The sequence below is a fragment of the Phyllobates terribilis genome, unplaced genomic scaffold (assembly GCF_046119375.1).
Source record: "Phyllobates terribilis strain yellow unplaced genomic scaffold, ASM4611937v1 Scaffold_4__5_contigs__length_816908805, whole genome shotgun sequence".
Classification (NCBI taxonomy): Eukaryota; Metazoa; Chordata; class Amphibia; order Anura; family Dendrobatidae; genus Phyllobates; species Phyllobates terribilis.
Genome location: NW_027362764.1, coordinates 529,645,382 through 529,717,470, shown reverse-complemented (window position 1 = coordinate 529,717,470; position 72,089 = coordinate 529,645,382).

Below are 72,089 nucleotides of genomic sequence, written 5' to 3'. Positions count from 1 at the left end.
ATCCTTACCTTTCCATGGTTCCCAAGACAGCTTCAGCTCTGCTACATCGAGATGACAGTCTGGACCGCAGCAGAACGCTGCCATCCAGCCTGTCATCCCGCAGACACTGAGAAGCGCAGGCTTGCTAGCGCTCCTCAGTGTCTCTCTGTGACGGCATCCAGATGAGCCGAGTTCATGTCCAATGAACTCGGCTCACCTCATGCACGTCACTGACAGCGTGGGAAAATTCTCCTGCACTCAGCGCTTCAGCGTGAGAATTCTCCCACGCTGTCAGTGACGTGCATGAGGTGAGCTCATGTCCAATGAACTCAGCTCACCTCATGCACGTCACTGAGAGCGTGGGAAAATTCTCCTGCACTCAGCGCTTCAGCGTGAGAATTCTCCCACGCTGTCAGTGACATGCATGAGGTGAGCTGAGTTCATTGGACATGAGCTCACCTCATGCACGTCACTGACAGCGTGGAAGAATTCTCACGCTGAAGCGCTGAGTGCAGGAGAATTTTCCCACGCTGTCAGTGACATGCATGAGGTGAGCCGAGTTCATTGGACATGAACTCGGCTCATCTGGATGCCGTCACAGAGAGACACTGAGGAGCGCAAGCAAGCCTGCGCTTCTCAGTGTCTGCGGGATGACAGGCTGGATGGCAGCTTTCTGCTGCGGTCCAGCCTGTCATCTCGATGTAGCAGAGCTGAAGCTGTCGTGGGAACCATGGAAAGGTAAGGATGATGTTGCTTTATTATTTTTCTTTTATTTCAGGAGATCGTTGGCTTCAGCTGGAATGGGCGTGATGGTAAGTATGGTTTAATTTAGACCAATAAAGAATTGTGTGTTTATTTCAATTAAAGGACTTTTTTCTGGGTGTTGTGTTTTTTTTAAATACTTTACTAGAAATTCATGGTGGTCATGTCTAATATTGGCGTGACTCCATGAATTTCAGGCTTAGGGCCAGCTGATAATGCCAAGCTTCCCCTAACCCCTTTATTACCCAGTGAGCCACAGCACCAGGGCCCTGGATGAGTTGGGTACAGCGCCAGAAGATGGCGCTTCTATGAACGCGCCATTTTCCGGGGTGGCTGCGAACTGCAATTTGCAGCGGGGGTGGCCCAGAAAGCTTGGGCCTCCCTGCGCTGCGGATTCCAGCCCCCAGCTGCCTAGTTGTACCTGGCTGGACACAAAAACAGGGCGAAGCCCCACGTCAATTTTCTTTAAGTTATTTCATAAAATAATTAAGAAAAAAAGGGCTTCCCTATATTGTTGTGTCCGGCCAGGTACAAATAGGCAGCTGTTGGTTGGGGGCAGCCCGTTCCTGCCTGCTGTACCTGACTGGACCCAAATATAGTGCGAAGCTCCACGTCAATTTTTTTAAAATTATTTAATGAAATAATTTAAAAAAAAAAGAGCTTCTCTATATTGTTGTGTCCGGCCAGGTACAAATAGGCATCTGGTGGTTGGGGGCAGCCCGTTCCTGCCTGCTGTACCTGGCTGGACACAAATATAGTGCGAAGACCCAAGTTAATTTTTTTTAAATTATTTCATGAAATAATTAAAAATAAAATGGCTTCCCTATATTGTTGTGTCCGGCCAGGTACAAATAGGCAGCTGGTGGTTGGGGGCAGCCCGTTCATGCCTGCTCTACCTGGCTGGACACAAATATAGTGCGAAGACCCAAGTCAATTTTTTTTTAATTATTTCATGAAATAATTTAAAAAAAAAGGGCTTCCCTATATTGTTGTGTCCGGCCAGGTACAAATAAGCAGCTGGTGGTTGGGGGAGCCCGTTCCTGCCTGCTGTACCTGACTGGACACAAATATAGTGCGAAGCCCCACGTCAATTTTTTTTAAATTATTTCATGAATTTCCTGAAATAATTGAAAAAAATTGAAGTGGGGCTTCGCACTATATTTGTGTCCAGCCATGTACAGCAGGCAGGAACGGGCTGCCCCCAACCACCAGCTGCCTATTTGTACCTGGCCGGACACAACAATATAGGGAAGGCTTTTTTTTCTTAATTATTTCATGAATTTCATGAAATAATTAAAAAAAAAATACGTGGGCTTCGCCCTATTTTTGTGTCCAGCCAGGTACAACTAGGCAGCTGGGGGCTGGAATCCGCAGCGCAGGGAGGTCCAAGCTTTCTGCCCCCCCCCCCCCGCTGCAAATTGCAGTCCGCAGCCACCCCGGAAAATGGCGCGTTCATAGAAGCGCCATCTTCTGGCGCTGTATCCAACTCATCCAGTGCCCTGGTGCGGTGGCTCACTGGGTAATAAAGGGGTTAGGGCCTGCTTGGTATTATCAGCTGCCCCTAAGCCCGAAATTCATGGGGTCACGCCAATATTAGACATGACCGCCATGAATTTCTAGTAAAGTATTTAACCGGTTCCCGACCGCCCACTGTAGATAAACGTCGGCGCTTGCCGGGCTCTGTGCAGCGCCGACGTTTAAAAACGGTGGGTGGTCTCGCAGCGCTCAGGACCCCCAGGGTCCTGCAAGCGCTGCGATTCCGGTGCAGAGCGTTAGCTCTGACAGGGGACATCATCGGGACCTGATTAGATCAGGTCCCAGTGATGTTAACCCTTAGCTGTCTTCTATATGCTGTGATCTATTGTGATCACGGCATATAGGAGACAGCAGGAGGAGAGGGGGTCGTCCACTTACCTCTCCGAAGACCTCCGAGTCCTTCCAGGACCTGGGGTTGCTATGGCAGCTGGAGGTCACATGACCGCCTCCAGCTCTGCCATATATGGTGTCCTGTCTGGCTCAGCTGCAGCTGTAGCCAGACAGGAGACTCTGACTGAAACAGTCAGGGAAGATCTCATGTAATGTAATATATGTCTATTACATTACATGAGATCAGAGATCAGAAAAATAAAAATTAATGTCCCATACAGGGACTAAGAAAAAATGTGAAAAAAAGTAAAAAAAAAGTTTTTAAACTATTAATAAAAAAATCACAAAATAAATAAAAATAAATAAATAAAATATTAAACCAATAAATCCGTATATTTTTACAAAACCAAAAAAAGTACACATATTTGGTATCGCCGCGTCCGAAACAACCCGAGCTATAAAACTGTCACACTAATTAACTCCTTCTGTGCACACCGTAATAAAAATAAATAAAAAACGGAGCAAAAAAATATGCTTTTTCATCATATTGCCAAACAAAAAGTGGAAAAAAATGCGATCAAAAAACAAAATAGAAATAAAAATGGTACCACTGAAAACGTCATCTTGTTACGCAAAAAAAAAGCCGCCATACAGCTCCATCAGCCGAAAAATAAAAAAGTTATAGCGCTCAGAATAAAGCAATGCAAAAAAAATATTTTTTTCTATAAAATAGTTTTATTGTGTAAAAGCGCCAAAACATAAAAAAAATACAGTAAGTGTAGTATCGCTGTAAACGTACTGACCCGAAGAATAACGCTGCCTGATCACTTTTACCACACGCAGAACGGCATAAAAAAAAACCTCAAAAAACAATTCCTGAATTGTTTGTTTTTGTTAATTTTACCTCCCAAAAAATGGAATAGAAAGCGATCAAAAAATGTCACGTCCCCAAAAATGATACCAATAAAAATGTCAACTCGTCCCGCAAAAAACAAGCCGTCACATGACTCTGTCGGCCGAAATATGGAAAAATTATAGCTCTCAAAATATGGTGATGCAAAAGCTAGATTTTGCAAAAAAAGCGTCTTTTAGTGTGTGACAGCTGTCAGTCATAAAAACCCGATATCAATCTGGTATCTCTGTAATCACACCGACCCGAAGAATAAAGTAATCTAATCAGTTATATCACACTAGGAACGGCGTAAAAAATAAATAAAACCAATTCTTCACCTGCTACTGATTTGTTTATTATGTCCCCAAAGATCCCAGTAAGGCTCTGCCCACATTTATCCTGTGCTCTGCGCTGAGCACTTACACCAGAGTTTCCGTGTAAATCTCTGAAATACATGATTCAGCCGGAACCCATGACGGAAGATTCCCTGTAATGAGACAGATATAGGCCACTGTGGACACCGTCTAGCCTGGGATCCCACGGTGTCATTTGTTTTAGGCGTGCATAAAAGTGCGGTTGGCCACAGTTTTGTGCACTTCTGAAAAAAAGGACACCGCTACACAGAGGCCAGACGGTGTCCAGAGTAACTCTGCTGCCTCATTACAGTGAATGGATCCTGCAGGGGTTTCATCTGAATTACATCACTTGGAAATTTAGATGGAAACCCCGATGTAAGTGCTCAGCCTAGAGCGCCGGATAAATGTTACGTAAAATGTTCCCAATAAAAGCTTCAACTCAGTCCTCAAAAAAAGCTAGTCCCCACTCAGGTCCGTCATCTGTTAAAAATATAAGGGACTTCCAAGTTACTGGTAGCAGAAAGGCTCTGGAAAAGCAAAATGACCCTTGCCCCCCAAAAGAAATTCAGAAAATTTTGTGCTCCCAAATCCAAATGCCTATTCTACAATAATTTGTTCTCCAATTGTCAAATAGCACTCCGTCCCCCCCAGATCTCACCGTATGGCTAAGCGGTACGATACAGCCACATATGGGGTATTGACACTTTTAGAAGAAATTGTGTGACACATTTTGGCACCATTTTTACCCATTGCCCTGTTTGAAAATGTAAAATCTGAGGGTAAAACATTTTTTTGTGGTAAAAATATAATTATGATTTTTTCACTGCCCAATGGTATAAATTTAAAAATTAAAAAATACTCACTACTTCCCTAGATGAATTCCTTGAGAGGTGTAGTTTACAAAATGGGGTCATTTGTGGAGGTTTCTGCTGTTTTGGCATGTCAGCGACTCTTCAAATGTGACATGGTGTCTGCTGCCTATCCCAGCCAACATAGCGCTCCTTTCTCTTCCGAACCCTGCCGTACACCAAAGCAGTGGTTTTCCCCCACATATGGGGTATCGGCGTACTCAGGAGAAATTGTACAACAAATTTCATGGTGCAATTTCTCCGGTTATCCTTATGATAATGCAAAATTAGGGGATGAAAAACATTTTTTATGGGAAAAATGTGAAAATTTTATTTTCACGGCTCAATATTATAAACTTCTGTGAAGCAGCTGGGGGTGCAAGGTGCTCACCACACATCTAGATAAGTTCCCTAAGGGGTCTAGTTTCCAAAATGGTGGCACTTGTGGGGGGTTTCCGCTGTTTAGACACATTAGGGGCTCCACAAATGTGACATGGCGTCCGCTAATTATTCAAACAAATTTTACATTCAAAAAGTCAAATGGCGCTCCTTCCCTTTCAAACCCTGCCGTGCGCCCAAACAGTGGTTTTCCCTCACATATGGGGTATCTGCGTGTTCAGGAGAAATTGCACAACAAACTTCATGTTGCAATTTATCCTGTTACCCTTATGATAATACAAAATTAGAGAATGAAAAAGATTTTTTGTGGGAAAAATGTGAAAATTTTATTTTCACGGCTCAATATTATAAACTTCTGTGAAGCAGCTGGGGGTGCGAGGTGCTGACCACACATCTAGATAAGTTCCCTAAGGGGTCTAGTTTCCAAAATGGTGGCACTTGTGGGGGGTTTCCACTGTTTAGTCACATTAGGGGCTCCCCAAATGCGACATGGCGTCTGCTAATTATTCAAACAAATTTTACATTCAAAAAGTCAAATGGCGCTCCTTCCCTTTCAAACCCTGCCATGCGCCCAAACAGTAATTTGCCTCCACATATGGGGTATCAGCGTGTTCAGGAGAAATTGCACAACAAACTTCATGGTGCAATTTATCCTATTACCCTTATGATAATGCAAAATTAAGGGATGAAAAACGGTTTTGTGGGAAAAATGTGAAAATTTTATTTTTACGGCTCAATATTATAAACTTCTGTGAAGCAGCTGGGGGTGCGAGGTGCTCACCACACATCTAGATAAGTTCCCTAAGGGGTCTAGTTTCCAAAATGGTGTCACTTGTGGGGGGTTTCCACTGTTTAGGCACATCAGGAGCTCTCCAAACGCAACATGGCGTCTGCTAATTATTCAGACAAATTTTACATTCAAAAAGTCTAATGGCGCTCCTTCCCTTCCGAACCCTGCAGTGCGCCCAAACAGTGGTTTTCCCTCACATATGGGGTATCAGCACGCTCAAGAGAAATTGCACAAAAAAATTTGGGGTCCATTTTTTCCTGTTACCCCTGTGAAAATAAAAAAAATTGGGTCTAAAGTAACATTTTTGTGAAAAAAGTTAAATGTTAATTTTTTTTTTCCACATTCCAAAAATTCCTGTGAAGCACCTGAAGGGTTAATAAAGTTCTTGAATGTGGTTTTGAGCACCTTGAGGGGTGCAGTTTTTAGAATGGTGTCAATTTTGGGTATTTTCTGTCATAAAGACCCCTCAAAGTGACTTCAAATATGATGTGGTCCCTAAAAAAATGTTTTTGTAAATTTTGTTGGAAAAATGAGAAATCGCTGGTCAACTTTTAACCCTTATAGCTCCCTAACAAAAAAAATTTTGGTTCCAAAATTGTGCTGATGTAAAGTAGACATGTGGGAAATGTTATTTATTAACTATTTTGTGTGACATATCTCTCTGATTTAAGGGCATGAAAATTCAAAGTTTGAAAATTGCAAAATTTTCTAAATTTTCGCCAAATTTCCGATTTTTTCACAAATAAACGCAAGTTATATGGAAGAAATTTTACCACTATCATGAAGTACAATATGTCATGAAAAAACAGTCTCAGAATCAGGGGAATACGTTGAAGCGTTCCAGAGTAATTACTTCATAAACTGGCAGTGGTCAGAATTGAAAAAATTGGCCTGGTCACGAAGGCAAAAACAGGCTCTGGCGCGAAGTGGTTAAAAAAAAACACAACACCCAGAATAAAGTTCTTTAATTGAAATAAAGACAAAATTCTTTATTGTTCTAAATTAAACTATACTTACCATCACGCCCATTCCAGCTGAAGCCAATGATCTCCTGCAATAAAAGAAAAATAATAAAGCAACATCATCCTTACCTTTCCATGGTTCCCAGGACAGCTCCAGCTCTGCTACATCGAGATGACAGGCTGGACCTGCAGAACGCTGCCATCCAGCATGTCATCCCGCTGACTCTGAGAAGCGCAGGCATGCTTGCGCTCCTCAGTGTCTGGCTGTGACGGCATCCAGATGAGCCGAGGTCATGTCCAATGAACTCGGCTCACCTCATGCACGTCACTGACAGCGTGGGAAAATTTTCCTGCACTCAGCGCTTCAGCGTGTGAATTCTCCCACACTGTCAGTGACGTACATGAGGTGAGCTGAGATCATTGGACATGAGCTCACCTCATGCACGTCACTGACAGCGTGGGAAAATTCTCCTGCACTCAGCGCTACAGCGTGAGAATTCTCCCACGCTGTCAGTGACGTGCATGAGGTGAGCCGAGTTCATTGGACATGACCTCGGCTCATCTGGTTGCCGCCACAGCCAGACACTGAGGAGCGCAAGCATGCCTGCGCTTCTCAGTGTCTGCGGGATGACAGGCTGGATGGCAGCGTTCTGCTGCGGTCCAGCCTGTCATCTCGATGTAGCAGAGCTGAAGCTGTCGTGGGAACCATGGAAAGGTAAGGATGATGTTGCTTTATTATTTTTCTTTTATTGCAGGAGATCGTTGGCTTCAGCTGGAATGGGTGTGATGGTAAGTATGGTTTAATTTAGAACAATAAAGAATTGTGTGTTTATTTCAATTAAAGGACTTTATTCTGGGTGTTTGTGGTTTTTTTTTAACTTTGACTATGGGGTTAGTAATGGGGGTGTCTTATAGACGCCTCTCCATTACTAACCTGGGCTTGATGTCAGCTGGCATTATAAGCTGACATCAACCCCAGCCCTATTACCCCACTGCCACCGCTACAGGGCAGTGGGAAGAGCGAGGCTAAGTGCCAGAATTGGCGCATCCTATGGATGCGCCATTTCTGGGGCGGCTGACGGTTGGTGTTTCTAGCCTGGGAGGGGGCCATTATTCATGGCACCTTTCCTGGGCTATTAATATCAGCCCCCAGCTGTCTGCCTAGCCTTTGCTAGCTATTAAAATAGGGGGGACCCCACATCATTTTTTTGGGGGGGTCCCCCATTTTAATAGTTACTAAAGGCTAGGTATTCAGCGGGGGGCTGATATTAGTAGCCTGGGAAGCTCCATGGGTATTACCCCCTTCCCAGGCTTCAAACATCTGCCCCAGCCGTCTGCTTAACCTCTGCTAGAGCCTAAAATTACGGGGAACCCCACGCCAATTTTTTTTTTAATAAATCCTTTATTTTAACACTAAATGACAAGTACAGTTACCAACACTATCACTGTACTTCTTATATATGTGACTGACATGTTTCTATCTATCTAATCTATGTGTGATGCTCTATCTTTCTGTTCTAAATTGTTGGGTACAGATGCTGAATTGCCGGCCGGCTTTTTTAAAGAGACGGTGCATGAAAACACTAATATTTTTTTTAATAAATCCTTTACACTAAATGACAAGTACAGTAAGCAACACTGTCACTGTACTTATTATATATGTGACTGACATGTTTTTATCTATCTAATCTATGTGTGAAGCTCTATTCTTTCTGTTCTAAATTGTCGGGTACCACTGCTGAATTGCTGGCCGGCTTTTTTAAAGAGACGGTGCATGAAAACACTAATATTTTTTTAAATAAATCCTTTACACTAAATGACAAGTACAGTAACCAACACTGTCACTGTGCTTCTTATATGAGTGACTGACATGTTTCTATCTATCTAATCTATGTGTGATGCTCTATTCCTTCTTGTCTAAATTGTCGGGTACCGGTGTCTGCCGCTGCTGAATTGCCGGCCGGCTTTTTTAATGAGAGTGTCTTCTGAGCAGTTTGTCAGCTTTTGGACTCCTTTGAACGTGTTTTCTATGTGTTTCTATGTGTTTTTGTTTGCCTGCCATTGCTTTTAACGGTGTTCGACGGTGTTCTAAGGTGTTCGACGAACAGTTCCACGAACAGTTCCTCGAACATCCCGGTGTTCGACGAAAAGAACCAAACCTCAACACTACTGGTGGGTCGAGCGAGCCCCCCTGTGGTGGAGGCAGGTCTAAGCTTTTTAATTTAAATTGTCTCTCTAATTTGAATGAATACACTTTAAATCCTTTTACAAGGATCTATTGGAGGGCAAGTCTCATGCCAGCAGCCACGTAATTCCAGCTCCAGTAGCGTCCACTAAAGCTGCTGCAGTTAAAAAGGTTTTATAAGGATTGAGCTCGGCGGTCCACTGCAAGGCATCCTACCGCCAGTCCCAGCCCCTATGCCTTGGGGTGCCTCCTGATGCTCTTCACTGAGTATCCCGGGGTCCCGAAGCATTTCCTTTGAAAAAATGAAATGTCCAAACTACAGGTGGTGTTGCTTGCTTAACAGCTGGGATAATCCGCTGACTAGCAGACACTGCTACTAGGCACAAAGTAATTCCTGGGCTAGATGCAGTTAAAAATTTGTAATTAGATACTCTCGTTGGATGCAGAGAAAGCATTCCATAGAGTCTCCTGGCACGCCATATATTATTCTCTTAAAAAGCTTGGGGTAGGGGTCTAGGGGACCCTTTTATAGCCAAAATCACAGCCCTGTATCGCAATACGTCACCTAGGCTGAAGATAAGTGGAACTGTAGCACCCCGAGGGCTCGGTTGCTACAGAGGTATTGCACCTCACCCAGAGGTGTGATATCTCACTCTCAGGTAAGGATGGAGTGTGGATCAGGACCCCGACACCTGCATGCATTACACCACATTGCCGTGGGGCAGGGCAACAAATATGCCCCTGAGATGGGCACGACAGTCCCTGTCCCTGGCTGGAGTGGGGGGAGGGAACAATGAGGAAGGGGAACCCTGTAGTGCAGGAGCAGGGAGGAAGCAGTTCCTGGGTGCATTGAGAAGGGAGTATAAAAGGTGGGCACCATCTTATTTCAGTGCAGAGAAGTCTGAGCAGAAGTGACAGGGAGCAGGGGCTCTGCATGAGCTCTGCTCCGGAGGCGGGCCTAGTAACAGAGGCCCAGGCCTGGAAGAGGGAGAAGGAAGGAAGAGGAGCGGAGAAGGCTCCAGGAACGAGGAATGAAGGGATCCCAGGGGTGTGGATGGGCGAGTCACCACCGCACGCCCGAATCCACCTGCGTGGAGGGGTCAGGCCAAAGGGGGAGACCGGTCAACGAAACTAGTGGAGGCGGGAAACGACCCTCAGCTACAAACCGGAGGCTGTGACATTTTATGTGGCGCAGCCCCTCTCTTCACCCGCTAGGAAGGCACCACATAGGGTCAGGGAAACTGGCGCCAAGTTTACCAAGAGGAGGCCCGAGGCAGCCGGACAGAAGCGTTGGTAAGAAAGGCCAGACAAAGGACACACAAAGGGGGTCCTGTGAAGCACTCCAAAGTTATCTGGGAGTTGTCTGAGCCCCTCACCTGGTGAGCACAGTACGACGTGGGCAGCCGTTACCTGCAGAAGTGGTCTGGATAATAAGAACTGTGAGTAAAGGCCCTGGACTGCATCACTGACTCCGTGTAGTTACTGCTGCTGCCCTGCACCATCACCCCCATCCTCCGCATACACTGCCCTGAGGCTATACACTCCGTGGGGAGTTATACTACGCTCTGCTGCACCCACAACACCAGCCTCAGCGGTCTGCCCTGCAGCGTCGGTTCACTCTGACCGCAATCCACGGGTGGCATAGTCGGACATTTAAACAACAAAACCACATAAATAGTTCCGCCACTGGTTTGACCGCCCTGAGCCACGGAACCGGGTCGCCGCCACGGAGACTACAACCACCAGCATCCACCAAAAAGGGTCCGGCTCCGGGTGTCCCAAGGCCCAGGGGGCGCGTCAGAACATTTTCATCACCTTTCATACTCACCAATGGGACAAGGCTGGAATGTCCTCTGTCCCCTCTCTTATACATCCTAGTGACGGAGCACCTGCTCTCATCAATTCGCCATAACCCCAATATTAGGTGGATTGAGGTGGGAGGCACCGAGTACAAGTGCTCTCTATTTGCTGCTGATGTCCTAGTATATATCACTCAATCACATATATCCATCCCTGCTGTTATGGCTGAAATAGATCACTTTCTTACATGGTCAAATTTTAAAATCAATGCAGCGAAGTCTGAGGCCCTCGATGTCTCCCTCCCCAAATCCATACAGGATTCCATCCAGTCCAACTTTACCTTTGCCTGGCCCTCACAGGGTATCAAATACTTAGGAATTCCTATTCATAGAGACCTCTCCCATCTATGTTATCTTAATTTTGGGCCCTTTATTGAACAACTCCATACAGACCATGGTTGGCAAGTTAGATCTGTAAGATTCACTACGTGAACCACTGGTGTTTTGTGGAAAAGCACATGTACACTGTGTTCCAAATTATTATGCAAAAAGTGTTTAGGAGTGATAAGGTAAGAATTTTTTTGTTTGTCAGTTAAACTCATTGATGGTGATGTGTGTCAGGGCTCTTTATATCACTGTAAGCATTTGCAGACACCTGTGCTAATTAGTTTTGCAGGTGTGTCCAATGAAAGGCAAGACTACTTATGAAGGCTGTCCCACATTATTAAGCAGCCTACATTTTCTGCCAAAAAGGGGAAAGAAAAAGGATGTGTCGGCTGCTGAGAAGCAACAAATTGTGGAGTGTTTAGGTCAAGGCATGACTACAATCAACATTGTGCGATGATCAGGATGAAGTGTCTTGGCAATCAAGAATTATGTAGCTGATTCACAGTACACACGTGTGCGTGCTGATAAGGGAAAATTGAGGACTCTTTCCTACAGGCAATTACGTCAGTTTAAAAGAGCAGCGGCAAAAAAGCCTTGACATAGCAGCAGAGAAGTTTTTGAAGCTGCTGGTGCCTCCAACGTCCCCCGAACAATAAGATGCAGGGTCCTTCAGAGGTTTGCAGCTGTGCGTAAGCCATCCTGTTGACCTCCTCTATACACTGCACACAAGCAGAAACGGCTCCAGTGGGCCAAACAATACATGAAGACTGACTTAAAAACTGTTTTGTTCACCGATGAGTGCCGTGCAACGCTCGATGGTCCAGATGGATGGAGTGGAGGATGCCTGGTTGATGGACACGCCACGCAAACACGGCTACAGTGCCAACAAGGAGGAGGTGGAGTAATGTTTTGGGCTGGAATCATGGGGAGAGAGATTGTCGGCCCCTTTAGGATCCCTGAAGGGGTAAAGATGAACTCCATAATGTATGTGGAGTTTCTCAAACAGCACTTCCTGCCATGGTTCAAGAAGAAGAACCGTGTATTCCACAGCAAGATCATTTTCATGCATGATAATGCACCGTCTCATACTGCACATAACACATCTGCATCTCTGGCTGATATGGGCATAAAAGGGGACAAACTTATGGTGTGACCCCCATGCTCCCCTGACCTCTACCCCATTCAGAACCTCTGGAGCATCATCAAAAGGAGTGTCTATGATGGCGGGAGGCAGTTCACATCTAAGCAACAGCTCTGGGAGGGTATTCTGTCCTCATGCAAAACAATTGAAGCAGAAACCATCCAAAACCTGACAAATTCAATGGACGAGACAGTTCAGAAGCTCCTTTCGAACAAGGGGTCCTATGTGCAAATGTAACATCACCTAGAATAAAGTTTTGAGTTGAAACCTGTTTGATTTCAGTTTCTAATAACCTGCTAATGCTTATAATTTCAAAAATGACCATTTTTTTGTTCTTTATTAAAAAGAAAAAGTTGATCGTAGAGTGTCGGGGATCTAAGAGTGTGGCAACCCAGTAGTCAGGATTACTTCGAATTCTGAGAATCTGAGGGTCATGTTGCAGGTAGTGCAGCAAGAAGGCACTCATGTGTCTTGCTCATCTAGGAGCCCCAAAATTATTTTCCGGGCTAGATGCAGCTAAAAATTATTATTAATTTTAAATCTGGTGGCGCTTAGTATAGATGGCCTAATAGAATCAGTACTGCACATTGCTACAAAGCCCAAATTATTTTCCAGCCAAGATACAGATAAACATGATTAGTAATTTTAAATCTGGTGGAGCTTAGTATAGATGGCCTAATAGAATCAGTACTGCACACTGCTACAAAGCCCAAATTATTTCCAGCCAAGACACAGATAAACATGATTAGTAATTTTAAATCTGGTGGAGATTAGTATAGATGGCCTAATAGAATCAGTACTGCACACTGCTACAAAGCCCAAATTATTTTGCAGCCAACATACAGATAAACATGATTAGTAATTTTAAATCTGGTGGAGCTTAGTATAGATGGCCTAATAGAATCAGTACTGCACACTGCTACAAAGCCCAAATTATTTTCCAGCCAAGATACAGATAAACATGATTAGTAATTTGAAAGCTTAAAACGGTTGGTGAGGTGATTTTAACAAATCATCAAGCTTTTACTCTCCCCAGGATGACACAGGGGTAGAAAAGTAGTTTCGGATCCATGATTTGTTCATCTTTATGAACGTGAGTCTGTCTACATTATCAGTGGAGAGGCGCGTGCGATTATCTGTCAGCACACCACCAGCAGCGCTGAACACACGTTCAGACAGAACGCTGGCTGCGGGGCATGACAAGATCTCCAAGGCGTAAGTGGCGAGCTCCGGCCATTTATCCAGATTGGAAGCCTAAAAAGAGTAAGGGTCCAGTGTCACAGTCATGGCTTCAATGTCTACTTGGAGATACTCCTGTACCATCGTCTCTAGGCGCTGACTTCTTGTCTACTGTGGCCTTGCAAAGGATGGGCTAAAAAAGTGGTGAAATAATTCCGCAAAATTGATGTTACCAGCAGATACTGTGTTTATGTTACGGTTTGAGTGCTGAACACTCAAGGGTCCCACGGTTGGCAAGTTGGAAATGTGAGATTCACTACGTGCACCACTGATGTTTTGTGGAAAAGCACATGTAAGATTCTGCAACAGTCTCTGCTGATACTCCTGCATGCGTGCATCCCTTTCTATGGCAGGAATAATTTCTGCAAATTTACTTTTGTACCGGGGATCTAACAGTGTGGCAACCCAGTAGACAGGATTTTATCTAATTCTCACAATTCGAGGGTCATGTTGCAGGTAGTGCAGCAAGAAGGCACTCATGTGTCTTGCGCATCCAGGAGCACCAAGTCCCTGTTGTGTTGGTGGCAAGGTAACAATCATGCTTCCTTCCTCTGTCCTCTCCCCCCAACCTCGCACAACAGAAATGTGATCAAGGTCTCCCTCATCTGATGAGTCTTCCATCAGTTCGTCTTCCACTTCTTCCTGGGCTCCGGCACCTTCCTCACTAGTTTGGCTGCTACCATGCGCCCTGATAAAACCATCTCCCCCACCCTCACATGCCTGCCGCCTTGGTGCTGCCGACCGTCTAGACCTTGCAGATGTTAGCCCTTCCGCATACAACACCTCCTCCTCTACTTCCTCCACCTCCTCTTGTGCCACCACCTGACTCCGAATTCTGTTTAACATGTGCTCCAGCATGTAAATCACCGGAATAGTCATGCTGATAATGGCATCGTCAGCACTAAACATCTTCATCGCCATTTCAAAACTGTGCAGAAGGGTGCATAGGTCCCTGATCTGAGACCACTCCTCCAGCGTGATTTGCCCCTCCTCTGGATCTCGTTGGCCCAGGCTATACGTCCGAACGTATTGCACCAGGGCTTGTCAGTGCTGCCACAGTCGCTGCAACATGTGCACAGTTGAATTCCACTGGTTAGGCACATCGCAATTTACCCGGTGAAGTGGCAGGCCCAACGACTTCTGTAGAGATGTAAGTCGCTGAGCTGTGGGCTGCGAACGGCGGAAGTAAGCATACAGCGACCGTGCCCTCTGCAGAAGGCCATCTAGTCCGGGATAGTGGGCTAAAAATTGCTGGACAACCAGGTTCAACACGTGAGCAGGCACACCTTTCTTTGAGAAGTAGTGCAGACTGGGCATCTGGTACTGGGGCACTGCGACGGACATAAGGTCTCGAAAATCCTCTGTGTCCACCAGGCGGAAAGGCAGCATTTCTGTAGCCAAGAGCTTGCAGATGGTGAAATTCAACCTCTTAGCTTTTTCATCTCTAGGAGGAAATGGTCTTTTACTTGTCCACATCTGAGGGACCGACGGCTGGCTGTTGTGCTTAGACGGGGTTGAGAAGGGTGTCCCCGGCGAACTGCCGGTCTGTGAGGAAGATGCAGGTGGACATGTTAGGTTGCCTTGATCCAAAGGTGGTGCTATCGATGTTGGACAGCGCTCAGCACCAGCTGGTGTTTCCACCTCCAAAGAAAATGATGACCTGCCAATCACGCTGGCTGTTGCGGGTAAAGAGGTGGTTGGTCTGCGTCCCAAAACAGGTGTGACTGCTGTCCCCCCAGTCACAGAGGATGAAGAGGCTGCGGATGCACAAGATGGGAAAGACGGAGGTTGGCCCGCCCGGCTAGGCCGCATTGTAGCACAGTGAGCTTCCCACTGCAACTTATGCTTCATGTCCATGTGCCGATTCATGCATGAAGTACTCAAACTATGTATTTTTTGGCCTCTACTTAGCTTTTGCTGACAAATGTTACAGATAACACGAGTTGGGTCATCTTTATCGATCTGAAAAAATGCCCAGGCTATGGAGCATTTGTGATGTTGAAGTTGAGGTGGAGGAGAGCCCACTTAAAGGAGCACTTGATATCCGTTGAAGCACCTGCTGTTTTTGTACCTCATCTGGAATTTGTAGCGATTGGCGTGGCAGTAAGAAAGGGATCTTATCACATTGTCCGCTAAAAGAAGTAGACATTTTTGTTTGGCTGGAAGATGGTCTTTCTTCTGCAGATGTTACTGTTGCTTTAACACCTGCCCCAGGGACACAACCTTTTTTCCCCTTCCCAACACGCCTATTCCCCTTTCCACCAGCAGCAGGCCTTTTTCCACTCATTTTGGTGGTTAACTAATTCACAACTCTGGAGTTGTTTGCACAAAAAAACAATGGATGGGAACCGAGCAGAGCTGAGTGGCCAGTCTGTGGTATTAGGCCAAAAGTATTGGCTGGGTTAGATGCAGATAAAAATGATATTGAATTTGCAACCTGGTGGAGGTTAGTATAGATGGACTAATAGAACAAGTCCCACACACTGATAGAAGCCGAAATATTTTTTCAGAGCTAGATGCAGAAAAAAATTATATTGAATTTGCAACCTGATGGAGGTCAGTATAGATGGACTAATAGACCAATTCCCACACACTGCTAGAAGCCCAAATATTTTTTCAGAGCTAGATGCAGAAAAAAATTATATTGAATTTGCAACCTGATGGAGGTCAGTATAGATGGACTAATAGACCAAGTCCCACACACTGCTTGAAGCCCAAATATTTTTTCAGAGCTAGATGCAGAAAAAAATTATATTGAATTTGCAACCTGATGGAGGTTAGTATAGATGGACTAATAGAACAAGTCCCACACACTGCTTGAAGCCCAAATATTTTTTCAGAGCTAGATGCAGAAAAAAATTATATTGAATTTGCAACCTGATGGAGGTTAGTATAGATGGACTAATAGAACAAGTCCCACACACTGCTAGAAGCCCAAATATTTTTTCAGAGCTCGATGCAGAAAAATATTATATTGAATTTGCAACCTGGTGGAGGTCAGTATAGATGGACTAACAGAATGATGCTATGCCCAAAAGGTTTTACTTTACTAGGTGCAGTAAAAAAAATTGGTATTCTATACATAGGTGGTGTAGCTTTCAACACAGATAGGCTACTCCACTGACTAACACACTCTGCAATAGACCAAAAAGGATTTGCTTTGCTAGATTTAGCCAAATGCTGTGAAAAAAACTTGCACAGCACTGGCACAGACCTGCCTGGCAAAAACTGATAGGAACTGATGTAACAGTCCTGAAAAGGACTGCAATTACAATTAGTCTTTACTCCCAACCTATCTATTTAAGAGCACAGACTTGCCTGATAAAAGTCGTAGGAAATGCTGTAACCTAGTCCTTAAAAGGACTGCAATCACAACTCTTCCCTACTCCCAAGCTATCTGTATATTTGTGCGAAAATTGGCTTGAAATTAACAAGGTATAGCGCACACAGCAACAGCGGTGCCGTCTAACACGCAGCTGCAGCAGTGAGAAAATGGTGGCGACAGGGAAAATGGCTGGGTCTTATAGGGCAAGGACATATGACATACACTGCCAATGACACATGCCCTTGCTTGTGTGAAAAAAAGCAGTTCGCTCCGTGTGTGCACTGCTGATAGGCTGACAGGTTGCACCTCCCCACTGTAAATGCGGGAAAGAGAAAAAAAAATGGAGATCTTCAATATTCCTGCAGAGATCCATCCCCTGCCCCTCCCCCCGCCCTGCTGTACTCTCAAACTGCGTATTAACTTTAATTTTCTGCATTACTGAGAAAAAATCCAGTTATGATTTTGGTGCACTGTGATGCAGCAGACATCCCTTTAATGGTTCAGTGTAGTTTGAATGACCATGTACCTTCCCCTTTAACTGACTGGTCACATGACCGTGACATCACACAGGTCCTTTTGCACACAGTTAAGGTCCTATCTGCGGGTGCGTGTGTGTGCTGCAGTATATATAAACCCTGTGTGTTCCTGTGTGGGGGTGTGTTCCGGTGGGTAGGAGTTCCTGTGTGTTGGGAGCTCCTGTGTGGGCACCGTGTCAGAGGCACGAGGCTGTTCCCTGTGTGTGGTGGGAACACCGCTCGTGTGAGGCCTGGAGTGGCCTGGTGGACTCCGGTGGAGGTGAAGCCTGGACCCCTGTGTGAGTGTGTGGGGGATGCCAGTAAGCCTCGGAGTGCCATACAAGAGGCCTGGTGAACTCCGGTGGAGGTGAAGCCTGGATTCCTCTGTGAGAGTGTGAGGGATGCCAGTAAGCCTCGGAGTGCCACACAAGCGTCCTGGAGGGTGAAGCCTGGGTATGATATATGGAATACGCCAGTAAGCCTTAAAGGCTGGAGACCACGTGTGGGAAGCCGTAGAGCCACAGCGGTGGCGTAGGAAAGAGGACTGTTACAGCTGAAGCCAGCGAAGATAATACTCTTGTGCTATGGACATTTATATGGACATTGTGTTAGTATTACCTTGCGGAAGGCTGTAGTTAGAGCCAAGTGGGCCGGTCTGCCACTTGGGCTTGTGGACTTTATGTGTGTGAACTACGGTTTATGGAGTTAATAAACTGCTGAGTTGAGAAATACCGAGAAATATGGATGGTGTTTCTGGACATGAACAAATCCTAGAACGACTGCGCAAACAGCTCAACCAGGAGCTGTGTGACTCCAGGAAGGAGTGTCGTGAATGCAGTAGGGAACTGCAACAGAGTAAGAGAAATTATGAGGATCTCCTCAAGGTGAAGGAAAAACTAGAGGAGGATAAGGCGGGTGCAGAGCAAGTGTGCCAAGTGGTTGAGACCACTCTGCAAGATATCTGTAGTGCCGGCGTCCCTGCCCTCTGCTAGGCAGGGACGCTGTTCCCCTCACCGCTCTGCTCCGTGCCCGGCGTCCCTCTCCCGCTCTGCTGGCAGCGCACGCTCCTTCCCGGCCACTGTGCTTAGGGCGCGCGCGCGCGCCCTCCCTCTTAAAGGGGCCGCGCGCGCCGTCCTAAGGAGTCCCCGGCCAATGGCCGGAGGACTTTACCATATATAAGGCACCTCCTCCAAAATGGAGGTGCCCGAGCAATGTTGTTGCACCGTTCTACTCTGCTTCAGCCCTCAGGTCCCGTTGCCAGTTACCTGCCAGTTACCTGTCAGATTCCTGCCAGCTTGCTGTCCTAATCCTGCCTGATTTCCTGTTACCTGCCTGCCTGCCTGAGGTCCGACGGTCTGCCTTACAACTCCGGTCAGTCTGTCTAAGGACCAACTTGCCCGCTCACCTGGGAGCGCACATCAGCTACCTGCCTGCTTGCCTGAGGTCCGACGGTCTGCCTTACAACTCCGGTCAGTCTGTCTATGGACCAGCTTGCCCGCTCACCTGGGAGCGCTTCTCCGCTACCTGCCTGCTTGCCTGCCCGGAGGCTCCGCTGTCACGTGCTGTGACCACCAGCTATTCCAGACTCTTGCCCGCTCACCTGGGAGCGCTTCTCCGCTACCTGCCTGCTTGCCTACCTGGAGGCTCCGCCGTCACGTGCTGTGACCACCTGCTATTCCAGAGACTCTCGCTTGCTCACCTGGGAGCACACATCCTCCATCTGCCTTGCTAGCCTACCTGGAGGTTCAGCCATCACAGGTCGTACCTACCCCTTACCTAGAGACTGCCCCGGTCACTTGCCGTGACCTCCAGCCCGTTCTTCCAGAGACTGCCCCGGTCACTTGCCGTGACCTCCAGCCCGTTCTTCCAGAGACTGCCCTGATCACTTGCCGTGACCTCCTGCCCGTACACCCAGAGACTGTCCCGGTCACCTGCTGTGACTGCCTGCCTGGTCGCCACCCGCTCCCTTACAAGGACCGCTCCCTTGTATAGTAGCCCAGAGGTTCCGCCTCCCAGACCCGTTACAGTTTGCTCGGGCCATGGAACCCTGTGGCAACCAAGCTCCCTCGCTCTCGGACCTGTGTCATGAACTGTCCCGTCAAAGGTCCCAACAGGAGTCCATCCTGGGTCACCTGCGGAATGTCAATACTCGCCTGGACACTCTGACTGTTCCACCAACAACCTCCGCCAGTGCCATGTCTCGCAATCCGGCAGCTCTGCTGTCCACTAACACCATGATATCCTACCCCGGACCTCGGCTTTCTGCACCTCCTCGCTTCGGAGGCGACTCAGCCCAGGCTCGGGGCTTCATAAATCAGTGCACCCTGCACTTTGAACTATTGTCCCACCAGTTTAACTCCGACCGAGCCAAAATTGCATTCATCATGTCCCTTCTCACCGGGGAGGCCCTGGCCTGGCTAAATCCTCTATGGGAGAGAGGAGACCCCCTGGTGTCCAACTTGCCTGCTTTTCTCACGGCTTTCCGGAAAGTCTTCGACGAACCCCGACGGAAGACCTCATCCGCATCATCGTTGCTACGCCTCCGTCAGGAAAGTCTCACCGTGGGCCAATATGCCATACGGTTCCGTACCTTTGCCTCGGAGCTGGCCTGGGATAACGACGCTCTGGTTTCCGTCTTCTGGGAGGGTCTGTACGGCCGTATTAAAGATGAACTTGCCGGTCGGGACATTCCTACCACTCTCGATGACTTAATAACTCTTGCCACCCGGATTGACCTACGGTTCCAGGAGCGTGCCAGAGAGGTCACCCGTGAGAGGAGGTTACCGCGTCTAGCTCCTACTTTTCAGAAACCCGTCACTCCTTCTGTCTCTAACCAGGTACACCCTCCTGAGCCTATGCAGGTCGACCAGACCAAGATGGTCAAGACCCGTCAGGACTTACGCCGTGCCGAGGGGACCTGCTTCTACTGTGGCAGTAAGTAGCACCGGATCCGTGCCTGCCCGGAGAGGTCGGGAAACGCCTGTGTCTAGGTTCGCTCAGAGAGGTCCACCTAGACAAGAATAAATCCTCTCCATCCCTGCTGTTGTCAGTTTCAATCGTCTACGGGGAGAACCGTTATTTCGAACTAGCCCAACTGGACTCTGGAGCAGCCGGGAATCTTATTTCACAGTCCCTGGTAGAGAAATACCGCATCCCCACCAAACCTCTGGCTGTACCCTTGTCTGTTGCTGCCGTGGATGGGGGGCTCTTACCACGCCCCATCCAACTCATCACCGAATCCATTACTCTGCAGGTGGGAATGCTGCATTCTGAAAGTATCTCCTTCCATGTTCTGCCTGGACTCTCTCACGCCCTCTTGCTAGGCCTACCTTGGCTCCAGAAACATGCACCCGTTCTTGACTGGCAGACCGGAGAAGTCCTTCGCTGGGGACAGGGCTGCCATAAGACCTGTCTGGTTCCCGTTCATCCCGTCCGTCCTTCTCCTACCCCAGCTAATCTACCTGGACTTCCGATTCCTTATTGGTCTTATGCTGATGTCTTTAATAAAAAGGAGGCAGAGACACTACCCCCTCATAGACCATACGACTGCCCTATCGACCTGTTACCTGGTACTTCTCCTCCCCGTGGGCGTATTTATCCATTATCCGCTGCTGAGACCCGGTCGATGTCTGAATATATTGAGGAGAATCTGGCCAGGGGATTCATCCGGAAATCCACCTCCCCGGCGGGAGCAGGCTTCTTTTTCGTCAAAAAGAAGGACGGCTCTCTCCGTCCCTGTATAGACTATAGAGGCCTTAACCAGATCACGGTGAAGAATAAGTACCCCCTTGCGCTCATTCCGGAGTTATTTGATCGTCTGAGGGGGGCTAGAATCTTCACCAAACTGGACCTCCGTGGGGCGTACAACCTGGTTCGTATCCGTCAGGGGGATGAATGGAAGACGGCATTCAACACCCGGGACGGCCACTATGAATATCTGGTAATGCCCTTTGGCCTCTGTAACGCTCCTGCCGTCTTTCAAGAGTTGGTCAATGACATCTTCCGGGACCTTCTCTACTCCTGCGTAGTGGTGTACCTGGACGACATCTTGGTCTTCTCTCCGGATCTCCAGACTCACCGGAGGGATGTTCGTCAGGTCCTGCTCAGGCTCAGGCAGAACCATCTCTACGCTAAATATGAGAAGTGCCTCTTTGAGCAGACCTCGCTTCCCTTTCTGGGCTACATTATCTCTCAGACCGGCCTACAAATGGATCCTGAGAAACTGTCTGCCATCGAGAAATGGCCCCGACCAGAGGGGTTGAAGGCTATTCAACGGTTCCTGGGCTTCGCCAACTATTACCGCCTCTTCATCCCGCACTTCTCTTCCCGGACTGCCCCAATTTCTGCGCTCACCCGTAAGGGTACTAATCCCAAAGAGTGGCCGCCCGAAGCAGAGGAGGCCTTTCTTTCCCTAAAACAGGCCTTCTCTTCCGCCCCGGTGCTGCATCGCCCGGACGGCAACAAGCAGTTCTTCCTGGAAGTTGACGCCTCCTCCTCTGGAGCCGGAGCGGTACTTACTCAAAAATCATCTTCCGGGAGAATGGTAACTTGTGGCTTCTTCTCCAAACTCTTCTCCTCTTCTGAGCGCAACTATTCCATAGGAGACCGAGAGTTATTGGCCATCAAGCTGGCGTTGGAGGAGTGGCGTTACCTACTCGAGGGGGCTCTTCATCCGGTAATAATTTACACTGACCACAAGAACTTGGCTTACCTCCAGCATGCCCAGAGACTTAACCCGCGCCAAGCCCGGTGGTCCTTGTTTTTTGCTCGCTTTGATTTTGTTCTTCATTTTCGCCCAGCTGACAAAAACGTCAAAGCAGACGCCTTGTCCCGATCCTTTCTGGTGTCCGATCTCGAGGAAGAACCTAAACATATCATCGATCCCGCCAGAGTAATGCAGGTGGCTCCCGTGAGTCTAAATCGTCTCCCTCCCGGTAAGACGTTTGTTTCAGTACCTGATCGGGAGAAGACCCTACACTGGGGCCATTCGTCTAAACTAGCTGGCCACGCCGGTCAGAAAAAGACCCTCCAGCTTATTGCCCGGCACTATTGGTGGCCTACCCTGCACAAGGACATAATAGACTTTGTTTCTGCCTGTGTGTCCTGCGCCCGCAACAAAGTCCCGAGACATCTGCCAGCCGGACGCCTCCTTCCGCTTCCTGTACCTGCTGCCCCCTGGCAGCATATAGCAATGGACTTTATAACTGATCTCCCCGTCTCTGCCGGTTGTACGGTCATTTGGGTGGTCGCTGACCGCTTTTCCAAGATGGCTCACTTTATTCCCCTGCCAGGCCTTCCGTCTGCACCCGAGCTGGCTAAAGACTTTATCCGCCACATCTTCCGTCTTCATGGCCTGCCCCTCCACATCGTGTCGGATCGTGGGGTACAGTTCACCTCATGTTTCTGGAGAGCCACGTGTAAACTACTAGACGTCACCCTGGACTTCTCTTCCGCTTACCACCCACAGTCCAATGGTCAAGTGGAGCGGATCAATCAGAACCGGACCAGTTACCTCCGGCACTTCGTTAATGCCCACCATTCTGACTGGGTGGATCTCCTACCATGGGCCGAGTTCTCTTATAATAATCACGAGAGCGAATCCTCCTCCAAATCCCCGTTTTTTGTAGTCTTTGGTCAGCATCCTCGGATTCCTTTTCCTGTCTCCACCTCTGTGGACAACCCGGCTGCGGAATCTCTCGTTAGCAAATTTTCCTCCATATGGGAGAGTACCCGGTCCGCACTCCTTCTGTCATCCGAGCGTATGAAAAGACACACTGACAAAAAACGCCTGGATCCTCCACAATTTCGTCCAGGAGATAAAGTCTGGCTCTCATCTAAATATGTTCGACTCAAGATACCTTCTTACAAGTTAGGGCCTCGGTTCATCGGTCCTCTGGAGGTCATCAGTCAGATCAACCCGGTGGCCTATAAATTGAAACTCCCGGCCAACTTACGGATCCCTAACTCCTTCCATGTATCTCTCCTCAAACCCGTGGTGCTTAACTCTTTTTCCAAGTCTACAGGTACGCCTCCTGCTCTGGTTTCTGCTGAGGACGAGTTTGAGGTAGAGAACATTCTTGCCACCAAAAGGGTAAGAGGAAAGACCTTTTTTCTGGTAGATTGGAAGGGGTTTGGTCCTGAGGAGAGAACGTGGGAGCCCCGGGAGAACATCCATGCCCCTCTCATCCTAGCTAAATTTCTATCTGGCCTAAAAAAGGGGGGCCTAAAGGGGGGGGGTACTGTAGTGCCGGCGTCCCTGCCCTCTGCTAGGCAGGGACGCTGTTCCCCTCACCGCTCTGCTCCGTGCCCGGCGTCCCTCTCCCGCTCTGCTGGCAGCGCGCGCTCCTTCCCGGCCACTGTGCTTAGGGCGCGCGCGCGCGCCCTCCCTCCCTCTTAAACGGGCCGCGCGCGCCGTCCTAAGGAGTCCCCGGCCAATGGCCGGAGGACTTTACCATATATAAGGCACCTCCTCCAAAATGGAGGTGCCCGAGCAATGTTGTTGCACCGTTCTACTCTGCTTCAGCCCTCAGGTCCCGTTGCCAGTTACCTGCCAGTTACCTGCCAGATTCCTGCCAGCTTGCTGACCTAATCCTGCCTGATTTCCTGTTACCTGCCTGCCTGAGGTCCGACGGTCTGCCTTACAACTCCGGTCAGTCTGTCTAAGGACCAACTTGCCCGCTCACCTGGGAGCGCACATCAGCTACCTGCCTGCTTGCCTGAGGTCCGACGGTCTGCCTTACAACTCCGGTCAGTCTGTCTATGGACCAGCTTGCCCGCTCACCTGGGAGCGCTTCTCCGCTACCTGCCTGCTTGCCTGCCCGGAGGCTCCGCTGTCACGTGCTGTGACCACCAGCTATTCCAGACTCTTGCCCGCTCACCTGGGAGCGCTTCTCCGCTACCTGCCTGCTTGCCTACCTGGAGGCTCCGCCGTCACGTGCTGTGACCACCTGCTATTCCAGAGACTCTCGCTTGCTCACCTGGGAGCACACATCCTCCATCTGCCTTGCTAGCCTACCTGGAGGTTCAGCCATCACAGGTCGTACCTACCCCTTACCTAGAGACTGCCCCGGTCACTTGCCGTGACCTCCAGCCCGTTCTTCCAGAGACTGCCCCGGTCACTTGCCGTGACCTCCAGCCCGTTCTTCCAGAGACTGCCCTGATCACTTGCCGTGACCTCCTGCCCGTACACCCAGAGACTGTCCCGGTCACCTGCTGTGACTGCCTGCCTGGTCGCCACCCGCTCCCTTACAAGGACCGCTCCCTTGTATAGTAGCCCAGAGGTTCCGCCTCCCAGACCCGTTACAATATCCGTGAGGAGAATGATGATCTCCGGTGAAAGACCCTAGATCTGGAAGCTCAGGTGAAGGAGCTACAGATGTCCTGTGATACTCTCCAGAAGGCGGAGATGTACCTTAAGGAAACAGCAAGATGGAAGCTGAGCGGGAAATAATGGAGGAGTCCATCGGAAAAACCACAGACCAGGGCCAGGAGTTGACTGCTGGTGATGGGAGGTATGAAGCAGATACCTCCTCGAGTGATGTGGGCTCGGAGGGTTCGGTGTGAGGCGTGAGGCCAGTGCTCCGTGTGTGTGGGACACCATTTGTGAGAGGCCTAGGGAGTCCGAGAGTGAAGCCTGGCAGCCTGAAAGGCCGAGCCTGGATCCTGTGCGTGGATGTCAGTGGCCTTTGAGGGAGAGCCGGCTTGGTGAAGAACCCTGAAAGGCGCAGGCTGGATGTCAAGTGTGGAAGACTTACCAGTAGCCTATGAGGGGACGACGGCTAGAGACCCCCACCCGGGAAAGCCGCAAAGCCACAGTGGTGGCGGAATAAACGGACTGTAGCAGCCAAACCCGCTAAAGGTAAAACGGTGCGTTATATGGACATTTATGTTGTTGCCTAGCCGAGGGCTATAACGGGAGCCAAGTGGACGTATCTGTCGCTGGAAAGGCTCCCGAATTGTGATGTGTGTAATATGCCGGTCTGCCACTTGAGAAGCTCCCGGAGGTGATAGGTGTAAACATGCCGGGCGTATACTAAGATGGACTGTGTGATTAGCGGTTTATGACGAAATAATAAACTGCATTGTGAATTATCGGAAGGACATTGCTTATGTGCCTTAATTGACCCGGTGCAGCGAGTATCCCCCATTATGATAACTAGCACTGCCTTACAGCACGAACAGTTATCGAACATAACCTCGAACAGCCGAATTTTTTTCAAATTGTTCGTGTTCGCCGAACGGCTCGAACACCGCCCAAAACAGCTCGAATTTGAGATTGGCAAACAGTTCGAGTCGAACACCGCTCATCTCTATTGTTGAGTATTATAAATCTCAGAAAAAGAGCAACCATGACAACTGTTGTGCATAGAATTCATACAAGAACATATACCAGCATGAAGTAAAACAGTACTAGGGGTCATTTCTACTACAGTGCATACACTAGCTGTGTATCAGGCTTAATAAACCTACCAAATGCGTTGCAGTAAATGAACTTCATATGTCGATAACAACAAGTATACAGTTAGCAGCAGGATGGCTGGTCACATAGTAGCAGAATAATCCATTTAACTACAATTTCCATTTTACAAATGGGGATTGACATTTAAATATCTGCTTGCTTTCTTTTCAAAGTGGACAAAGAAACTCATGCATACTTTGCTATAGTCTGTATACAAGAAACAATAATTTTTTAAAGATCGGACAATGGCATTCATTATTTTGTCTAGTGTTTGAATCACAATTCTAAGACACTAGTTATGAGAACGTAAAACTTTAACATCTTTTCATGTTTTTTTATTAGTAAGTCAAAAGGTGTTTCAGGAAAAGACAGTGTGGTTTGACCCAGAGTACAGCTACATGATATTTTATCCATAATTCTCAAAAGAGATTTTTATGAAACAGAACAAATCTTATAACAGCCAGAAACATGGTTTTTAGGTTACGGTGCCCTTGTACTTCTTGACACAATGAACAGGAGCAATTGCATTACTCTAAGGGTCTTCTTCATTACAGTATTTTCATGTAAACTGAAGTTATAAATTGTAGTACATGCCGGGGTGGATGTCCCTCTGTTTTGCCTTAGCAAATTAGATTTCATTGGCCTTTAAAGTCATTTGGAAATTAGCAAAGTCACCTCCAAGTGAAAGTAATGGAGATGATCCAGTTACTCTAAATAATTATTTGTCTCAAATGTCATTCATCGAGTAAATGAACAAATTTCTTACAAATCCAGCTCCTGCCACTGACGCTGAGGAAATGAATGTGATAAAATCATTGAAGGACATAGTAATATTAGCAAAGCAAGCCAGAATATGCACAGTTTCCATTTATTTTTCCACACATTAAGCCTGGCCAAGTTGTCTGTTTTATGCCTCATGGTATGTTGTGATGTTAGTGTAGTAAGGTATTGCCAGGACCATTAGTAGTCTTGGTTCACACACATTAGTTCATTAAATCTATAAATTCATGCACAGCAGGTGCAAAGGGATTTTGTTATGTTTTAATGCACTAAATGCAGTTTAGCTCACTACAGTTGTTGAGCGTAGCTCATTGTTATAAAAGTTCACAAGCAAAACATTGTCCATTTTCTAAAACCTTCCCAGGTGGTCAAATTCATAGACATAAATGATAATAATGTTTACTTAACCTCATGTAACTTGTTTTACAGTAGAAAAGAGAGCAAAAAAAAATAATGCATAAACTTTTATACCCATATACAATAGATGCAACTACTTCAGGCATTTAGGCAAGAGCAATTTTAAAGGGAACCTCTTACACGGAAATATGCTATTAACCTGCAGATATGGGGTTAATCTGCAGGTTAATAATGTTCTGAACTTGCCCAGTGCCTACAATTAGGGCCCCACTGCCTGGAGGAAATCAACTTTTTCCTCCAGGTAGCATTCAGATTTCAGTCACGGGGGTGGCGCCGGTGTGATTTCAGTCATCTCTGGCTGAAACCTCACACCTGGTACTGACCAACAGCACGCTCAGCATTAGGGCCAGCTGTAAGTCAGTGTCGGGGCACAGTTACAGCTACCGCTCTCTATACACAGAGCAATGATTGAACCCGTGCCGGTACCACCCCCGTGACTGAAACCCAAACGCTGTAGGAAGGAATAAAGTTAATTTACTCCTGGCAGCGGGGCTCAATGTGCCAGCGATGGCAGGTTCAGAACACTATTAATCTGCAGATTAAATTTATATCTGCGGGTTAATAGTGTTTTATTTTTACGTGACAGGTTCCCTTTAATAGTTTTTGCATCACTATGTTTCAAGAACTATCATTTCTTTATGTTTTCCATTGGACACATCTTTTACTTTCATTTCACTAAAGTAAGCTCCAAATGTGTTAGAATTCTATTTTCTGAGGCGGTAGGAACTTTTTTTGTCAAGATGCAGACCAACAGAATACAATGGGAAAGTTGATTCACCTTTTTTTTTTAAAGAAGCACTCCTCCCATCAAAGTTTTTATCCACTTAATGTATTGCAATCATCATATTATACAGCACTTTGTACTTACAATAGACTTCCTGTTTCTACATAGAGCTTAGAAGGATTCAGCTAGTCAGTTTTTAACTACACAATGTTATAGACCTAATGGAAAACAGAATAATTAAGTGGCTAGAAGGGCAAAATGAGCAACTGTAAGTACACAGTGCTATATAATAAGATGACTGCAATATATTTAGAGGATAAAAATTTTGATGGGAGTGCTCCTTTAAGGTTGCCTAAAAGGATTCACAAACATAGTGTAATATTTCACACATGAATCCAATGGACAATGAATCAGTATAATGCAAAACAGGTAAAACCCTGTACTTTATTTCATACAAAACATATAAGCCATACAGTGCTGTGCCTAAGGCCCACGGGTAGAATTGACTCTAGGGGCCCACATTATATCTATTTGCAAATATATGTTAGGCATTGTGAAGAATGGCACCAGAGAGATCACACAGAATCCCTCTGCTGCCACCACATGTGAAGGATCCCCACCACACCTCCCACCTGACCTCACTTTTATGTCAGATGGATCATGTGATACGGGTCCGCACCAATGATGTTCTGTACCCCCTTGGACACACGTAAGGTCAGATTGGTAAAGTTCTACACAGACACCCCCTGTCCTTACGGGTGTAACATACCTGGCGGCGTCCTTGCATAGTGGTCCATCTCCCACTGTGCAAGAGCGCGCACTTGATCTCCAGTCCAGTCTGCTAGCCTGGCTTCCCTCCATGCTGTCTGCTTGCCTCTGTTTCTGCGGCTTAAGGGTGTGGCGCCCGATCACTTCCTGCTTCTTGTAGCTGCTGCGGGCACACCCCTTGTGCGTCCTCAGCCTATTGCTGTCTGTCACCTGGTATTTAACCCAGCTCCTCCCTGGAATCCATGCCTGAGCATTGTGTTCTGTCAGTTGGCTTCCAGTCACTGATGTGCCAGGTCCTGTCTATGTTTCCTGCCTTGCGGTATCAGTTCCCGTGTCTGAACTGTGTCCTGTCTGAACTATCTTCTAGCTTGTTGTCTTCTGCCTATCCTGGAGGCTGTATTTCCAGGCCAATGTGAACACGCTCCTAGCCTGTTCTTTCTGCCTTCTAGGGGCCGTATACCTAGACCCGTTCCTGTATCTTGCCTGTTCCTGTCTGAACACGCTCCTAGCCTGTTCATTCCGTCTTCTAGGGGCCGCATACCTAGAACCGCTCCTGTATCTTGCTGCTGTGTCTATTCTTGTCTGAATACTCTCCTAGCCTGTTACCTGTTTTTCTCTATGTCCGTACCTTCCCTTTTCCTGCAGTATCTGATCCCGTACCTAACTCCTACTCGTTGTCCCTGTACTACTCCCGTTTGTGACTTTAGAGTCCACTCGCTACTTCATTGAAAGTATCCTGTGTGTACCTGGTTCTGCCTTCCCCTTCCAGTCTGTTCCGTGTGAACAGAGCCCTGTCCCCTCTGCACTGTTTTACTCACCGCTCTTGCGGTTTCCGCTCTGCTCTGCCTTGCTTGCTGCTCCGGCAGTCTCGCTCTGCTCTGACCCTTTGCTCGCTGCTCCGGCAGTCTCGCTCTGCTCTGACCCTTTGCTCGCTGCTCCGGCAGTCTCGCTCTGCTCTGACCCTTTGCACGCTGCTCCGGCAGTCTCGCTCTGCTCTGACCCTTTGCTCGCTGCTTCGGCAGTCTTGCTCTGCTCTGACCCTTTGCTCGCTGCTCCAGCAGTCTCGCTCTGCTCTGACCCTTTGCTCGCTGCTCCGGCAGTCTCGCTCTGCTCTGACCCTTTGCTTGCTACTCCGGCAGTCTCGCTCTGCTCTGACCCTTTGCTCGCTGCTCCGGCAGTCTCACTCTGCTCTGACCCTTTGCTCACTGCTCCGGCAGTCTCGCTCTGCTCTGACCCTTTGCTCGCTGCTTCGGCAGTCTTGTCCTGCTCCTCTCTCGCTCACCGCTGCAGGCGGCCTTGTCCTGCTCTTCTCTTGTTCACCGCTCCAGGCGGTCTCGTCTTGTTCTGCTCTTGCTCGCCGCTCTGGGCGGCCTCACTCTGCTGTTTGTCCACCGCATCTGCGGTTATGTTCCTGAGTCCCAGTCTGTACTGGGTCCTATCCACTCGGTGCTCCAACTTGTCGTACCTGCCAGTACCTCCCTGCCTGCATACCAGTCATGCTTACCAGCATCCGCCAGTCTGCATACCAGCCATGTCTGCCTATACCCAGCAGTCTGTGTGCCAGCCTAACCTGCCTGTTCCTGTATTCCCCTGTGTGGGTCAGCAGCCGCGTCCGGGGTCTGTCCTGGAGTAGCACCTGGTCCCTCTGCTCGGTTCCTCCTTGGTGCACTGGCGTCGTATGCCGTCGTGCGACCCTGGTCGGATCGGGTGGATACTTAGCTGCGCCCCTCCAGGCATTCACTCTCCGGCACGGTCCAGTGGAATCACTACATATATACGCACACGCCACTCAGCCCGGGCGTGTGCATTACAGCATGCTCAGGCCATGGTTCCCGTTGAGCCCCACGGCCTTCGCTCTCTGAGACGTTTTCCAGCGAATACGTGCATCTAGAAGAAATTTTTTTTTTTTTTGTGCTACAAGCTGAGTTCCAGGCGAGTTACGTATCCGTCCAGAGGGAGCTTTCTGCACCCGTTCCCGCGGATCCGCCACGGTACTATGGGGATCCAAAGCAAAGCCGTGCGTTTGTATGGCAATGCCTGCTGCACTTCCGGTTCTATGCTCCTGATTTTCCTACCGACCGGATTAAAGTGGGATTTATTATGTCCTACCTGGCGGGTGATGCCTTGAAATGGATCACCCCCCTATGGGAAGCACAGGATCCTATCGTCCTGGACCTACAGGCCTTCCTGGTGGCTTTTCTAATGGTCTTCGATGACCCTAACCCGGAGGCTCCTGCTGAAGCTTCACTTCCCAATATCCCGGAGCAGCCCCGATGGGTAATGTGTGTGGGTAGCGCACTAGTCCTCCTGCCCGAAGAGACTACTGCCCACCCAGTATCCACACAGGATGACTACGCTCTCCGGAATGCTTCTCCCAACCTCAAGAGGCAGTCCAGACATGCTAGGCGTAGAGGCAAGCCGTCACGCCAGGGTCTGTCTTCCCAAAGACCTCCTGATCCCAACCTTGAGGTCCCTGCTGAAGCTTCATTTCCCTGTATCCCGGAGCAGCCCCGATGGGTAATGTGCGTGGGTAGCGCACCAGTTCTCCTGCCCGAAGAGACTTCTGCCCACCTAGAATCCACACAGGAGAGCTTCCTGCACCCGGTATCTGATGCTTCACCCACTTTAACCGGTGAGCCTGTCCAAGGGTACTCCAAAGCAGTGATTACCTCTGAGTCTGTGCATCTCTACTAGCTGACGGAGGACCCCCTGTTGCCTCCTGAATCCTCCGGGATACCAGCTGATGACAAATGGAGAGAGACTTCCCTACACCCGGTACCCGATACTTCGTCCGCTCCGTCCTGTGAGCCTGACAATGGGTACCTCAAAGCGGTAGTTAACCCCGAGTCTCTACACCCCTCCGACCAGGCGGAGGACCTCCATTTGTCTCCAGAACCCTTCGGGGTGCTACCTGGTAGCAAATGGACAGAGTCTTCCCTATACTCTCTACCTGATACCTCGCCCGCTTCGTCCAGTGAGTCCGACCTAGTGTACTCCGAAGCAGAGGTTATCCCCGAGTCTCTACACCCCTCCGACCAGGCGGAGGTCCTCCAGTTGTCTCCTGAACCCTTCAGGGTGCTACCTGATAGCGAATGGACAGAAACTCTCCTATACTCGGTACCTGATACCTCGGATGCTTCTTCCAGTGAGTCCGACCTAGTGTACTCCGAAGCAGAGGTTATCCCCGAGTCTCTACACCCCTCCGACCAGGCGGAGGACCTCCACTTGTCTCCTGAACCCTTCAGGGTGCTACCTGATAGCGAATGGACAGAGACTCTCCTATACTCGGTACCTGATACCTCGGCCGCTTCTTCCAGTGAGCCGACCTAGTGTACTCCGAAGCAGAGGTTATCCCCGAGTCTCTACACCCCTTCGACCAGGCGGAGGGCCTCTAGTTGTCTCCTGAACCCTTTGGGGTGCTACCTGATAGCGAATGGACAGGGACTCTCCTATACTCTGTACCTGATACCTCGCCCGCTTCTTCCAGCGAGTCCAACCTAGTGTACTCCGAAGCAGAGGTTACCCCCGAGTCTCTGCACTCTTCCAACCCAGCGGAAGACCCCCAGTTGTTTCCTGAATCCTCCGGGGTACCACCAGATAACAAAGAGACAGTGACTTTTCTACACCTTGTACCTGATACCTCGCCCATTTCATCCTGTGAGCTTGACAAGATGTACCCCGAATCAGAGGTTACCCCCGAGTCTCTGCACCCCTCCAACCCGGCGGAGGACTTCCAGTTGTCTCCTGAACCCTCTGGGGTGCTACCTGATAATAAGTGGAGAGAGACTTCCTTGTGTGCTGTTCCTTGTACTCCACCCGTTCCGTCTGTTGCTGAGGATGGCTGGATAGGAGGTAGCATCCTAGCTACTCAGATGAGACCAGTTTTTCCTGTGGACAGTGGAAGTGATCTCCTTGAAGTTAAGGACTGGCCCTCGAATTCCCTGCGGAACATTCTGGCAGGCCTGAAGAAGAGGGGGCGTAAGGGGGGGTACTGTAACATACCTGGCGGCGTCCTTGCATATTGGTCCATCTCCCACTGTACAAGAGAGCGCACTTGATCTCCAGTCCAGTCTGCTAGCCTGGCTTCCCTCCATGCTGTCTGCTTGCCTCTGTTTCTGCTGCTTAAGGGCGGCGCCCGATCACTTCCTGCTTCTTGTAGCTGCTGCGGGCACACCCCTTGTGCATCCTCAGCCTATTGCTGTCTGTCACCTGGTATTTAACCCAGCTCCTCCCAAGAAACCCTGCCTGAGCATCTTGCCCTGTCAGTTGGCTTCTTGTCTCTGACATGCCAGGTCCTGTGTATGTTACCTGTCTTGCAGTATTTGTTCTCGTGTCTGTACTGTGTCCTACCTGTGTACTCTAACCTGCAGTCTGTACACGCTCTCTAGCCTGTTGTCTTCTGTCTATCCTAGAGGCTGTATTTCCAGGCCAGTGTGAACATGCTCCTAGCCTGTTCTTTCTGCCTTCTAGGGGCCGCATACCTAGACCCGTTCCTGTATCTTGCCTGTTCCTGTCTGAACACGCTCCTAGCCTGTTCATTCCGCCTTCTAGGGGCCGCATACCTAGAACCGCTCCTGTATCTTGCTGCTGTGTCTGTTCTTGTCTGAATACTCTCCTAGCCTGTTACCTGTTTTTCTCTATGTCCGTACCTTCCCTTTTCCTGCAGTATCTGATCCCGTACCTAACTCCTACTCGTTGTCCCTGTACTCCCGTTTGTGAATTTAGAGTCCACTCGCTACTTCATTGCAAGTATCCTGTGTGTACATAGTTCTTCCTTTCCCTTCCAGTCTGTTCCGGTGAACAGAGCCCTGTCCCATCTGCTCTGCCTTGCTCACCGCTCCGGCGGTTCTAGCCTGCTCTGCCTTGCTCACCGCTCCGGCGGTTCTAGCCTGTGCTGCTTTACTCACCGCTCTTGCGGTTTCGGCTCTGCTCTGCCTTGCTCGCTGCTCCGGCAGTCTCGCTCTGCTCTGACCCTTTGCTCGCTGCTCCGGCAGTCTCGCTCTGCTCTGACCCTTTGCTCGCTGCTCCTGCAGTCTCGCTCTGCTCTGACCCTTTGCTCGCTGCTTCGGCAGTCTCGTCCTGCTCCTCTCTCGCTCACCGCTCCAGGCGGCCTTGTCCTGCTCTTCTCTTATTCACCGCTCCAGGCGGTCTTGTCTTGTTCTGCTCTTGCTCGCCGCTCTGGGCGGCCTCACTCTGCTGATTGTCCACCGCGTCTGCGGTTCTGTTCCTGAGTCCGAGTCTGTACTGGGTCCTATCCACTCGGTGCTCCAACCTGTCGTACCTGCCAGTACCTCCCTGCCTGCATACCAGTCGTGCTTACCAGCATCCGCCAGTCTGCATACCAGCCGTGTCTGCCTATACCCAGCAGTCTGTGTGCCAGCCTAACCTGCCTGTTCCTGTATTCCCCTGTGTGGGTCAACAGCCATGTCCGGGGTCTGTCCTGGAGTAGCACCAGGTCCCTCTGCTCGATTCCTCCTTGGTGCACTGGCGTCGTATGCCATCGTGCGACCCTGGTGGATCGGGTGAATACTTAGTTACGCCCCTCCAGGCATTCACTCTCCGGCATGGTCCAGTGGAATCACTACATATATACACACACGCCACTCAGCCCGGGCGTGTGCATTACAACGGGTTCACAAAGGTACTAGGAGTGAAAATAGGTGGCCTGCTCCGTCACTGATGTGGCACCACACTCGCTCACACCCCTGACAGGCTGAGAGGCCTCTCTCACTGACCCCAGTGAAACAGAACCTTATCAGCCTGGTTGAGCTGCCACCAGTTCCTATTACACATAAGCCCCAGTCCGTGATGGGAATTATATCGGGCCAGGAACAAGCCCCATTAGCATGTGAGTTGAACCGAACAAGGGACCTGGGGATTCGTGGATCGAGATAAAACAGCAGCCCAAGGTTAAATTATATGTTTAATCGCCTTAAGGGCACACTGGACAATACACTATATACAAAAAGGTTGATCCCTCTGGGTCACCCCCTTCTTCTCCCTGGGCTGGACTCAAATCTCAACCCCTGTCTTCTAGCAGCTAAAAACTACAGAAACTAAGATTGGTCATAAACCAGCGGCTACCTTCCTCTTGGTAGTTGACACCCTGGCCTGGGTGTATAAATACTTGCTGTTTGCCAGAGGGAGGTGCCGCCGATATTCACATGAACTTTTGTGTTCATCTCTCTGAAGTCGACTAAAGCTAAGCTATCTTCCCTTGTTTGTTCTCTCTTGTTGTCTTTAGTTGTCAGTGGAGATCAACTAGCGCTCATCACCTCCCTTCCCTAACCAGGGCCAAATGCCAGGGAAAGACAGGGTGAGGTTCCTGTGCGGCTATTGGTACAGAACCAATATAGGGACATTAGGGGAGATAGGGTGATATAAGGTCAGCCTAGGAGGTCTCCACTACCCCCTTTCCCTAGAGTCTAGGCCCCCTTTTCCCCTTCCCTTCATGTTGAACTTAGTCTTTCCTACACCTTGCGCGACATTATCGCCGGCCGTGCATGTTTTGAAAATAAAATAAATAAATAAACCAAAAAATTGACACTTTGCTTTTTTTTCTGTGTTTGTGTTTTTTGGGCGTGAACTTTTTTTTCTTTTCTCCCTTGCTATGGATTCAGTTGCAGAGGTTGCAGAGTGGCTGTGCAGTCTGTCTCTGGAGATCAATGACCTCCGCAGTGAGGTTCAGCAACAGCATCAGTGGCTACAGGTTACTAATATGGGGGTCTCTGCCTTTAGGCCTGCCCAGCCTGAACCCAAGGTTGCCCTCCCGGACAGGTTTTCAGGAGGTAGGGACAAGTTTTTTGTATTCAAGGAGGCCTGCAAACTGTATTTTAAACTTCGTCCTTACTCCTCGGAAATGAGGAGCAACGGGTTGGAATTGTGATCTCCCTGCAGGGAGATCCTCAATCGTGGGCGTTTTCTTTACCGCCGGATTCAGTTTGTCTCCAGTCTATGGAGGAATTTTTTGGGAATTGTCTTCGGCTGAGATAAATTATGACGTGGGTAATAGGGAACTCTTGGCAATCAAATTGGCGTTCGAAGAATAGCGACATTTGTTGGAAGGGACGTTCCATCCTATTACTGTTATTACTAACCATAAGAACCTAAACGCCTCAACCTTAGGCAAGCCAGATGGTCCCTGTTTTTACTAGGTTCAATTTTGTTGTCACTTTTCATCCAGGGGTCAAAAATGTCAAGGCTGATACTTTGTCCCCGAGCTTCCTTGGTGGCGCTGACCATGAGAACTCTGCCTCGATATTACAGAAGGGGGTAGTCAGTTCGGCATTATATCCTGAACTGTAGGGTGAGGTGCTGGATAGTGTTGAGCCACCCCCGTAGTGTTCGAGTTCGGTTCGGTTCGTCGAACACCCGTGTGTTCGCCGAACTGTTCGTCGAACTGTTCGTCGAACACCTTCGAACACCGTTAAAACCAATGGCAGGCAAACAAAAACACATAGAAACACATAGAAAACACCTTCAAAGGTGTCCAAAAGCTGACAAACTGCTCAGAAGACACAACTAACACATGGAAAAGTGACAAGTACATATAGTCATGCGAAAAGAAAAGAGGTGGAGGAGTAAAAGGAGGGGGAGACACAGATATAGGCATGTCATGCCCTTCTAAAATCCAAAAAGTGAGAAGCCGAGACGGCCAGTCCGCTCCTGCCCGTGCCACCTCCGTGTCGCCGGGTTTGTGCCAGAGCCGCGGTGAACCCTGACGGCCAGCCCCCCTCTCCCAATACTGGTGCCTGTCCGCTGGTGGGTCGAGAGAGCCCCCCTGTGGTGGAGGCAGCTCTAAGCTTTTTAATTTAAATTGTCCCTCTAATTTGAATGAATACACTTTAAATCCATTTACAAGGATCTATTGGAGGGCAAGTCTCATGCCAGCAGCCGCGTAATTCCAGCTCCAGTAGCGTCCACTAAAGCTGCTGCAGTTAAAAAGCTTTTATAAGGATCGAGCTCGGCTGTCCACCGCAAGGCATCCTAGTGCCAGTTCCAGCCCCTATGCCTTGGGGTGCCTCCTGATGCTCTTCACTAAGTATCCCGTGGTCCCAAAGCATTTCCTTTGAAAAAATTAAGTGTCCAAACTACAGGTGGTGTAGCTTGCTTAACAGCCGGGATAATCCGCTGACTAGCAGACACTGCTACTAGGCACAAAGTATTTCCTGGGCTAGATGCAGTTAAAAATTTGTAAGTAGATACTCTCGTTGGATGCTGAGAAAGCATTCCATAGAGTCTCCTGGCACGCCATATATGATTCTCTTAAAAAGCTTGGGGTAGGGGTCTAGGGGACCCTTTTATAGCCAAAATCACGGCCCTGTATCACAATACGTCACCTAGGCTGAAGATAAATGGAACTGTAGCACCGAGGGCTCGGTTGCTACAGACGTATTGCACCTCACCCAGAGGTGTGATATCTCACTCTCAGATAAGGATGGAGTGTGGATCAGGACCCGACACCTGCATGCATTACACCACATTGCCGTGGGGCAGGGCGACCAATATGCCCCTGAGATGGGCACGACAGTCCCTGTCCCTGGCTGGAGTGGGGGGAGGGAACACTGAGGAAGGGGAACCCTGCAGTGCAGGAGCAGGGAGGAAGCAGTTCCTGGGTGCATTGAGAAGGGAGTATAAAAGGTGGGCACCATCTTAGTTCAGTGCAGAGAAGTCTGAGCAGAAGTGGCAGGGAGCAGGGGCTCTGCATGAGCTCTGCTCCGGAGGCGGGCCTAGTAACAGAGGCCCAGGCCTGCAAGAGGGAGAAGGAAGGAAGAGGAGCGGAGAAGGCTCCAGGAACGAGGAATGAAGGGATCCCAGGGGTGCGGACGGGCGAGTCGCCACCGCACACCCGAATCCACCTGCGTGGAGGGGTCAGGCCAAAGGGGGAGACCGGTCCCCGAACTAGTGGAGGCAGGAAACGACCCTCAGCTAGAAACCGGAGGCTCTGACATTTTATGTGGCGCAGCCCCTTGCTCCACCCGCTAGGAAGGCACCACATAGGGTCAGGGAAACTGGCGCCAAGTTTACCAAGAGGAGGCCCGAGGCAGCCGGACAGAAATGTTGGTAAGAAAGGCCAGACAAAGGACACACAAAGGGGGTCCTGTGAAGCGCTCCAAAGTTATCTGGGAGTTGTCTGAGCCCCTCACCTGGTGAGCACAGTACGACGTGGGCAGCCGTTACCTGCAGACGTGGTCTGGATAATAAGAACTGTGAGTAAAGGCCCTGAACTGCATCACTGACTCCGTGTCGTTACTGCTGCTGCCCTGCACCATCACCCCCATCCTCCGCATACACTGCCCTGAGGCTATACTCCTCCCGTGGGGAGTTATGCTACGCTCTGCTGCACCCACAACACCAGCCTTAGCGGTCTGCCCTGTAGCGGCGGTTCACTCTGACCGCAATCCACGGGTGGCGTAGTCGGACATTTAAACATCAAAACCATATAAATAGTTCCGCCACTGGTTTGACCGCCCTGAGCCACGGAACCGGATCGCCGCCACGAAGACTACAACCACCAGCATCCACCAAAAAGGGTCCGGCTCCGGGTGTCCCAAGGCCCAGGGGGTGCGTCAGAACATTTTCATCACCTTTCACAATCACCAATGGGACAAGGCAGGGATGTCCTCTGTCCCCTCTCTTATACATCCTAGTGATGGAGCACCTGCTCTCATCAATTCGCCATAACCCCAATATTAGGTGGATTGAGGTGGGAGGCACCGAGTACAAGTGCTCTCTATTTGCTGATGATGTCCTAGTATATATCACTCAATCACATATATCCATCCCTGCTGTTATGGCTGAAATAGATCACTTTGTTACATGGTAAAATTTTAAAATCAATGCAGCGAAGTCTGAGGCCCTCGATGTCTCCCTCCCTAAATCCATATAGGATTCCATCCAGTCCAACTTTCCCTTTGCCTGGCCCTCACAGGGTATCAAATACTTAGGAATTCCTATTCATAGAGACCTCTCCCATCTATGTTATCTTAATTTTGGGCCCATTATTGAACAATTCCATACAGACCACGGTTGGCAAATTGGAACTGTGAGATTCACTACGTGCACCACTGGTATTTTGTGGAAAAGCACATGTAAGATTCTGCAACAGTCTCTGCTGATACTCCTGCATGCGTGCATCCCTTTCTATGGCAGGAATAATTTCTGCAAATTTACTTTTGTACCGGGGATCTAACAGTGTGGCAACCCAGTAGTCAGGATTATTTCTAATTCTCACAATTCGAGGGTCATGTTGCAGGTAGTGCAGCAAGAAGGCACTCATGTGTGTTGCGCATCCAGGAGCACCAAGTCCCTGTTGTGTTGGTGGCGAGGTAACAATCATGCTTCCTTCCTCTGTCCTCTCCCCCCAACCTCGCACAACAGAAATGTGATCAAGGTCTCCCTCATCTGATGAGTCTTCCATCAGTTCGTCCTCCACTTCTTCCTGGGCTCCTGCACCTTCCTCACTAGTTTGGCTGCTACCATGCGCCCTGGTAAAATCATCTCCCCCACCCTCACATGCCTGCCGCCCTGGTGCTGCCGACCGTCTGGACCTTGCAGATGTTAGCCCTTCCGCATACAACGCCTCCTCCTCTACTTCCTCCACCTCCTCTTGTGCCACCACCTGACTCCGAATTCTGTTTAACATGTGCTCCAGCATGTAAATCACCGGAATAGTCATGCTGATAATGGCATCGTCAGCACTAAACATCTTCGTCGCCATTTCAAAACTGTGCAAAAGGGTGCATAGGTCCCTGATCTGAGACCACTCCTCCAGCGTGATTTGCCCCACCTCTGAATCTCGTTGGCCCAGGCTATACGTCAGAACGTATTGCACCAGGGCTTGTCGGTGCTGCCACAGTCGCTGCAACATGTGCAGAGTTGAATTCCACCGGGTAGGCACATCGCATTTTAGCCGGTGAAGTGGCAGGCCCAACGACTTCTGTAGAGATGTAAGTCGCTGAGCTGCGGGATGCGAACGGCGGAAGTGAGCACACAGCGACCGTGCCCTCTGCAGAAGGCCATCTAGTCTGGGATAGTGGGCTAAAAATTGCTGGACAACCAGGTTCAACACGTGAGCCATACAAGGCACGTGTGTGACATTGCCCCGGCGAAGGGCCGCACCCAGGTTTGCAGCATTGTCGCACACGGCCTTCCCTGGTTTCAGGGCCAGTGGAGACAACCATTCATGAAATTGGTTCTCCAGAGCTGACCACAACTCCTCAGCTGTGTGACTCACATTTCCCAGACATTTCAATGTAAAAACCGCCTGATGACGTTGAACCCTACTGCCAGCATAGTAAGGAGGTGTGCAGGATCCCTTCTGCGCAGTTAGAAAGCTTGTGGCATGACCAGACAGGCTTTCGGTGCAGGTGGAAGACCGAGAGGAGGTTGAGGAGGCAGAAGCAGTGGAGGAAAAATGACATAAAGAGGATTGACGCACAACTCGTGGGGACGGCAAGACTTGGACAGCAGCCCCTTGTCCTGCTGTCACCATAGTTACCCAGTGCCCAGTCAGCGACATGTAACGCCCCTGTCCATGCCTACTCGTCCAAGTGTCTGTGGTGAAATGCACCCTGTCACACACAGAGTTTCTCAAAGAAGCGGTGATGTTGTGTGCGACATGCTGGTGGAGCGCAGGCACACCTTTCTTTGAGAAGTAGTGCCGACTGGGCATCTGGTACTGGGGCACTGCGACGGACATAAGGTCTCGAAAATCCTCTGTGTCCACCAGGCGGAAAGGCAGCATTTCTGTAGCCAAGAGCTTGCAGATGGTGAAATTCAACCTATTAGCTTTCTCATGGCTAGGAGGAAATGGTCTTTTACTTGTCCACATCTGAGGGACCGAGGGCTGGCTATTGTGCTTAGACGGGGTTGATAAGGGTGTCCCCGGCAAACTGCCGGTCTGTGAGGAAGATGCAGGCGGACATGTTAGGTTGCCTTGATCCAAAGGTGGTGCTATCGATGTCGGACAGCGCTCAAGACCAGCTGGTGTTACCACCTCCAAAGAAAATGATGACCTGCCAATCACGCTGGCTGTTGCGGGTAAAGAGGTGGCAGGTCTGCGCCCCAAAACAGGTGTGACTGCTGTCCCCCCAGTCACAGAGGATGAAGAGGCCGCGGATGCACAAGATATGGCAGACGGTGGTTGGCCCGGCCGGCTAGACCGCATTGTAGCACACTGAGCTTCCCACTGCAACTTATGCTTCATGTCCATGTGCCGGTTCATGCATGAAGTACTCAAACTATGTATTTTTTGGCCTCTACTTAGCTTTTGCTGACAAATGTTACAGATAACACGAGTTGGGTCATCTTTATCGATCTGAAAAAATGCCCAGGCTATGCAAGGCTTAGCACCCATGCGACCTGAAGAGCCACCACGACTTGTGGTGAGAGGCAGAGTTGTGTTTGAGGATGCAGTTGTTGACGTGCTTCCAGTACTACGTCTCTGTCCAGGAAGGCGCAACCTGACCTCGTCGTCACTAGCATCTTCCTCCACCTCCTCTGCTGACCTCATCTCTTGGCTGACTGTGGGTTGACAGTAAGTGGGATCTCCGACCTCATCATCATCACCCTGTGCGTTATCACACCCGTCGTCCTCAGAGCCAACCTGTTCCTGCCCTGACAAAAAACTAAAGTTGTCGCTCCAATCAGGTATTTGAGTCTTATCATCGTCTTCCTCATTGTCTCCACCAACAGGAGTTACAGTTTGGGAATGAGGGTCTACATTATGGTCAGAACCTTCTGCGTCTGGTCCTGGATCCGACTCATAAAGATTCTGGGCATCAGTGCAGATCATTTCCTCGTCTGGATTCACAGAAGCGCTGGAGTCGACCTCTGATTCCCAGGCTATAGTATGAGTAAACAGCTCTGCAGACTCAACCATCTGTTCTACCTCATACTCAGACGGGCAGCTGGAGATTTGGGAGCTGTGAGGAAGCAAGTGCGATTTGGGTGACACCTTTGAGGACTGGAGTATTTGTGATGTTGAAGTTGATGTGGAGGAGAGCCCACTTAAAGGAGCACTTGATATCCGTTGAAGCACCTGCTGTTTTTGTGCCTCATCTGGAATTTGTAGCGATTGGCGTGGCCGTAAGAAAGGGATCTTATCACATTGTCCGCTAAAAGAAGTAGACATTTTAGTTTGGCTGGAAGATGGTCTTTCTTCTGCACCTACCCCACGGACACAACCTTTTTTCCCCTTCCCAACACGCCTATTCCCCTTTCCACCAGCAGCAGGCCTTTTTCCACTCATTTTGGTGGTTAACTAATTCACAACTCTGGAGTTGTTTGCACAAAAAAACAATGGATGGTAACCGAGCAGAGCTGAGTGGCCAAACTGTGGTATTAGGCCAAAACTATTGGCTGGGTTAGATGCAGAAAAAAATTATTTTTAATTTGCAACCTGATGGAGGTCAGTATAGATGGACTAATAGACCAAGTCCCACACACCGCTAGAAGCCCAAATATTTTTTCAGAGCTAGATGCAGAAATTTTTTTTATTCAATTTGCAACCTGATGGAGGTCAGTATAGATGGACTAATAGACCAAGTCCCACACACTGCTAGAAGCCCAAATATTTTTTCAGAGCTAGATGCAGAAAAAAATTATTTTTAATTTGCAACCTGATGGAGGTCAGTATAGATGGACTAATAGACCAAGTCCCACACATCGCTAGAAGCCCAAATATTTTTTCAGAGCTAGATGCAGAAAAAAATTATTTTTAATTTGCAACCTGATGGAGGTCAGTATAGATGGACTAATAGACCAAGTCCCACACACCGCTAGAAGCCCAAATATTTTTTCAGAGCTAGATGCAGAAAAAAATTATTTTTAATTTGCAACCTGATGGAGGTCAGTATAGATGGACTAATAGACCAAGTCCCACACACCGCTAGAAGCCCAAATATTTTTTCAGAGCTAGATGCAGAAAAAAATTATATTAAATTTGCAACCTGCTGGAGGTCAGTATAGAAGGACTAATAAAACAAGTCCCACACACTGCTAGAAGCCCAAATATTTTTTCAGAGCTAAATGAAGAAAAAAATTATTTTTAATTTGCAACCTGATGGAGGTCAGTATAGATGGACTAATAGACCAAGTCCCACACACTGCTAGAAGCCCAAATATTTTTTCAGAGCTAGATGCAGAAAAAAATTATTTTTAATTTGCAACCTGATGGAGGTCAGTATAGATGGACTAATAGACCAAGTCCCACACACCGCTAGAAGCCCAAATATTTTTTCAGAGCTAGATGCAGAAAATTTTTTTATTCAATTTGCAACCTGATGGAGGTCAGTATAGATGGACTAATAGACCAAGTCCCACACACTGCTAGAAGCCCAAATATTTTTTCAGAGCTAGATGCAGAAAAAAATTATTTTTAATTTGCAACCTGATGGAGGTCAGTATAGATGGACTAATAGACCAAGTCCCACACACTGCTAGAAGCCCAAATATTTTTTCAGAGCTAGATGCAGAAAAAAATTATTTTTAATTTGCAACCTGATGGAGGTCAGTATAGATGGACTAATAGAACAAGTCCCACACGCTGCTAGAAGCCCAAATATTTTTTCAGAGCTAGATGCAGAAAAAAATTATATTCAGTTTGCAACCTGATGGAGGTCAGTATAGATGGACTAATAGAATGATGCTATGCCCAAAAGATTTTACTTCACTAGGTGCAGTAAAAAAATTGGTATTCTATACACAGGTGGTATATCTTGCAACACAGATAGGCTACTCCACTGACTAACACACTCTGCAATAGGCCAAAAAGGATTAGCTTTGCTAGATTCAGCCAAATGCTGTGAAAAAAACTTGCACAGCACTGGCACAGACCTGCCTGGCAAAAACTGATAGGAACTGATGTAACCTAGTCCTGAAAAGGACTCCAATTACAATTAGTCTTTACTCCCACAATCTATCTATTTAAGAGCACAGACCTGCCTGGTAAAAGTCGTAGGAAATGCTGTAACCTAGTCCTTAAAAGGACTGCAATCACAACTATTCCCTACTCCCAAGCTATCTGTATATTTGTGCGAAAATTGGCTTGAAATTAACAAGGTATAGCGCACACAGCAACAGCGGTGCCGTCTAACACGCAGCTGCAGCAGTGAGAAAATGGTGGCGACGGGGAAAATGGCTTGGTCTTATAGAGCAAGGACATGTGACATACACTACCAATCACACATGCCCTTGCTTGTGTGAAAAAAAGCACTTCGCTCCGTGTGTGCGCTGCTGGGAAAGAGAAAAAAATGGAGATCTTCATTGTTCCTGCAGAGATCCATCCCCTGCCCCTCCCCCCGCCCCGCTGTACACTCAAACTGCGTATTAACATTAATTTTCATCATTACTGAGAAAAAATCCAGTTATGATTTTGGTGCACGAACAGTTATCGAACATAACCTCGAACAGCCGAATTTTTCTCAAATTGTTCGTGTTCGCCGACCGGCTCGAACACCGCCCAAAACAGCTCGAATTTGAGATTGGCGAACAGTTCGAGTAGAACAACGCTCATCTCTAGTGCTGGAGGCTCAGGGGCACGCCTCAGCCTCCTGCCTTTCAGGAAGATTATTTGCACCATCCAATCTGCACCATAAGGTTATTAAAGAACATCATAACTCTGTGCTTGCTGGTCATCCAGGAAGCAAGGCAACTGTGGACCTCCTCTCTCGTCGTTTTTGGTGGCCGGGTTTGCATCTGGTTGTGAATAAACACATATCCGCTTGTAGTATTTGTGCGTGTTCTTAGATTTTGCATACCTGTCTGTCTGGTACTCTTCTTTCACTACCTATCCCTACTAGGCCATGGACACACTTGTCCATGGATTTTATTACTGACCTACAGCTTTTCTGCAGGCAAAATGGTGGTTTTGGTGGTTGTAGATAGGTTCAGTAAAATGGTTCACTTTTGTTGCTTTACCTGCACTTCCAAAGGCCAAGATACTTGATTAGGTGTTCATAAATGAGATCGTGAAGCTTCACAAGGTTCCCTCCGATGTGGTGTCAGATCGGAGGACCCAATTTGTTTCCATGTTCTGGAAGGCATTCTGTTCTCGACTGGGAGTGCAGCTGTTACATAGTTTATAAGGCCGAAAAAAGACAAGCGTCCATCCAATTCAGCCTATTTCTTGTGCACTGCAGCTATTCCGCAGCGTTGATCCAGGGGAAGGCAAAAAAACCCATGCGGTATAGGCCAATTTACATCATTGAGGAAAAATTCACTTCCCGACTCCAATCTGGCAGTCAGATTAAATCCCTGGATTAATTAACTATCACTAAGCATAAGATGTAATTTTATTGTTCTCAAGAAAGGCGTCCAGGCCTCTCTTGAACTCATTAAATGAGTTGGACATCACCACTTCCTCTCCGAGAGAGTTCCAGAGTCTCACGGCTCTGACCGTAAAGAATCCCCTTCTATGCTGGTGCAGGAACCTCCTTTCCTCCAGACGCATAGTGTGCCCCCTCGTCTTTGTCACCATCCTTAGTATAAACAGGTCATGGAAGAGATCTCTGTACTGCCCCCTGATGTATTTATACATGTTTATGAGGTCTCCCCTAAGCCTTCTCTTTTCCAACTTAAATAGGCCTAATTTTGACAACCTCTCTGGGTATTCTAGTCCCTCCATTCCCTTTATTACCTTAGTCGCCCTCCTTTGTACCCTCTCTAGCTCCAATATGTCTTTCCTGAGCACCGGAGCCCAGAACTGTGCACAATATTCTAAGTGCGGCCTTACCAGCGCTTTATACAGAGGAAGAACAATGTTCTCATCATATGCCCCTATTCCTCTTCTGATGCATGCCATGACTCTATTTGCCTTCACAGCTGCTGCCTGACACTGGGCACTCCAATTTAATTTGCTATTAACCAAGACGCCCAGGTCCTTCTCCATGTCTGATTTCCCCAACGGTTTCCCATTTAATATGTATCGGTGACTGCTGTTTTTCTTTTCCATGTGCATGACCATACATTTATCGATATTGAACCCCATTTGCCATTTTTTGGCCCAACTCCCCAATTTATCTAAATCCTCCTGTAGCTGTGCCCTATCCTCATCTGTATTACCTACTTTACAAAGTTTAGTATCATCTGCAAATATTGCTATTTTACTATGCAACCCTTCCACTAGATCATTAATAAATATATTAAATAATATAGGGCCCAAGACAGACCCTTGAGGCACCCCGCTAGTAACCCTGACCCACCCTGAGCTTACTCCATTGATAACCACCCTCTGCTTTCTATCACTCAGCCAGCTATTTACCCACTTGCACACATTATCCCCCAGACCAAGCATTCTCATTTTATATACCAACCTTTTGTGTGGCACGGTATCAAACGCTTTGGAGAAGTCAAGGTATACAACATCCACTGACTCTCCCCGGTCCAGCTGTGAGCTCACCTCCTCGTAGAAGGCGATCAGATTTGTTTGGCAGGAGCGATCCCTCATGAATACATGTTGATATGGAGTTAGACAGTTATTATCATTAAGATATTCTACAATAGCATCTCTAAGAAATCCTTCAAACAATTTACCTACAACAGACGTTAAGCTTACTGGTCTTTAGTTCCCAGGGTCACTTTTAGACCCTTTTTTGAATATTGGTACGACATTTGCTTGGCGCCAGTCTAGTGGGACAGTCCCTGTCCATAAAGAGTGCTTGAGGGCAGTCATTTCCTCTGCCTTCCACCCTCAGTCGAATGGACAGACTGAGTGTGTCAATCAGAATTTGGAGACCTACCTCAGGTGTTTCGTCTCTGAAAATCAGGAGGATTGGACATCATTCTTACCACTGGCAGAATTTGCCATTAATAATCATCGACAAGAATCCACTGGCAGGTCACCATTCTTCGGTGCATACGGTTATCACCCACAGTTTGGTACATTTAATGGGGGAGGAGTTTCGGGAGTTCCTGAGGAGGAATGGTTTGATTCATCGCTCTCCTCGGTATGACGGGCTGTTCTAAGTAATTTAAAGATCATGGGAGACAGGTATAAACGTATGGCTGGAAGAAAATGCTTGCCAGGTCCGGACCTGGATGTGAATGATTTTGTGTGGTTGTCTACCAAGAATATAAGATTGAAAGTTCCTTCTTGGAATCTGGGACATCGGTTAATTGGTCCCTATAAAATAACCTCCGTCATTAACCCAGCAGCATTCCGTCTTGAACTTCCTCAGGTCTTTAAGGTCCACAACATGTTCCACAGGTCCTTACTCAAGAAGTATGTGAAACCCCTTGAGCCCTCACTAGAGATGAGCGGTGTTCGACTCGAACTGTTCGCCAACCTCAAATTCGAGCTGTTTTGGGCGGTGTTCGAGCCGTTCGGCGAACACGAACAATTTGAAAAAAATTCGGCTGTTCGAGGTTATGTTCGATAACTGTTCATGCTCCTAAATCATAACTGGATTTTTTCTCAGTAATGCTGAAAATTAATGTTAATACGCAGTTTGAGTGTACAGTGGGGTGGAGGGAGGGGCATTGGATGGATCTCTGCAGAAATAATGAAGATCTCCATTTTTTTTTCTCTTTCCCGCATTTACAGTGGGGAGGTGCAATCTGTCAGCCTATCAGCAGCGCACACACGGAGCGAACTGCATTTTTCACACAAGCAAGGGCATGTGTCATTGGCAGTGTATGTCACATGTCCTTGCCCTATAAGACCCAGCCATTTTCCCCGCCGCCACCATTTTCTCACTGCTGCAGCTGCGTGTTAGACCGCACCGTTGTTGCTGTGTGCGCTATACCTTGTTCATTTCAAGCCAATTTTCGCACAAATCTACAGATAGCTTGGGAGTAGGGAAGAGTTGTGATTGCAGTCATTTTAAGGACTAGGTTACAGCATTTCCTATGACTTTTATCAGGCAGGTCTGTGCTCTTAAATAGATAGGTTGGGAGTAAAGACTAATTGTAATTGCAGTCCTTTTCAGGGCTAGGTTACATCAGTTCCTATCACTTTTTGCCAGGCAGGTCTGTGCCAGTGCTGTGCAAGTTTTTTTCACAGCATTTAGCTAAATCTAGCAAAGCAAATCCTTTTTGTCCTCTTGCAGTGTGTGTTAGTAAGTGGAGAAGCCTATCTGTGTTGCAAGCTACACCACCTGTGTATAGAATACAATTTTTTTTACTGCACCTAGTGAAGTAGAACCTTTTGCGCATAGCATCATTCTATTAGTCCATCTATACTAACCTCCACCAGGTTGCAAATTCAATATAATTTTTTTCAGCATCTAGCTCTGAAAAAATATTTCGGCTTGTAGCAGTGTGTGGGACTTGTTCTATTAGTCCATCTATACTAACCTCCACCAGGTTGCAAATTCAATATAATTTTTATCTGCATCTAGCTCTGAAAAAATATTTCGGCTGGTAGCAGTGTGTGTGACTTTGTGTGCCTGGCTAACAAAAATATACGCTTCATAACAAAAAACACCAGTCTAGCGCACTGCATTAATAAGATGGCATCATCGTCTCTCCCAGTGCTAGGCCTACTACGCCGGCTAGCATTCATGTGCCTAAAACACAATGTATGGGTCCACGCTAGCCATGATGCTGAGGGGTCTAAAGCTGCTGCTAACGCTTTATCACAATTCAATTGGCAGATTTTCACAGAGCTCTTCCCCAACGCCCACCCATCGGGCAACAGTTGCCCACCCTCCCTATGGGATCTAGTGGCGAACAGTTGATGCCATTAATCAGAGCGTCAGTTGCCCCGTCGACGTGGCAAGCATACGGTAAGGCATGGGAAGAGTGGACTCGACTAGTAGCAGGCAGACGGGTTGACCAATGTGAACAAGCCAGATCACAAGCCACCATAGAATTTCTCCACCAGCTAATGATGAGGGGCATATCAGGGGCGTCAGCGCAGCGGTGTCTGACCGGAGTAGCATTTCACTTCCAACTACTGAATTGGGGAGATGTGACAAAGATTCATCATCAGACAATCCATAAAAGGGTGGAAAAGGGGTCAGCCAAGTCAGGAGTATAGACTAGAGATGAGCGTTGTTCTACTCGAACTGTTCGCCAATCTCAAATTCGAGCTGTTTTGGGCGGTGTTCGAGCCGGTCGGCGAACACGAACAATTTGAGAAAAATTCGGCTGTTCGAGGTTATGTTCGATAACTGTGCAATCTGTCAGCCTATCAGCAGCGCACACACGGAGCGAAGTGCTTTTTTTCACACAAGCAAGGGCATGTGTGATTGGCAGTGTATGTCACATGTCCTTGCCCTATAAGACCAAGCCATTTTCCCCGTCGCCACCATTTTCTCACTGCTGCAGCTGCGTGTTAGACGGCACCGCTGTTGCTGTGTGCGCTATACCTTGTTAATTTCAAGCCAATTTTCGCACAAATATACAGATAGCTTGGGAGTAGGGAATAGTTGTGATTGCAGTCCTTTTAAGGACTAGGTTACAGCATTTCCTACGACTTTTATCAGGCAGGTCTGTGCTCTTAAATAGATAGATTGTGGGAGTAAAGACTAATTGTAATTGGAGTCCTTTTCAGGACTAGGTTACATCAGTTCCTATCAGTTTTTGCCAGGCAGGTCTGTGCCAGTGCTGTGCAAGTTTTTTTCACAGCATTTGGCTGAATCTAGCAAAGCTAATCCTTTTTGGCCTATTGCAGAGTGTGTTAGTCAGTGGAGTAGCCTATCTGTGTTGCAAGATATACCAACTGTGTATAGAATACCAATTTTTTTACTGCACCTAGTGAAGTAAAATCTTTTGGGCATAGCATCATTCTATTAGTCCATCTATACTGACCTCCATCAGGTTGCAAACTGAATATAATTTTTTTCTGCATCTAGCTCTGAAAAAAATATTTGGGCTTCTAGCAGCGTGTGGGACTTGTTCTATTAGTCCTTCTATACTGACCTCCAGCAGGTTGCAAATTGAATATAATTTTTTTCTGCATCTAGCTCTGAAAAAATATTTGGGCTTCTAGCGGTGTGTGGGACTTGGTCTATTAGTCCATCTATACTGACCTCCATCAGGTTGCAAATTAAAAATATTTTTTTTCTGCATCTAGCTCTGAAAAAATATTTGGGCTTCTAGCAGTGTGTGTGACTTGGTCTATTAGTCCATCTATACTGACCTCCATCAGGTTGCAAATTGAATAAAAAAATTTTCTGCATCTAGCTCTGAAAAAATATTTGGGCTTCTAGCGTTGTGTGGGACTTGGTCTATTAGTCCATCTATACTGACCTCCATCAGGTTGCAAATTAAAAATAATTTTTTTCTGCATCTAACCCAGCCAATAGTTTTGGCCTAATACCACAGTTTGGCCACTCAGCTCTGCTCGGTTACCATCCATTGTTTTTTTGTGCAAACAACTCCAGAGTTGTGAATTAGTTAACCACCAAAATGAGTGGAAAAAGGCCTGCTGCTGGTGGAAAGGGGAATAGGCGTGTTGGGAAGGGGAAAAAAGGTTGTGTCCGTGGGGTAGGTGCAGAAGAAAGACCATCTTCCAGCCAAACTAAAATGTCTACTTCTTTTAGCGGACAATGTGATAAGATCCCTTTCTTACGGCCACGCCAATCGCTACAAATTCCAGATGAGGCACAAAAACAGCAGGTGCTTCAACGGATATCAAGTGCTCCTTTAAGTGGGCTCTCCTCCACATCAACTTCAACATCACAAATACTCCAGTCCTCAAAGGTGTCACCCAAATCGCACTTGCTTCCTCACAGCTCCCAAATCTCCAGCTGCCCGTCTGAGTATGAGGTAGAACAGATGGTTGAGTCTGCAGAGCTGTTTACTCATACTATAGCCTGGGAATCAGAGGTCGACTCCAGCGCTTCTGTGAATCCAGACGAGGAAATGATCTGCACTGATGCCCAGAATCTTTATGAGTCGGATCCAGGACCAGACGCAGAAGGTTCTGACCATAATGTAGACCCTCATTCCCAAACTGTAACTCCTGTTGGTGGAGACAATGAGGAAGACGATGATAAGACTCAAATACCTGATTGGAGCGACAACTTTAGTTTTTTGTCAGGGCAGGAACAGGTTGGCTCTGAGGACGACGGGTGTGATAACGCACAGGGTGATGATGATGAGGTCGGAGATCCCACTTACTGTCAACCCACAGTCAGCCAAGAGATGAGGTCAGCAGAGGAGGTGGAGGAAGATGCTAGTGACGACGAGGTCAGGTTGCGCCTTCCTGGACAGAGACGTAGTACTGGAAGCACGTCAACAACTGCATCCTCAAACACAACTCTGCCTCTCACCACAAGTCGTGGTGGCTCTTCAGGTCGCATGGGTGCTAAGCCTTGCATAGCCTGGGCATTTTTTCAGATCGATAAAGATGACCCAACTTGTGTTATCTGTAACATTTGTCAGCAAAAGCTAAGTAGAGGCCAAAAAATACATAGTTTGAGTACTTCATGCATGAACCGGCACATGGACATGAAGCATAAGTTGCAGTGGGAAGCTCAGTGTGCTACAATGCGGTCTAGCCGGCCGGGCCAACCACCATCTGCCATATCTTGTGCATCCGCGGCCTCTTCATCCTCTGTGACTGGGGGGACAGCAGTCACACCTGTTTTGGGGCGCAGACCTGCCACCTCTTTACCCGCAACAGCCAGCGTGATTGGCAGGTCATCATTTTCTTTGGAGGTGGTAACACCAGCTGGTCTTGAGCGCTGTCCGACATCGATAGCACCACCTTTGGATCAAGGCAACCTAACATGTCCGCCTGCATCTTCCTCACAGACCGGCAGTTTGCCGGGGACACCCTTATCAACCCCGTCTAAGCACAATAGCCAGCCCTCGGTCCCTCAGATGTGGACAAGTAAAAGACCATTTCCTCCTAGCCATGAGAAAGCTAAGAGGTTGAATTTCACCATCTGCAAGCTCTTGGCTACAGAAATGCTGCCTTTCCGCCTGGTGGACACGGAGGATTTTCGAGACCTTATGTCCGTCGCAGTGCCCCAGTACCAGATGCCCAGTCGGCACTACTTCTCAAAGAAAGGTGTGCCTGCGCTCCACCAGCATGTCGCACACAACATCACCGCTTCTTTGAGAAACTCTGTGTGTGACAGGGTGCATTTCACCACAGACACTTGGACGAGTAGGCATGGACAGGGGCGTTACATGTCGCTGACTGGGCACTGGGTAACTATGGTGACAGCAGGACAAGGGGCTGCTGTCCAAGTCTTGCCGTCCCCACGAGTTGTGCGTCAATCCTCTTTATGTCATTTTTCCTCCACTGCTTCTGCCTCCTCAACCTCCTCTCGGTCTTCCACCTGCACCCAAAGCCTGTCTGGTCATGCCACAAGCTTTCTAACTGCGCAGAAGGGATCCTGCACACCTCCTTACTATGCTGGCAGTAGGGCTCAACGTCATCAGGCGGTTTTTACATTGAAATGTCTGGGAAATGTGAGTCACACAGCTGAGGAGTTGTGGTCAGCTCTGGAGAACCAATTTCATGAATGGTTGTCTCCACTGGACCTGAAACCAGGGAAGGCCGTGTGCGACAATGCTGCAAACCTGGGTGCGGCCCTTCGCCGGGGCAATGTCACACACGTGCCTTGTATGGCTCACGTGTTGAACCTGGTTGTCCAGCAATTTTTAGCCCACTATCCCAGACTAGATGGCCTTCTGCAGAGGGCACGGTCGCTGTGTGCTCACTTCCGCCGTTCGCATCCCGCAGCTCAGCGACTTACATCTCTACAGAAGTCGTTGGGCCTGCCACTTCACCGGCTAAAATGCGATGTGCCTACCCGGTGGAATTCAACTCTGCACATGTTGCAGCGACTGTGGCAGCACCGACAAGCCCTGGTGCAATACGTTCTGACGTATAGCCTGGGCCAACGAGATTCAGAGGTGGGGCAAATCACGCTGGAGGAGTGGTCTCAGATCAGGGACCTATGCACCCTTCTGCACAGTTTTGAAATGGCGACGAAGATGTTTAGTGCTGACGATGCCATTATCAGCATGACTATTCCGGTGATTTACATGCTGGAGCACATGTTAAACAGAATTCGGAGTCAGGTGGTGGCACAAGAGGAGGTGGAGGAAGTAGAGGAGGAGGAGTTGTATGCGGAAGGGCTAACATCTGCAAGGTCCAGACGGTCGGCAGCACCAGGGCGGCAGGCATGTGAGGGTGGGGGAGATGATTTTACCAGGGCGCATGGTAGCAGCCAAACTAGTGAGGAAGGTGCAGGAGCCCAGGAAGAAGTGGAGGACGAACTGATGGAAGACTCATCAGATGAGGGAGACCTTGATCACATTTCTGTTGTGCGAGGTTGGGGGGAGAGGACAGAGGAAGGAAGCATGATTGTTACCTCGCCACCAACACAACAGGGACTTGGTGCTCCTGGATGCGCAACACACATGAGTGCCTTCTTGCTGCACTACCTGCAACATGACCCTCGAATTGTGAGAATTAGAAATAATCCTGACTACTGGGTTGCCACACTGTTAGATCCCCGGTACAAAAGTAAATTTGCAGAAATTATTCCTGCCATAGAAAGGGATGCACGCATGCAGGAGTATCAGCAGAGACTGTTGCAGAATCTTACATGTGCTTTTCCACAAAATACCAGTGGTGCACGTAGTGAATCTCACAGTTCCAACTTGCCAACCGTGGTCTGTATGGAATTGTTCAATAAAGGGCCCAAAATTAAGATAACATAGATGGGAGAGGTCTCTATGAATAGGAATTCCTAAGTATTTGATACCCTGTGAGGGCCAGGCAAAGGGAAAGTTGGACTGGATGGAATCCTATATGGATTTAGGGAGGGAGACATCGAGGGCCTCAGACTTCGCTGCATTGATTTTAAAATTTTACCATGTAACAAAGTGATCTATTTCAGCCATAACAGCAGGGATGGATATATGTGATTGAGTGATATATACTAGGACATCATCAGCAAATAGAGAGCACTTGTACTCGGTGCCTCCCACCTCAATCCACCTAATATTGGGGTTATGGCGAATTGATGAGAGCAGGTGCTCCGTCACTAGGATGTATAAGAGAGGGGACAGAGGACATCCCTGCCTTGTCCCATTGGTGATTGTGAAAGGTGATGAAAATGTTCTGACGCACCCCCTGGGCCTTGGGACACCCGGAGCCGGACCCTTTTTGGTGGATGCTGGTGGTTGTAGTCTTCGTGGCGGCGATCCGGTTCCGTGGCTCAGGGCGGTCAAACCAGTGGCGGAACTATTTATGTGGTTTTGATGTTTAAATGTCCGACTACGCCACCCGTGGATTGCGGTCAGAGTGAACCGCCGCTACAGGGCAGACCGCTAAGGCTGGTGTTGTGGGTGCAGCAGAGCGTAGCATAACTCCCCACGGGAGGAGTATAGCCTCAGGGCAGTGTATGCGGAGGATGGGGGTGATGGTGCAGGGCAGCAGCAGTAACGACACGGAGTCAGTGATGCAGTTCAGGGCCTTTACTCACAGTTCTTATTATCCAGACCACGTCTGCAGGTAACGGCTGCCCACGTCGTACTGTGCTCACCAGGTGAGGGGCTCAGACAACTCCCAGATAACTTTGGAGCGCTTCACAGGACCCCCTTTGTGTGTCCTTTGTCTGGCCTTTCTTACCAACACTTCTGTCCGGCTGCCTCGGGCCTCCTCTTGGTAAACTTGGCGCCAGTTTCCCTGACCCTATGTGGTGCCTTCCTAGCGGGTGGAGCAAGGGGCTGCGCCACATAAAATGTCAGAGCCTCCGGTTTCTAGCTGAGGGTCGTTTCCTGCCTCCACTAGTTCGGGGACCGGTCTCCCCCTTTGGCCTGACCCCTCCACGCAGGTGGATTCGGGCGTGCGGTGGCGACTCGCCCGTCCGCACCCCTGGGATCCCTTCATTCCTCGTTCCTGGAGCCTTCTCCGCTCCTCTTCCTTCCTTCTCCCTCTTGCAGGCCTGGGCCTCTGTTACTAGGCCCGCCTCCGGAGCAGAGCTCATGCAGAGCCCCTGCTCCCTGCCACTTCTGCTCAGACTTCTCTGCACTGAACTAAGATGGTGCCCACCTTTTATACTCCCTTCTCAATGCACCCAGGAACTGCTTCCTCCCTGCTCCTGCACTGCAGGGTTCCCCTTCCTCAGTGTTCCCTCCCCCCACTCCAGCCAGGGACAGGGACTGTCGTGCCCATCTCAGGGGCATATTGGTCGCCCTGCCCCACGGCAATGTGGTGTAATGCATGCAGGTGTCGGGTCCTGATCCACACTCCATCCTTATCTGAGAGTGAGATATCACACCTCTGGGTGAGGTGCAATACGTCTGTAGCAACCGAGCCCTCGGTGCTACAGTTCCATTTATCTTCAGCCTAGGTGACGTATTGTGATACAGGGCCGTGATTTTGGCTATAAAAGGGTCCCCTAGACCCCTACCCCAAGCTTTTTAAGAGAATCATATATGGCGTGCCAGGAGACTCTATGGAATGCTTTCTCAGCATCCAACGAGAGTATCTACTTACAAATTTTTAACTGCATCTAGCCCAGGAAATACTTTGTGCCTAGTAGCAGTGTCTGCTAGTCAGCGGATTATCCCGGCTGTTAAGCAAGCTACACCACCTGTAGTTTGGACACTTAATTTTTTCAAAGGAAATGCTTCGGGACCACGGGATACTTAGTGAAGAGCATCAGGAGGCACCCCAAGGCATAGGGGCTGGGACTGGCACTAGGATGCCTTGCGGTGGACAGCCGAGCTCGATCCTTATAAAAGCTTTTTAACTGCAGCAGCTTTAGTGGACGCTACTGGAGCTGGAATTACGCGGCTGCTGGCATGAGACTTGCCCTCCAATAGATCCTTGTAAATGGATTTAAAGTGTATTCATTCAAATTAGAGGGACAATTTAAATTAAAAAGCTTAGAGCTGCCTCCACCACAGGGGGGCTCTCTCAACCCACCAGCGGACAGGCACCAGTATTGGGAGAGGGGGGCTGGCCGTCAGGGTTCACCGCGGCTCTGGCACAAACCCGGCGACACGGAGGTGGCACGGGCAGGAGCGGACTGGCCGTCTCGGCTTCTCACTTTTTGGATTTTAGAAGGGCATGACATGCCTATATCTGTGTCTCCCCCTCCTTTTACTCCTCCACCTCTTTTCTTTTCGCATGACTATATGTACTTGTCACTTTTCCATGTGTTAGTTGTGTCTTCTGAGCAGTTTGTCAGCTTTTGGACACCTTTGAAGGTGTTTTCTATGTGTTTCTATGTGTTTTTGTTTGCCTGCCATTGGTTTTAACGGTGTTCGAAGGTGTTCGACGAACAGTTTGACGAACAGTTCGGCGAACACACGGGTGTTCGACGAACCGAACCGAACTCGAACACTACGGGGGTGGCTCAACACTAGTATAGACGTCCCGCCCCGTGTCACTAAAACTGATTTCTCACATCATATCCCTAACACCATTAACATGACACTCACAATTTGAAGCAACACTACTATCTACTGCATTTGCGATCGCCTTCTTCGGGGCGCTATGCATAAGCGAATTAGTCCCTCAATCCAAAATTACCACCAGTGGAGGCTTATTACACCAGGACGTAGTCATAGCCAATAATGGAATAAGTCTACGCATACGCCAATCGAAAACAGTTCCAGCGGGCAGGGGCACTTGGGTACTTCTACAACCCACAAACGATACACTGAGTCGGGTAACAATAGTAAAAACATATATAACCATCAGATCACAAAGTAATTTCTTCCTATCACACATTGATGGAACGCCATTATCAAGATACCATGTCCAAGCTGTATTTAATAAATGCATAACATCGGCAGGGAACACCCCAAAGATTACGGGACACACTCATTCCGCATAGGCGCGGCCACGGATGCAGCAAGAGCAGGACTGTGAGAAACGGAAGTTCAGAGGATAGGAAGATGGCGATCCACGTGTTTGGCGAGATACATAAGACTGGACTTGTTATCCTAACGTGGTTTGTTTCTTTTACAGGTTACGCTAAGCCAACAGTGTGGGTGATAGGCCACTCGTAAATATATTGGGCAGAAAAAAGGGTGAAAGTCCCCCCAGGCGGGAGGAAATTAGAGTTTCATAACACATATTTCAACTGGAGAGGTATTAGAGGCCTGCTATGGCCACAGGTACTAATGGAGGTAATCAAGGTAGAGAGAGAGGCAAGAGGTCTGGTCATCTTAGTTATACAGGCCGGGGGAAACAACCTAGGTCATCACAAGAGCGCATAACTAATGGCAATAATGAAACTAGACACTGAGCGCTTCAGAGAATTTTTCACAAAACTAACTATAGTATGGTCAGAGATTGTGCCGATAGTGGTATGGCAAGGTGCGCGAGACATCACGGCCATCAAACGGACAAGGCGGGTAATAAATATTCGGATGGCAAAATTTAGAAAAGACAGAGGCGCTGTAGTGACACGACACCGACAACTGGAAGGAGATAAATCAGGCCTCATACGACCCGATGGTGTTCACTTAATGGATATTGGACTGGACATATTCCTGTCAGGACTCCAGGACAGAGTGGAACAAGCATTAAGAGTGATGGGTGGGGGTCAGAGTCCTGCATACGAGTACGCAGGATCCTCCGTGGCCTGGAAATAGAAAGGACATGTTGGAGAGTTACACTTGTTGGCCAACTTGCCAGAGTGGAGACCCAGGGCATGCTGCAACAAGCTGAATTAGTTTAGAAATAAAATGCCTTTCTAATGGAATGAGTATAAAGTGTTAATAAAGCTGTGACCAATCCTCACCCATGCAGTTGTAAGAGTTACATTATTGTATTGTCAAGGAAAGGGGGGCTCAGCGTCTGGGTTTGGTTGGGGGTCCCTACAGTCTGCCTAGGCTAGATGCATTTAAAAATTCTTATTAGATACACAGGCGGTGCAGCTTGCTTCGCAGCTGGGCTACTACGCCCAAAGTATTGCCTAGGCTAGATGCAGTTAAAAATTCAACACTGACTAGCAGATACTGAAGCTTTGGAGCAGACCTCTGAGTAAACAGCTCTTCAGACTCAACCATCTGTGTTACCCCAAGCCACAGTGTATGTAGTTTCTTACAGTTAAAAGGGGGGGGGAGCGACCCAACCCACCTGAAATTGACGATGCCAACGTCACGTAAGACACAGCATGGGGACTCCAAAAAGAGTCTCCATTTTTTCCCAAAATTGTGGCACAGACACCACTTAACCCTAGAACGCATACCTGGGGCCTCGCAGGCCCGCCCTGTTAATTGTTTTCTATTTTCTGCAAGATTACTTTAGTTAGAATTTTGAAACTCTAGGTATTCTTCATGTATATAGTTGTTTGTCATTTGAGTTTGAGTTATTCCATGTTATTTGCACATGGGCCTAAAAGGCCCCAGGTATGTGGAAGTGTAGATTTTTATGGTCATGCGTTCTAGGTTTTAGTGGCATCAAGTGCCCCACAGTTGCTTAAAACGGTTGGTGAGGTGATTTTACCAAATCCTCAAGCTTTTAGTCTCCCCAGGATGACACAGGGGTAGAAAAGTCCTTGCGAATCCATGATTTGCTCATCTTTATGAACGTGAGTCTGTCTATATTCTCAGTGGACAGCCGCGTGCGATTATCTGTCAGCACACCACCAGCAGCGCTGAACACACGTTCAGAGAGAACGCTGGCTGCAGGGCATGACAAGATCTCCAAGGCGTGAGTGGCGAGCTCCGGACATTTTTCCAGATTGGAATCCCAAAATGAGCAAGGGTCCAGTGACACAGTCATGGCTTCGATGTTCACTTGGAGATACTCCTGTACCATCCTCTCTAGGCGTTGACTATGTGTCAGACTTCTTGTCTCCTGTGGCCTTGCAAAGGATGGTCTAAAAAAGTGGTGAAACGATTCCACAAAATTGCTGTTACCAGCAGAAACTGTGTTGCTGTTACGGTTTGAGTCATGAAGACTCGACAGTCCCATGGTTGGCAAGTTTGAACTGTGAGATTCACTACGTGCACAACTGGTGTTTTGTGGAAAAGCACATGTAAGATTCTGCAACAGCGTCTGCAGATACTCCTGCATGCGTGAATCCCTTTCTATGGCAGGAATTATTTCGGCAGATTTACTTTTGTACCGGGGATTTAAGAGTGTGGCAACCCAGTAGTCGGGATTACTTCGAATTCTGACAATCCGAGGGTCATGTTGCAGGTAGTGCAGCAAGAAGGCACTCATGTGTCTTGCGCATCCAGGAGGACCAAGTCCTTGTTGTGTTGGTAGCGAGGTAAGAATCATGCTTCCTTCCTCTGCCCTCTCCCCCCAACCTCGCACAACAGAAATGTGATCAAGGTCTCCCTCATCTGATGAGTCTTACATGCCCATCGCCAGTTCGTCCTCCACTTCTTCCTCGGCTCCTGCACCTTCCTCAACAGTTTGGCTGCTACCATGCACCCTGGTTAATACCTCTCCTCCACCCTCCCATGCCTGCCGCCTTGGTGCTGCTGACCGTCTGGACCTTGGAGATGTTATCCCTTCCGCATACGACTCCTCCTCTCCTTCCTCCACCTCCTCTTGTCCCACCACCTGACTCTGAATTCTGTTTAATGTGTGCTCCAGCATGTAAATCAACGGTATAGTCATGCTGATAATGGCATCGTCATCAGCACTAAACATCTTCGTCGCCATTTCAAAACTGTGCAGAAGGGTGTGTGGCGCCCCTGAGGGTTCAGTCGCCACATAGTTACTGCATCTCACCCAGAGATGTGGTATCTCACCGTCAGGTAAGGAAGGAGTATGGCTCGGGACCCTAACACCTGCATCCAACACATACCCGCAGTTGGGGTAGGGCGAGATTGCTCCTAAGGGAGAGCACAGTCCCAGGTCCCTAGCTGGTGGGAGGGTCCTATGTAGTGGGTGCTTAGGGGAGAAGCTTAGGGGAGCACATGACAGGGAGAGTATAAATAGGAAGCCATCTTAGAAAGAGCAAGCCAGTCAGAGGAGGAGAAGTGACAGGAGCAGAGGCTCTGTATGAGCTCTGCTCCGGAGACGGGCATAGTCTGGGAGGCCCAGGACTGAAGGAGAGAAGAGAGGAGTGGGAGCAGGAAGGCTCCAGGAACCGAAGGGACCCTAGGGGTACAGGCCATGCAGAAGGCCACCTGTACGCCCACTGCTACCAGGAGGTAGAGGGGTCAGGCCAGATAAGAGGAACCGGTCCTTCAAATAGCGGAGAAACAGCAAGGCTCAACTAGAAACCGGAGGCTGCTGCATTTCATGTACTGCAGGCCAAAGTCCACATCAGTCTCACTAAGAAGATAGCCACATAGGACCCAGGGGACGGAACACACGTCGCCCGCCAAGGCCCGAGGTTACCGGATAGAAGTGTCACTGGGTGTGAGGTGCAGGGAGAAGGCCAGAGAAAGGACACACAGAAGGGGGTCCTGCTAAGTACTCCGGAGCTATCTGGGGGTGGACTGAGCCCCTCACTGAGTACGCACAGCACAACGGGGGAGATTGCTCTGGTACCTGTAATCTGGACTGCAACAACTGTGAGTAAAGATCTTGGGCCTGCATCACACGGACTCTGTGTTCATTTCTGAATCCCTGCACTACAACCACCATCATCCACCCACACTGCCCTGAAGCTACACTCTTCCTTTGGGGAGTAATAATACCATTGCTGCAAAACCACCAGCTTCAGAGGACTGTTCCGCAGCGGCGGCCCCTTTGGCTGCACTCCACAGGTGGCGTAGTCGGACATTATAAAACCCATATATACAAATTACCCTTGGATTGACCGCCCTGGCTCACGGACCGGGTCACCACCACAGTGACTACAACCCCCAGCGTCTACCGGCCTGGCTCCGGGTACCCCACGGCCCAGGGGGCATGTCAACTTCATAGGTCCCTGATCTGAGACCACTCCTGTAGCGTGATTTGCCCCACCTCTGGATCTCGTTGGCCCAGGCTATACGTCAGAACGTATTGCACCAGGGCTTGTCGGTGCTGCCACAGTTGCTGCAACATATGCAGAGTTGAATTCCACCGTGTCGGCACATCGCATTTCAGCCGGTGAACTGGCAAGCCCAACTACTTCTGTAGAGATGTAAGTCATTGAGCTGCGGGATGCGAACGGCGGAAGTGAGCACACAGCGACCGTGCCCTCTGCAGAAGGCCATCTAGTTCGGGATAGTGGGCTAAAAATTGATGGACAACCAGGTTCAACACGTGAGCCATACAAGGCACGTGTGTGACATTGCCCCGGCGAAGGGCCGCACCCAGGTTTGCAGCATTGTCGCACACGGCCTTCTCTGGTTGCAGGTCCAGTGGAGACAACCATTCATGAAACTGGGTCTCCAGAGCTGACCACAATATCTTAGCTGTGTGACTCACATTTCCCTGACATTTCAAAGTAAACACTGATGCCGTTGAGCCATGCTGCCAGCATAGTAAGGAGGTGTGCAGGATTCCTTCTGCGCAGTTAGAAAGCAGGTGGCATTACCAGACAGGCTTTGGGTGCAGGTGGAGGACCGAGAGCAGGTTGAGGAGGCAGAAGCAGTGGAGGAACTTCGAGATAAAGAGGATTGACGCACAACTCGTGGGGACGGTAAGACTTGGACAGCAGCCCCTTGTCCTGCTGTCACCATAGTTACCCAGTCTCCAGTCAGCGACATGCAACGCCCCTGTCCATGCCTACTCGTCCAAGTGTCTGTGGTGAAATGCACCCTGTCACACACAGAGTTTCTCAAAGAAGCGGTGATGCTGTGTGCGACATGCTGGTGGAGCGCAGGCACACCTTTCTTTGAGAAGTAGTGCCGACTGGGCATCTTGTACTGGGGCACTGCGACGGACATAAGGTCTCAAAAATCCTCTGTGTCCACCAGGTGGAAAGGCAGCATTTCTGTAGCCAACAGCTTGCAGTGGTGAAATTCAACCTCTTAGCTTTGTCATGGCTAGGAGGGAATGGTCTTTTACTTGTCCACATCTGAGGGACCGAGGGCTGGCTGTTGTGCTTAGACGGGGTTGAGAAGGGTGTCCCCGGCAAACTGCCAGTCTGTGAGGAAGATGCAGGTGGACATGTTAGGTTGCCTTGATCCAAAGGTGGAGCTCTCGATGTCAGAGAGCGCTGAACACCAGCTGGTGTTTCCACTCCCAAATTAAGTGACGACCAGCCAATCAAACTGGCTGTTGTGGGTAAAGAGGTGGCAGGTCTGCGTCCAAAAACATGTGTGACTGCTGTCCCCCCTGTCACAGAGGATGAAGAGGCCGCGGATGCACAAGATGGGGCAGACGGTGGTTGGCCCGACCCCCTAGGCTGCATTGTAGCACAGTGAGCTTCCCACTGCAACTTATGCTTCATATCCATGTGACGGTTCATGCATGAAGTATTCAAACTATGGATTTTTTGGCCTCTACTTAGCTTTTGGTGACAAATATTACAGATAACAAGAGTTGGGTCATCCTTATCGATCTGAAAAAATGCCCAGGCTATGCAAGGCTTAGAGCCCATGCGACCTGAAGAGCAACTATGACTTGTGGTCAGAGGCAGAGTTGTGGTTGAGGATGCAGTTGTTGACGTGCTTCCAGTACTCCGTCTCTGTCCAGGATGGCGCAACCTAACCTCGTCGTCAATAGCATCTGTTACGCTCCGCTGCGCTTGGTATCACAGATCCTGGAAGAATGCATTGATGGAATCCTCCACAAGAGGCCCCCATAAACATTCACACATCTCCACCTTTCACCTCAGACCAGCAGAGGGAGCCCGTTAGGGATATAAATAGGGAAGGTGGAGCTAGGCAGTTCAGTTCCTCTGAAGAGTTCCTGCAGTAGAGAAGCCTAAGAGAGGTCAGTCTGCAGTGGAGCTCAGTCTAGTCTAGAGAACTCAGTTAATAGTTCAGCAGTGGAGCACGAGGCTGTTGCTAACTAGATTCAGGGAGCCCAGTTACAGCTTAAGGTGTGCCGGCGCCATAAGATCGGTGAAGCGCGGCAAGCTGCCGTTAGTGTGTACAGCTTAGTTAGGGCCCGAGTAGGCCGAAGGTGAGTGGCGAGTTAGTACATAAGGGGCAGAGGAGCTTAACCAGCTCACCCCGAAGCATTTACCGGACACCGGATCCGAGCTTACCGGGATCTCTATGACCCAGTAAGGGATAACTGGAATCCCAGGAGAACTACAAGTCCCAGGATCGCTAAGGTGCTGATACGTAACAGAGCCAGGAGACGCTTAGGCCCCGCATACTGGGAGCGTGAACTCCAAGACAAGGCCCAACCATAAGGTCAGCCAGCGCAGGACAGAGACAAAGTTAGGCCTAGCCCAAGGCAGGTCAGAATCTTACTACGCAGTGGCAAGAAACAGGAGCCCCTACACCCGCTCATTGGGGAGGATCCAGATATGCACCCTTCACCCTACAGTGCTCCGGGATGTGCCTGAATTTCCACCAGTAAAAGGTACTGAAGTGACTACCGTGTCCGTTCCCGTTCTTGCTCTGACCCAGCTGGGTCTCGCCTGTCCTGCATTCCCCCTGCATATGCTTTTCTGAGGCCTAGCTCCACCTGTGGGGAGCTATACCATCGAGCTGCCTTATCACCGGCCTCAGTGGACTGCTGCAGCGCTGGTGCTTCTCACCAGATACCACAGGTGGTGTCACGAACTCTTATAAAATTAACAATTATCCACCGTTTTAAAGAGTGACCCCAAGGTACGGGCCCGGGAGCCGACCACCGCGACATCCCCAAGGCCAGGCAAAGGCCCGGGTACCGAGTCATCCCCATCCCCTGGGCTAGTCACATCCTCCTCCACCTCCTCTGCTGACCTCATCGACTGGCTGACTGTGGGTTGACAGTAAGTGGGATCTCCAACCTCGTCATCATCACCCTGTGTGTTCTCACACCCGTCGTCCTCAGAGCCAACCTCTTCCTGCTCTGACCGAAAAGTCAAGTTGTCGCTCCAATCAGGTATTTGAGTCTCATCATCGTCTTCATCATTGTCTCCACCAACAGGAGTTACAGTTTGGGAATGAGGGTCTACATTATGCTCAGAACCTTCTTCATCTGGTCCTGGATCCGACTTATAAAGATTCTGTACATCAGTGCAGATCATTTCCTCGTCTGGATTAACAGAAGCTCTGGAGCAGACCTCCATTTCCCAGGCTATAGTATGAGTAAACAGCTGTGCAGACTCAACCATCTGTGTTACCCCATACTCAGACGGGCAGCTGGAGACTTGGGAGCTGTGAGGAAGCAAGTGAGATTGGGGTGACACCTCTGAGGACTGGAGTATTTGTGATGTTGAAGTTGAGGTGGAGGAGAGTCCACTTGAAGGAGCACTTGATATCCATTGAAGCACCTGCTGTTTTTGTGCCTCATCTGGAATTTGTAGCAATGGGCATGTCTGTAAGAAAGGGATCATATCACATTGTCCACTAAAAGAAGTAGACATCTTAGTTTGGCTGGAAGATGGTCTTTCTTCTGCAGATGATACGCCCCCCCCCCACCGCGGGGGGCTCGACCCACCAGCGGACAGGCACCAGTATTGGGAGAGGGGGGCTGGCCAACAGGGTCCACGGCGGCTCTGGCACAAACCCAGCGACACGGAGGTGGCACGGGCAGGAACGGACTGGCCTTGTCAGCTTCGCACTTTTTTGGTTTTAGAAGGGCATGACATGCCTATATCTGTGTCTCCCCCTCCTCTTACTCCTCCACCTCTTTTGTTTTCGCATGACTATATGTACTTGTCTCTTTTCCATGTGTTAGTTGTGTCTTCTGAGCAGTTTGTCAGCTTTTGGACACCTTTGAAGGTGTTTTCTATGTGTTTCTATGTGTTTTTGTTTGCCTGCCATTGGTTTTAACGGTGTTCGAAGGTGTTCGACGAACAGTTCGACGAACAGTTCGGCGAACATACGGGTGTTCAACGAACCGAACCGAACTTGAACACTACGGGGGTGGCTCAACACTAGCCCTCACCTCTACCACCGCTCCCAGTAATGGCTGATGGTAATCTGGAGTTCCAGATTTCGAGGATTGTAGATTCTTGTCTCCATCGTTGTTCTCCACAATACTTGGTGCATTGGAATGTGCACAGAGGAGAAGATATGGGTTTTAGCATCAGAGGTGAACACTTCCAGGTTGGTTTGTTAATTCTACACCTCTTATCCTGAGAAACCCAGTCCTGAGTGTCCGGAGGCCACTCGTAGAGGGGGCGGTACTGTCACGGGTGTTTCAGAAGTGACAGAGAGTCGCCCTGCAGTTGGTTGCACTAGATCTCTTCATTTGGCATTGCATTACAGACACCTTCTTAGAAGCTTTCTCTCTAGGACCCAGCGGCTACCTTCCTGTTGCAAGTTGACACCCTGACGTTGGGTTATAAATATCTACTGTTAGGTAGAGGGAGGTGCCGGCGATATTCACATGACACCTTGTGAAGGCTTGAGCAAGAGCAGTACTACTTTCTCTCTGGGGCTAAGAGGATGTATGCTCATCTCTCTGAAGTCGTCTAAAGCTAAGTTATCTTCCTTTGTTTGCTCCCCTTTGTTGTCTTTAGTTGTCAGTGGCGATCAACTAGCGCTCATTCCCTCCCTTCCTTAGCCAGGGCCAAACGCCAGGGAAAGAGAGAGCGAGGTTCCTTTGCGGCGATTGGTGTGTAACCAATATAGGGACGTTAGGGGAGACAGGGTGATATAAGGTCAGCCTAGGAGGTCTCCACTACCCCCTTTCCCTAGAGTCTGGGCCCCCTTTTCCCCTTCCCTTCGTGTTGCACTTAGTCTTTCCTACACCTTACGTGATATATGACTAGGATGTATAGTATTTCCATAACTCTCTATGGAATTCCTATATGTCTAACTAAAGGGAACCGATATGGCTTGGGACCAAATGGAATGCAAGTCCTTTGTTCTGAGTTGAGCTGGTGAGAGGTGTGATTGTCTTGTCACTCACATTCTCTTGACCCCCGATCCTGCAGCTGCCTGGTGTCCTGCTTCAATTGCACACTGAAGGGGGCTTTATAATACTCTGCCAAATAGGATTTAATAATTGACATGGAATTATATCTCCAATATTCTTCACAGTGGGTCTAAAACAACATTTTTGTGGTAAAAATTAGGAATGAGCGTAGATGTTCGAGTTCATCAGGTTTAATCAAATTGTAGTACAAAGTTTGGTTCAGGTATCCGAACTTGACCCCAAACACGAAATCAGTAAAAGTCAATGGGGACCTGAACTTTGGTGCTGAAAAATTGTCTGTAAAATGGTCATAGTAAAGGTTATGGGGCTGCAAAAGGAAGCAAAGTGAGGATGAGGGTAAGAATAGGACAATTGCCCTGCAAACAAATGTGGATAGGAAAAAGACTTAAAATAGCATGGAATAAAAAAAAAAATCTAAAATAATCTTGAACCAGGAGGCAGAGGTCCAAATGGAGGAGGAGGTTGAGGAGGAGGTGCAGGTGGATGTGGCGTTATAGGTGAAAGAGGGGGAGGAGGAGGTAGTCAACACTGTTTTTGTGTCTTTTTTTTTTGGGGGGGGGCGTGTACTCTGCAAAGCAGCCCCATTGAGGGTACTCTTACAACAGCCTCTTTGGAGGTACTCTGAAAAAAGCCTCTGTGGGGGTACTCTGAAAACAACCTCATTGGGGGTACTCTTCAAAACAGACTCTGTGGGGATACTCTGCAAAATAGCCTATGTGAGGGTACTCCAAAAAAAGCCTATGTGGGGTACTCTGACAACAGCATCTGTAGGGGTACTCTGCAAAATAGTCTTGTCGGGGGTACTTGGCAATACAGCCTTATTGGGGGTACTTGGCAAAACAGCCTCTGTGGGGAGGATTGAAGAGAGAGGTGCATTAATCGACCTGCAGAATTAAGGACAGACTGGAGGGGTGTGATAATGCGATGGGAATGGACAGGTCCTAGACCCCACATGGAGTCAAGGCCATCCGAGTGATGTGTTTCATTTATGATGGAGGGACTCTGAAAGTCACAAAGCCTATTTTTAGAGGGCCATCAGGCGGCCTTTATTATTCTCAAAGGGCCAGCATTCGGCCCTTACTATTCTTAGAGAGCCATCAGCCGGCTATGTTTTATTGTTCCCATTACTAAAGAGTGGGTCTCCTATGCTGTTATTGCATATGCAGTGAGTGGCAGGGTGCACTCCAATACCACTTTGAAAATTTGGACGCACCCCAATACCCCTTTGAAGAGACTTAGAAGAGGGCTTCCTGTAAACAATGTTACCATTATTAGGAAGTAGGTCTCCCATTGTGTTTGCCTATGCAGTGATTGCAAGGGTTGCCAAAAATTTGGAGGCACTCCAATGCCCCTTGGAATAGACATGGAGGTCAAAGGGCCTCCTGAAAACAATGTTTCCATTATTAGGAAGTGGGTCTCCCATTGTTTTTGCCTATGCAGTGAATGCAAGGGTTGCCAAAATTTTGGAGACACTCCAATGCCCTTGGAAGAGACGTGGAGGTCAGAGGGCCTCCTGAAAACAATGTTCCCATTATTAGGAAGTGGGTCTCCCATTGTGTTTACCTATGCAGTGAATCCAAGAGTTGCCAAAAATTTGGAGACACTCCAATGCCCCTTTGAAGAGACGTAGAGGAGGGCCTCCTGAAAAAAAAATGTTCCAATTATTAGGAAGTGGGTCTCCCATAGTGTTGGCTATGCAGTGAATGCAAGGGCTGCCAAAAATTGGGAGGCACTCCAATGCACTTTGGAAGAGATGTGGAGGAGGGCCTCATAAAAAATGTTTCCATTAGAAAGGAACGGGTCTCCTATAATTGTAATGCTCATGCACAAAGTGTATGGGCTGACAAACATTTACCCCTGGGGGGTATACATGAACATACTGTACAAAAAATTTTTTTTATGGGCAATTTATGGTCAATTTTCAATTGACAGGCGCATGCGCTTATCACTTGTAATTCCACCAGCGCCACTAAACACCAGCTCTGACAAAACGCTAGCGGCAGGGCAGGCCAGGACCTCCAAGGTGTAGAGAGCCAGTTCATTCCACGTATCCACCTTGGATACCCAATAATTATAAGGCATAGAGGAATCATGGAGGACGCTGGAACGGTTGGCAAGGTACTCCCTCAGCATCTTCCCAAACTTTGCACTCCTTGTGAGAGTACCCCGTGCCTCAGGGCCTTGTTTTGCAACAAGGGCCTTCTGGTACTGCCCCATTTTTGTAGACCTGTCCACCTTAGGAATAAGAGATAAAAAGTTATCCCTGTAGCGTGGGTCTAGAAGTGTCACAAACCAGTAATGACTGTCACCCAAAATTTTGAGAACGTGAGGGTCATGGGAAAGGCAGCGTAACATAAACTCAGCCATGCGTGCCAGACTGCTAAAAGACAAGACTTCCGTGTCCTCACCAAGAGGATGACTGACCATGCTCTCCTCCTCTCTGTCCTCTGGCCATCCGCGCTGAACAGATGGTATGTCAGTTGTGCAGGTAGTACTGTCTGTAGCGCATGAAACTAGCTCCTGTTCCTCCTCCTCCTCCTCTTCCTCATTGTCACCCAATCCACGTTGGGATGAGATGAGGCTGGGCTGTGTATAATCACCCTGTATGGTTCCTTGCTCCATCTCATTGTGCTCCGCCTTCAATGCATTATCTTTGATTGTGAGCAGAGAGCATTTCAAAAGACAGAGAAGCGAGATGGTGACGCTAATTATGGCGTCATCGCCGCTCACCATCTTGGTGAAGTCATCAAAGTTTTGGAGGATGGTACATATGTCTAACATCCATGTCCACTCCTGAGGTCTTATGTGTGGAGTCTGAACTGAATACCGACGACCTTGTTGATGCTGGTACTCAACAACTGCCCTCTTCTGCTCACAAATCCTTTCCAACGTCTGCAGTGTAGAGTTCCAATGCATGGGGACATCACACACCAGTCTGTGAGCCGGAAGCTGAAAATGCTGCTGAAACATGGCAAGGGAGGCGGAAGCTGTAGGTGACTTTCTAAAATGGGCACACAGGCGGCGTACTTTAACAAGCAGATCTGGCAGCTCCGGGTAGGATTTGAGAAAATGCTGAACCACGAGGTTAAGCACATGGGGGAGGCATTGAACGTGTGTGAGCTCACCTCGCCTCAGAGCCGCCACCAGCTACCGGCCATTGTCACACACGACCATGCCTGGCTGTTGGTTCAGCGATGTGAGCCACAGATCAGCCTGCTCTTTCAGAGCTGTTCACAACTCTTCAGGCAGTGATGCAGTGCTTCCAGTGGTCATTTCAGAGATGGAGGCTGAAGAGGAGAAGGAGACCGAGGAGGAGGAGGTGTCGGAGCTGTAGACTGTGGGGGCAACCCTGATTGACCTAGGGCCCACAATCCTTGGCGTCGGGAGGACATGTTCCGTCACAAGGTCTGACTGAGTCCCGGCTTCCACTATGTTAACCCAGTGTGCCGTCAGCAAGATGTACCGTCCCTGCCCACAAGCACTAGTCCACGTGTCTGTGGTTAGGTGTACTTTACCTGTAACTGCATTGTTGAGGGCACGGCTAATTTTTTGGGACACTTGCTTGTGTAATGCATGAACCATGGATTGGGGATTGGCTTGCATGCACAACAGCGGAAGTAGCAATGGTGCCACCCGCAGACATTGTTCCTGGACCCTGGGGTTCAGTCCACAAAGTCGGGTGCTTTGCTGCCATGTGCCTTATCATGCTAGTGGTGATTAGGCTGCAAGTTTTGCCACCCCTGCTGATGCTGGCCTGGCAGGTGGTGCAAATGGCCTTTTTGGGGTTATCAGCAGAGTCTTTAAAAAACAACCAGACTAGGGAAGGCCTAGCAGTTGTACTGGCAACTTTCTTCGTGTTGGTGTTACGGGGAACAGTTGCCTGCCTTCTGTCTGTGGCCACCACACTGCTTCTTCTTGTCTGTTGGGGTGCTCTGCCTCCCTCCCCCTGTGTGCTGCACTCCTCGCTCTGCATGTCCTCCTGCCAGGTTGGGTCAGTTACTATATCATCCACCACCCCGTCTTCCACTTCCGCACCCTGGTCCTGCTCCTGACTTTCTGGCAATTGTGTCTCATCATCGTCCATCTTTTGTGACACTTTCCCACCGTCGCCTTCGTGTGACCGTGGCTGCTCAAATATTTGGGCATCGCTACATACGATCTCCTCTTGCCCCACTTCAAGTGGACCACGCGAGAGGCCCGAATCTATAAATGGAAAAGTGAACAGCTCTTCAGAGTGTCCAACTGTGGGATCAGTTGTCTCTGGACACTTGGCATGGTGGGAGGAAGGAGGATCAGGGTGAGGAATATGCAGTCCAGACTTATGGCTTCTGAGACTTGACCGTGTGGAAGACAGTGTGGTGGCTAAGTCACTGGAAGCATTAACCGCTATCCAACCAACAACTTTTTGACACTGCTCTGGGTTCAATAGTGGTGTGCTGCGGTCCCCTAGGAATTGGGACAGGAAGGTCGGGCGAGAAGATGTGGGTGTTTGTTGTGGCACAATTTCAGCTTGCCCACGGCCTCGGCCTCTGCATGCACCATTACCATCACGTCCAGTTCCCCGTCCCTTGCCATGCGCCTTGCCCATTTTAAATGGAGGACAATATCTTCCATGCTCACCACAAATGGCTGAATTTGGAGTGAAGTTATTTATAATCTGTGTGATGGAGAAAACACAGTTTTAAATACTTGGCCTGTAGGTAACTATTTTGAACAGCAAACTGGTGTCAAAAACTTTGCTGACACACTGAAAAAAGATTACAATGGAGGCCAGAAATGGCAGAATTTTCAGAAAACGTATATGTAGTCTGTGTGACGGACAATCCACAGTTTTAAATGCCTGGCCTGTAGGTAACTATTTTGAACAGCAAACCGGTGCCAAAAACTTTGCTGACACACTGAAAAAAAATTTCAACGGAGGCCAAAAATGGCAGTATATTCAACGCAATTATATGTGATCCATGTGAAGGACAAACCACAGTTTTAAATAGCTGGATTTTTAGCGCTGTAATATGGAAATGACCTGGCTGTATTCTGCAGTGCCAACAAGCACATTTTGCAGAAAAACGGTGTTCTCTGAATTGCTTTTTAAGCAAATAATGAGGATTAAGATCCCCAAAAAATTATTCCTGGCCCCTGAGACCTGGACCTTTGTCTAGAAATGTCTAACAGCAGCAGAAGGCAGAACTGGAATGGAGCCTCTTGTGCTATATGCGCTGCAGTCTGCTATATACACTGCCTGCCTGCCTATATACACTGCCTGCCTGATATCTCTGCAGATGGATTAGTCCTCAGAAGGACTGTTTGTTGAGATGGATATGTGTAATGTTTTTGTTTTCTCCCTACACTACCTAATACACAACTAAATCTCTCCCTAGCTAAGCAGCACCTCTCCCTACACTGCCTGATTGCGGAGTAGACTGACGAGCACAGCGGCGCCAGGTCTGATATAGACCTGATGACGCTGTGCGGCCAGCCAATCACTGTAATGCCACAACCACCATGGCTGCGGCATTACAATGAGTGGCAGGCAATCCCTGCATGCTGATTGGCGCTCTAAAGAGCACCAAACATGCAGGGAGTGGACCCGAGCATCCGCCCGAGCATCTCGCAAGTACTTGGCGAGCTCCTAGCATCTCGAGTACTGAGATGCTTGGGCGAGTACTGAGTACTTGCGAGTATGCTCGCTCATCACTAGTGCTCACCCATCTCAATATCCTACTGGAAATTAAGGAGCAATGTCACCTCCTAGTGCTGGCTTCTGTGCCATTCCTTGTGGCCTAATTACCCCCTTCACATGACACCAGCCAGCCCAATTGATTCTCACATGATATTCCTCAACATTAGATCACTGCTGAAGGGTTCTGGTTTGTGATACAGTAACCATATTTGGCCCCCCAAAAAATCACTGCTATAGTAGAGATAATTGTCCACCAAACAGCCAGTATTACCAGTTACAACTACTGGTTGAAGTCACTTTATCCTGTCACACATCTGATCTATTAACAGGGAAGCTGATCATGTTAACACTGCAGACTGTCATATTTTAATAGCAACTATAAAATATTAATGCTAACAGACATCACTGTGTTCACAATTATTATGCAACTTGTATTTTTGGTGATTCATTTTATTATTGAACAACTACAGTGCTGTTAGTCAGTCTAAAAGGTTAATAAACCTGAATATTTAGAAAGGCAAAGTGAGGTTTTGATTTTCAGAAAAGAATATCTACGTGTGCAGAATTATTGGGAAACTATTAGATTGCTAAACTATTATGCAACTAAATGAAGAACGTAAATTTTTCCATCTCAATTATTTATTGTAATCTGTTAGAGTGAGAATAGTCACCAAACATCTCAAAATGTCCAAAAAATAAACATTTCTGCCATGTTAAAAAAATATCAATGACCAGTATAGCCAATCTTCTTTTCAATAACAGTCATCCGCCTTCCATCCATGGTGTCTGTCAGTTTCTTAATCTGGTGACAATCAACTTTTTGGGCAGCACCAATCACAGACTCCCAGACACTGTTCAAAGAGGTGTACTGTTTTCCTTCACCGTAAATCTCCTACTCAAGAAGGACCCAAAAGTTCTTAATAGGGTTTAGGTCAGATGACGAAGGAGCCATGTCATTGTTCTTTCATGTTTAAGGTCATTGCTGACTAGCCAAGCA